We start from the raw sequence: 65,259 nt of genomic DNA, 5'->3' as shown, positions 1-65,259 counted from the left end.
CGCCTGTGTGGAGGCCCCTCCGGCCACCTGGAGAGGTGACAGGCCTGGCCCAGGGCAGGGGTGTTGGAGAGGGGCCAGGTGGGAGCAACGGTGGGTCCCCTTGGAGGAGCATTTCCTGAGCCCCACGGAGATGGGGCTCAGGGCACTTCCCCTGGGGGCATCTCCAGCCACGGGCCTCCCCCGAGTCCTTCCTCTCGGGTGGGTGGGATGGTGGTGGGAAAAGGAGGAAAGGAGCCCTGGTGTGTGCCCCTGCCCCTGCCCCTGCCCCCTGGCCACTACTGCCGACCAACCCAACCAAACGAACGAGACACGCAGAGGTGGTTTCTCCTCGCCCAGCAACAGCCCAGCCAATGAGAAGCCATACTTCTCAGCCAATGAGAGGCCGCCATTCCGCTCTCCTCCAATTGGCTCCTGTCCCGAACAGCCTCCCCCCACAACGCGCACGGTCCCCCCTTCCCTCTATATAAGCCAGCGACGCAGCTTGTTCTCAGCCGGGTCTGTGGTTCAGGTGTGTGGTGTTGAGCTTGGTTCCTCCGCCTCCCAAACAAGCTCGTTTTGCTGGGAAGAGGACTGGCTGCTTTGTGTTTAAAGTTACCATCATTCTTGTTCTCGGCTGAGAAATGGACACTGGAAGGTGCCACATAATCCGGCAGGGAACGTGGGAGGGCTGCTGGTGAGCTCACTTTCCTCCCCTAAAGGTAATACCACCCACCTCACAGGGGGCCTCAGTGTCCCGTGGAACTGGGGGACGCACCTTTTGGCCAGGAAAGCATGTCTCCCATGCTTGGGGCACAGGTGGGCGAGGGACCTGCAAAGGCCCAGTGGAACACACCAGGCTCTCCTGGCATTGCTGGGAGCTCCTGGGGGGCGGGGCTGGTCCAGCAGCCTCCAATTTGACTGGCTCCTAGGGAAGGGCACCCAGAACTGGTCAGCTCTGAAGAGGGGACGCAGAGCACCCAGGGCAGTGGAGGAGACAGCTGAGGCCTCCAGGGTGCCGTGTGGTAAGGAGGGAGAACTGGGGACGTGGGGGCAAGGAACCCAAAAGGCAAGAGAGTCCCATGAGGGAAAGCGTCCAGGCACTTCCTGCCCTACTTGGACCTCACTTTCCCTGTCTGCATGTCAGGGAGGGCACAGTGGTAGCCTAGTTCTAGAAGCGGCCACCTTCCTTGGGTCATGGCCCCTCCATCTTCAAAGCCAGCAGTGTAGGATGCTTCCGATCCCGGTCTGACCCTGACCCTCCTTGCCTCCCTCTTAAAAAGAAGGACCTGTGGGCACCTGGGTGGCTCGGTCAGTTGAGCGTCTGACTTCAGCCAGGTCACGATCTCGCGGTCCATGAGTTCGAGCCCTGCGTCAGGCTCTGGGCTGATGGCTCGGAGCCTGGAGCCTGCTTCCGATTCTGTGTCTCCCTCTCTCTCTGACCCTCCCCCATTCATGCTCTGTCTCTCTCTGTCTCAAAAATAAATAAACGTTAAAAAAAATTAAAAAAAAAAAAAAAAAGGACCTGTGATTGCACTGGAGCCACCTGGATAATCCAGGATATCGAGGTTCTTAATTTACTCACATCTACGAAGTCCCCTTTGCCGTGAAGGTAGCATATTCATAGGTTACGGAGATTGAGATGTGACATCTGTGGGGTCTACCATTCCGCCGACCAGGGGAAGCTAGTGTTGAGGATATCTGGGGAAAGAGGGCTCTGGGCGGGTGAATAGCCAGTGCAAAGGTCCTGAGGCAGATACATGCCTGGCGTGTTCACGCAAGGAGGTGAGGGTGACTGCAGTGGAGCGGCAAAGAAGAGTGGTCTGATACGAAGCAAAGCTGGGAAGATGGCAGAGGGCCTGTGGGTCTCATAAGGACTTGGAGGTGGACTCTGAGGGAGGGGGAAGCCACGGAGAACCTGAGCAGACTGACGCCACGGAACATTTGTCTTAACAGGATGGCCCTGGCTGCTGAGTCAGGATGGGGGCTAGGGCAGAAGCAGGAGAGCAGCTAGGAGGCTGTGGCAACATTGCAGGCCAGAGCCGAGGGCAGGCCGGGGCGGGGGGGGTGGGGGGGGAGCTGGTGAGGATGTCCAACTGAGGAGGGGTGAGACAGGACTCAGTTCTGGAAGGAGCACAAGCAGCACTTCCTGGCACCCTGTGTGTGGGTGTGGGGCTTGGGTTGAGCTGCGGTGGGTCCCCGGGGATGTGTTATCATACACTGAGGTGGGGGGGCCGGGGAGGGAGCAGGCACCTGGGGAGGTGGGGGGAGGTGGTGGAACGGTGAGTCTGGGAATCGGGAGAGAGCACTGGGCGGCGTTGACCAGTTGGAGTCTTTGGCTTGGATACTGTGTTTAAAGCCAGGAGTCTGGATGACATCCCCCAGGGAGTGGGTGCGGAAGAGGAGACAGCAGGACCCCTGTTTGGGGTCTGGGACTGGGGAGGAACAACCAGCCGGGCAGGAGGAGCCCGGGACAGAGAGTGTCGTGGGAGCCACACGAAGACAGTGTCAAGGAGAGATGAGGGACCACGTCACACGCTGCCGATGACGCGGTCCGTGGGCACTGGAAGGTGACTGAGTCCGGTGGACTCAGGAAGCTGGACACCACTGGAGTCTTGGACAAGAACCAGTGCGATGAAGCCTGACAGCTGGCTCAGGAGAGCATGGGAGAGGACTCGGGACAGCAAGAAGCGACTCCTGGAGTTGAGCTGCAAAGCAGGAAACGGTGCCCCGGCTGGAGGGGGCGTGGCCCAGAGGCGCACGCGTGGGGGGCGTGGCCCGGAGGAGTGTGCGTGTTTGAAGATTAGGATGTTCTAAGGTGAGAGCGCGTTGGAAGCCTGGCACGGGGCTCGGTTGCAGTGGGGGAAGAGGGGCCGGTGTGCATCGGTGGAGTGGTGTTCCTGAGTCCCCAAGAAGGGTGGGGCCTAGGTCACAGTGGAGCCCCCTGCTGGCCCCGAGGTCAGAGTGATGGTGTGGGCAGTATGAAGGAGGGAGGCTGAAGGAAGTGGTTGGGGGCCGGGGAGGGGGAAAAGTAGGAGAGCCGGAGAGCAGGCAGGGGCGAAGTCGGGGCAGGGGGCTTCCCAGGGAGCCGAGGCTCCATCTGGAACTCGGGGTGAGACTCCCCAGAGTTCGGGGAGCTGCCCAGGTGCGGGGGGACAGGCTGCAGGACGGTGGCCGCTGGAGGCCTGGCTGGGAGAGGGTGTGAAAACAAGAAGCCAAGGGAGGTGAAGGGGAGTTCAAAGGTGTGCCTGGACCTGGGCCTCCGGCCAGGAGAGGACAAGCCTGAGAGGTGTGAGGGGGCTGGGGGTTCAGGAGGGCCGGAGGGACTGAGCAGAGGGACGGGCAGCAGGTGGAGGCAGAGTGCGGTCGCGGGGCAGGCACGGTCTGGGGAGTGAGTGACCATGCAGTGGGGACGCAGGGGCAGGGGAGGGGAGGGGAGGCCAAGGGCGTGGGAAGGATCGCGGACACGGAAGTAACCAGGAGTGGACGCAGGAGCCAGGACAGGAGAGCCAGCCTGTGAGCCAGGAGCCCACATTTCCAGGAACGAGGGGACACCCACAGAGGGTGGGGACACCCACAGAGGGCGGGGACAGCAGGAGTCCTGATCCCGTGAGGGAGAAGGGTCTAAGTGGGGAGAGCATCTCCAGGAGTGAGGCAGACGCCCAGCAGGGGGCGCCGGGCCCTCGGGGGACCCGAGCCCGTAGGGCGGGAGCCCGGGACATTCTGCGTTCCCAGCAATTTCCCCTCACGGCCCGCTGCTTGTCTGGGGCTCCCTGGGGCTCTGCTGAGTGGAGGGCCCACAGGTCCCACCGGGACGAGCCACGAGGACATGCGGTGGCCAGCCCCGTGTCGGACCCAGGGGACAGGACGGCAGCAGGAGTGACCTGCAGCAGCTGCTTAAGCTTGCTTCTTGACCTTACACAATTACGTGAACCAGATATCAGTAACAACGGTCAGGTTCGTGCTGTGAGCCTCTAAGGGCCAGAACGGGGCTGTGCACCGGGATGCTGGTGGGTCCTGGGAAAGGTCAATTTGGGCAGGGAGAGAAACCCCCAGCGCTCACCACCAGCTGGCACCCAGGGACTGAGGTGGGTTGCACACAGATTGGCCGGGGGGGGGGGGGGGTCCCAGAAGCCTGGGCAGGGCTGCTAAGGGGCATGTGCCCGGGGGTGGGGGGCAGCCACAGCTCTGCACTCCCCACTCAGTACCCTCACGTAAACTGGACCACCTCCAGGGGTGAGACAGGAGCTGCCCCAGGGCCCTGGGTCCCTCCTAGTGACGTACCAAGTGTCTGTGTCCTGCCCTGGGCTCAGAAAGGGCTTGGCAAGGCCGGGGCTGGGGATGGGCGGATGGGCCTGAGGCAGCGGCAAGACTGGCAGGTCTGACAAAGAACGGGGCTGGCTCTGGTCATCCCCCTCTGCCCCCCACCTGCCCCCCACCCACCCCAAGCCCAGAGAGGGCGGTACTGGCCGAAGCTGCCAGCAAGGAAGGGAGCCTCAGGGCGAGCCCCGGTGGCCTGCAGGGGCGTGGGGAAGGGCCGTGGAGACCCAGCCCCCTGCCATCCTCCCTCCCAGATTCCAGGCATCCTGATCAGTCCTGCCTCCGCACCTCTGCCCAGGCCGTGCGAGACCCAGACCGCCTGCCTGCCTGCTCTCCCCACCGCACCTCTGCAAGGCCTTCCATCTCCAGCACCTGACCACAGCACTCACGCCTCTCTTTGGGAAGTTGGCCGTGATGGCCCCAGGTGAAGGGAAGTTTGTTTAAACTGAGCAGGGAGGGGCCCCACCCGCACCCCTCTCGGCTCCTCCCAGACCCGGCTCAGGGGCTCAGGGCTTGCCGCCTGGCAGCGCGGAAGCGCGGAAGCCGGAGGGGGTGGGGGTGGGGAGCACGGGGGTGGCAGTTTTACTTCGGATTCTGAAAGCCCACAAATGACGGGCACTTCGGGAGGTGCGGGGGAGGGGGGGGTAACTAGCCCGGCCAGGCAGGCCACCCTGCTCAGGTTATCCTCCGCTCCCTGACTCCTTCCCTGGGGGAAGACCCCTTCCCCACACCCAGGAGGGGAGCACGTGGAAGAAATCAGGCTGCCGGTTCCTGTAAGGCCCCCTCCCAGACCCGCTTCCCCTTCTGGGGAGCAAGAACTTCCTCCTCCCTCAGCTTCTCCCCGAGAAGAGGGAAGGCCCGGGCCGTGCCCTCTGCGCCACCTCCCAGACCCAGAGCACGGGGGCTCCCCGGTCTCAGATGAAGGCCAAGGCTCAGGGAGGGCCTGGACCAGCTCTGTGGCAGGCTCCGCCTGCCCCCGCAGCGGCTGCACAGACACACCCATGCCCTAGGGCCCCACCCGCTCAGGGGAGGCTGATCCCCAATGCCAGGGCAAGGTGGGGTCAGGCCCCGGCCAGTCGCCTCCAGGCCAGAGTAGCCACCAGCAAGGGGGTTGTGAGAAACGGGGACATCCCTGACCACCCCCTCCATTTGGGGGTGCTGTGTATGTGGGCATGTGTCCAGTGGGGACAGGACTGGCATCCGCCCCCGGGAGGTCAGGGATGGGGAAAGGAAGCACTTTGCAAACGCTTTTTATTCTGATATGTTGAGAAGGCGAAGCTTGGAGCAGAGTGGGGAGCGTGGAAGTCTGGGAACCTGGAGTCGAGGGGCGGAGGCAGCTGGGGCTCAGCAAGAGGAAGAGGGCGCAAGGGCGTCCCCAGGCTGCTGGGGACTGGGGAGGGAAGCTGCAGCTGAGGCTGGACCAGCCCCTGCCCACTCCTGCCACCCTCCACTGGATTTGAGGAAGAAAGGGCAGTGGTCATCGGGGAGCTGGTTGTTGTAGGAAACAAGGCCCGGGGACATCCTGGCCCAGCCTCCTGCGGCCTGTCCGGGTGGCATGGGGGCCCAGCTCCCAGATTATCGAGTGTGGGGTGCCCGGCACAAGGGGAGGCCGGGATCCAAGGCCCACCGGGCCTCTGAGTTCGAGGTCTCTACCACCCTGCCGGCCCAGTTCAGTTACCTAACCTTGGCTGTCACTGGCTCTGAGCCTTAGTTCGCCCATCTGCAAAATGGGACAAGGATGTGGTCTCGGGGTTTGTGATGGGGATGAAGCCAGATAAGGAGGTCCGAGCTGGGCCACAACAAGCCCCCAGCCCTCGTGCAGGGAGGGCTGGGCTCCCTGCAGCCCCTAGAGCCAGGCCAACACAGGCTGCAGCTGCAAAGCCTTAGGGCTGCTCCTCTGGATGAGACCTGTGGATCCAGCCACCACCCCCCCACCGCCCCCACCACCACATCCACGGGGGCCCAGGGCTGGCCACGCCTCTCAGGCACCTGCAAGGAGCTATTCAGATTCCCTTCTTTCCACCTCCCCCACATGAGTACCTGAGCCCCCAGTCCCCTGGAACCACCTCAGACAGACCTGCACCTCAGGCCCAACTTCCAGGAAAACCAGGAGCCCCTGGGGTTGCCCCAAAGAGCACTTTTATTCACAGCAAAGGACGTCACCATAGCAACCACCCTTCAATTCCCTGAGAACTTTCCCATTATCTGTCGCTTTCCTACCTATGTCTTTGCAGAAGGAAAAACAGAAGACAAAACCCATCCCACGGGCCAGGTGCACCAAGCTGGGCCTGCGGGAGACAGGTACTATGCACGAGGTGGGGGAGGAGAGTCCAGAGCCCGGGACATATAAATACGTGCAGTGTTAGACATGTCCATCAGCTTTAACGACAAAGATATCTCACGTTTGGCTTCTGGTTTTTCTGATCCACAGAAAAGATAAAATAACACCTGCCCCCCCCAAAAAAAAACGACAAAACACCCTACTTTTTACCCACCCCCTTATGAGGAACAAGCACAGTAAAAAAATACTGTCACAATATTTACAGACACACCCACTATGGGCGACTTTCTCTCTGCTTCAAAGAGGAGATAAAATGCTCAGCTCTGTCTCCCCATCGTGGGAAGAGACAAAGAGAAGACACCAGAGAGGGCTGGAGAGACTCCCCACCCAGGACGGCCGGGAGGGGAGCCACTGTTCCCCTAGCCACACGGCCACTAGGGGCTTAATGGGAGTGGCTGGACCCAGGTGCTGTTTCTCTGCTTCCCAGTGCCTGGGCCAGAGCTCAGTGGGAGAAGGGGGCTCGGGACGCCCGCTACAGAACCCAGCTTCCCTGCACTGAGCAACACTCAGTTGTCCCGGGGGCTCCGAGGAGGGGCCAGGATCTCAGGGCGCAGGTGCCCCAGCACCGAGCCTGCACGTCCACGCAGAGCAGCCCCCAATCCCCATGTTGCCCTAAGACTCCGAGATGGTAAGAAAACTGCCCTCAGAGCCACCTCCGATGCAGGCACATGCTTCCGGGATGGGGCTCTGGAGCCCGCTGACCCGAGGCGCGTGGGAACGCAGACAAGTGGCCCTTTTGCCCGCTCCCTGGCAGAACAGGACCGCCCAGCAGTCTGCTCCACGGACCGGCGCACGGCACACACACAGACGTAGGCACAGCCCCGGGGAGCCTCGAACGCCAAGGCCAGGGCGGCACAACACGGGTCCCCGGGCCCTTTGGATACCAGGGGCGCCCGAGGACGGGGTCTCAGCCGTGGTGGCTAGAAGATGCTGGTGTGAGGACACCAGGGCGTGTCTGGGTACAGGTGGCAGTGGATGGAGCGGAACCTGTGGGGACAGAGCAGGGGGCCGGTCCGTGCGGGGAGGGCGCGCCGAGCACCCATCTTCCGACCCGCAGCACCAGGAGGGGCCCCGCGGCATGAGCAGGGCGGCGGGGCGCCCTCTTGGTAGTCAAGCCGCTCAACCACACCCGCTCTGGCAGACCCCCTAGGGGACCCTACGTCGGTCACAAGCTCTCTCTCTGGGCCTCAGTTTCCTCACCTGGACGGGTCGGCCTCCACGGAGAAGGGCCCCTTCACGTGGATGGCGTTCCGCTTATTTTCAAACATGCCGTAGCTGAGGGTCACCTGTGGGGGGGAGGGGCAGAGTGAAGCCGGGAGCGGCCCCCGCGCCCCCGGCTTTGTCCACAGCCGGCCGTTTCGGTTCGGAGCGCCAGGACAGCCTCGCCTTCCGGCCTCCCCCGGACCCAGAAGGAAGGTCTATGAGTCAAGCTGCACCCGCCCCACCTGCTCTGCACAAGCTGGGAGTGAGGTCCAGGGCGGGGGCTTCGGCGAGAGCCAGCAGAGTCGTCTGCTGGTGCAGGAAAAGCCCCAGACGGCACAGAGCGGGGGTGTCGCACGGGATGTGAGCAGGGTCCCGCCGGTGGGGGGTCTGGGTATCCCGGCGGCGGCCCTTCCCGGCTTCCCTATGTACCATGGCTCCTCCACCGGGCGCTCCCCCCCCCCCCCCCCCCGCTTCCTTCCCCCGCGTGCTTGCCCCTCCGCTCGCGGCCGGGCGGCGGGCAGCGCACCTGCTCGTGGAGCTCCGAGGCCGGCACCTGCTGCAGGTTCTCCAGGTGGGAGTGGAAGAGCCCGCTGCGGATGAGGGGCACCCCCAGGAGGGCCTCCACGATGTAGCCGATGGTGCAGTCGTCCGGCAAGCGGATGCGCTCGGCCGTGTTCATGAAGTGGCCCCTGCTGCGGAAAGGGAGGAGAGGACGAGAGGGGACGAGCTGAGGCGAGGCGGGAGCCAGCCGCCCACCGGGAGCCCGGCAGGATCCTGCCGGGCAGCACCCAGCACAGAAGGAAGAAGCCAGCTCCAAGGGGAGGGGCACACGCCCCTGGGGAGCAGGGTACAGACCCCGTCTGCGTTGCTCACAGGCTCGCGTGCCAGCCCGGCACCCTCCTCTGCACCAGCCTGACAATTCTGAGTCCGGGGGCGACTGGGTGCAGAAAGGAGTCCCGCCCGACGGTGCCTGGGGCCGGTGCTCACACCGGCCCTCGTGCCTGGCAGGCGGGAGGGGACCGGTGGTGGGGCACGTGACGCGGCCCGCCTGCGCCCGTGAGGTTGGGGCACCCGCAGCTGGGAAGGTGAACCAAACCAAGCCAGGGGGGTCTTGGGAACGAGGGCGGCCTCACCTGCGTCCCAGGGCACCCACCTGGCCCACGGGCTCATCTTCAGGGCCAGCCCCCGGCTGATGCAGAAGCCGGCCCCACCGGTGGCAAACCAGAAGTGGACGGGACGCTGCAGGACGGAACGCAGGGGACCGTGAGACCCTCACCCCAGGCCACAGGGACACCTCTGGCCTCCTCCCCACTCCGCTCAGGCGTGCGTGGGGGGCAGGGGGGGTGGGGAACGCTCACCATCGTGTTCTCGCTGACCCTCTCGGTGGCCTGGATGGGCCTGTCCAGACTGGGCTTGCCAATGTAAACGTCCTGGGTGTGCGGGTAGCTGGCGAGCAGCCGCAGCAAAGCCCTGACGTTGACGTAGTTGTCATCATCCACGTGACAAAACCACCTGGAGAGAAGCAGGGCCGGTAGAGAGAGGAAGAGAAGAGAGGCAGAGAGAGCATCGCTGGGGGGAGGACCTCCGGAGCAGGCACCTGAGGGACCGGGGCCAACACTCACTTCCTCCCGGATTCCATGAAGTGGTCAAACTCCACGGCCATCTTGCAGGACAGAGCCTGGCGGCTGTGGGCAGCCGAGCAGTTGGTGTTCACCACGTTGCCTGTGAACAAGGCAGGGGGCTGTAAGCGGGTCCGAGCTGGCTCGGGGATGATGGTGGCCACAGCAGAGCGGGACAGAGTGGGTGACTGTCCCAGGGCGCCCCGGGTTCAAGCTGTACCTTGCAGCGGCCCCCTCCCTTCGCCCCGCACGAGGCTCAAGGCCTGGAGATCACGCCCGCCCCCCCAGCCCCACCCCCTCCGGGACAACCCGATCCCGCCCCTGCCCATTCAGGCGGCTTTTTCCCAGCACCGGCCACCTGTTGCCGCCACATCAGCTCAAAGGGCCCCGGGAGCTGAAAGGGCCTCATTTGCATGAGAATTGCCCCCCCCCCCCCCCCCCCCCGAGTGGCAGGGCGGAGCCTTGAGCAAACCAGTTGAGTAAACTGCCCTCCCTGGCCCGTGGCCTCGGTGACCTCTCCGGAGGGGAGGGAAGCGTTCCTCCCAGGCGTGGAGCCCCCCACGCCTCCCCCCCAAGCCCGGGGCTCACCGGTGCGCCTGGCCAGGGCTTCATCCTCCCCGTCGGTGAAAATGAACGTCTGGAAGGAGAAACGTGGTCTTGAATAGGCAGCTCTGTGTCTCCTCCGCCCCCGGGGCCACTGTGGGGGGCGTCCAGGGCTGGGCACCGTGGGGCTTCAGCAGCTAGAGCTCAGCCACACCCACTCTCCGCCATTCTGTGGGCCTCAGTTTCCCCAGGTGCACGGAGTGGGTCTCAAGTGCCCATCCTAAGTAGAAGGAGGGCTGGGACTCGTGCAGACACCCCCCCCACCCCCGTCGACAGCTGGGCCCAAGGTCACCCAGCGGCTGTGCCGGCACGAGCCAGGTGGGGCGCCCCACCCACCCACCAGGTAACCGGCTCCCCGCCCACCCCACACACCTGGCGGGGCACACACCCTTATTGACACAGTGCCTAGCCTGTGGGAGGGGGTAGAGGGCCGTGGTGGGGGGACAGGCGGAGGAGGTCGGCTTCGGGAAGCCAAGTCTCAATCAGTCAGGGACAAAGGCCTCTGCTGGACGGCCGCCAAGCCCTGGCGGACAAAGGGCCCGGAGGGAGGATGAATCACCAGGCATTGTCCGCCAGCTTTGTCCTGGGCCGCGCGGCGAGGGGCGCCGGGCTGGCCTTAACTCGGCCGCGTTAAGCGGGAGTGGCCGTGCTGCCCATTACCATACAGCTGGCCTGTTTAACTGGGCCGGGCTGGGCGAGAGGTCCGACGGGCAGGGGTGCGGCCACAGCACTGCGGTCCTCTGGGCCGGGCCTTGAAGCCTGGCCCCTCTCGCCCCGAGCGGTGTGACTGGCCGGGCAGGTCACCTTCTCTGAGCCAAAGAAGCCACCGCTGTTCTCTGGAGACTCCGACGGTCAGCAGGGTTGAGGCAGGAAACCGCCTGTGCCCCAGCCCACAGAGCAGTACCCCCAGCAGCTCCCCTCCAACTCCCTATGTGCCCCGCCGCCCCCCCCCCCCCCCCCCGCAGCTCCGGCAAGGAAATCCAGGCTGGCAGACGGGCCTTGCCCAAGGCCACATCAAGGCTCCACCTGTGCCAGCACTGGGCCACCCCTGCCAGGAGCGCTCCGAGGAAGGGGGCGGGCAGCGGGGCGGGGCCAGGAGCTGCCGGCACCCGCCTGGGCCCGTCAGCACACGGGTAGGAATGTTCCTTCCTCTGCCTGGCCCGCCCAGCGCGTGCCGCCCAGCGCACCCGGGCATGGCTGAGTGCAAAGCCTGGGGCCCGTGGCCGAAGTGGGGGGGTGGGCTCTGAGCACAGGCGGCGGGAGACCCCCCACCTCCGTGCCCACCAGACCTCAGTTTCCTTTTATGGGTCCTAGGGAGGCTCTGGCATGCGGAGGCTCGGAGCACAGCAGACACCCAGGAACCGGGGGACCCACCTGGGGTCCCCACCCTCTTTTGGATGGCTCCAGCCCCTTGCCCAGTCTGACCCCAGACCCGGGCACACACTCAGGTGAGGCCATGAGCTGCTGAGCACCGGCTTAGAGCTGGAGAAGGGGCAGGCCCCAGGTATGTCCTCTCCATGCACGCACCCCCTCCTTCCAGGGCCCTGCAGGCACCCCAAGGCGGCCCGCACGCACAGACTCGCACCCAGCCCCCCACCCACTCCCCAGCATCTCAGCCCAGGAATGCTGTGGGAGGCCCAGGCCGGCCAGTGCAGACGCGCACTGCCGTCGCTGGATTAAAAGGAAAATGCTTTCTTAATGAGATCAAGCGAGGCCTGTTCTCCCGCGCTTTGGTGGTGCCCTAAAAACCCAGCCCAAGGCTACGGAGATTAAAGTCACCTTTGTTCAGCTTTGGGGAGAGCAAGGCGGGCGGCCTGAAGAGGAGTTCGGGGAAGGGTGGGGCTGTGGGGGGTGTGAGGGTGCCAGGCCTCCGGTCTCCCAGCATCAGAGCAACCAGCAGAGAAAGCCACGGACAGGCTGCCTGGTGGCTCAGAGCCTCAGTTTCCCCCTCTGTCAAATGGGCATAACGAGAGCTCACACGTATGTACCCAGAGCAAAGCACGGAGACTGACTCCTTTCTTTGGTCTCCATAACGGCCCTGAGAGGTAGACACTGTACTACCTGGGTGGACAGTGGGGAAACTGAGGACCAGAGAGGGGCAGCCTCCAGCCTGTGGTCACACCCAGGGGGCAGAGGTGGTGCTAATCTAGCCCAAAGTGCCTCCCAGGGACTGAGACCACCCCCCTCCGGGCCACCTCCCCACTTCCCCACGATGGGGCTGAAGGAGGAAGAGGGGGGCAGCAGGGGCGGCAGGGCTGGCCCAGCGCGGGCGGGGGGGGACACCCACAGGAAGCGGCATTGTTCCTGGAGCTGCGATTCAAAGAAACACAGGATGCCAAGCTCTCCCCCAGCAATTGTGGCCGCTGTGGTGGCAGCCGCGGCAGCCTGGCCCACTCCTCGGAGGGGTGGGGGAGGAACGTGGGGGCCAAAGGTCCAGCCCCTCGTCCTGGACTTCAGGGACTGTCGTAGTGTGGTCCCTGCTGACCGCCATCCCCCCAACCCCCCACTATCACTCCAATTGCGGGAAGTGTTTTACACATACCCCATGCTTGTGCTCTCAGTCTAGCTCAAATGGCACCTCCTCCAGGAAGTCTCCCAACCCTCCATGTGAGTCAGATGCCCACTCTCAGCTTGCACAGCCTTTCGGGGTTTCCGCCACCAAAGCCCTGACTTCTTCGGGTGTTCCACATCAAAGTGGGTCTGAATCACCATGAACAGGACTGGGAGAGGAGGACCCTCAGCTGTGACGGTTTCGAGGACCCCCCTCCCCCACAGGGGGAGGTGAGGAACTCTCGCTCGCTGTGCCACAAGAACTGATGCCGGGGCAGGGGTGGGGGGGCAGATTCAGCCTCTCCTGGTTGGGGTCAGCCGTCAAAGAGGAAACCGAGCGGCCCTTAAACAGGGACGTCAGGGCCCAGGGCAGTGACGCCGCCCCCCCGCCCCGATTCCTGAGGACCTTCAGGGCTCATTCCCTCCGCCTCCAGGTTTGGCCGCCCTCTTTCACAACACCATACTGGAAGGACGATGGTTGCCCCATTTCAGAGATGAGGAGACTGAGGGTCACAAAGGCCCTGGGCCTTGCCCAAGATCACCCCCGCTGGGACTGGTACCTGAGACCCCCCTGACCACATCCCCTCTGCTGGAGAAAGCCCCCAAAGTCCAAGACGAGCAGAGCTCAGAACCCGGGGGCGGGCCAGAGGGGGCCGAATGCTGCCAAAGGTCACACGGCAGGAAGGCCGAGTCCTGGGGGTAGGGTGCCTGGCTCAGGGATGGTGCCCCACAAGGGCTGTCAGTCAGGGATGGGGGGGCCCGCAGGCCCCCTCATCGCCAGGCAACCTGAGTGGCCAGCGCGCCAGTGGCGGTTCCCATGGAGCGCATAGCTGCACACAAGAGGCCGGGTGCCTTTCTCCGCTGGAGAAAGGGGCTTTGTTACCTTGCCCAAGCGGCCGGCGTGAGAGCCGCCGGGCGCTGGGAATCCTAACGGCCCGGCGGCCAAACAAAACCCGCGGCCCCCGCCGCCCCCTCCCGCCGGCCCGCTGAGCCCCTGGGAAAGGGGATGCTGCTTTCCCAGGAGGCTGCCACGGGACTCCCAGGGCCCCCCTCGCCACGCTGGGACCAGAGAGGACCCTTCCCCCCACCCCGGCCCCCATCACGACCTCACCAGAACCCTGTCCCCGAACAGGGCTCAGCCACCCCAGAAGATCCCAGGCCTTGAGGTTCCAACAGGGAGGAACAGGTGTGGGGTCTTCTCTGAGCCCTCGTCCCAGGCAAGGGTCCCTCAACTTTACCCCAAATGCCCACTTAGTCCCTTGAATCTCCCAGCCCAGGGGCGTTCCCCCGCTGCCCCTCGCGCCCTCCGGCAGGGCCCGCACTGCCCCGTCCCGCCCCAACCCAACCGTCCTGCTGCAGCCCCGAGGGAGATTTTCAAAGTGGGGTGTGTCTTTATTACGTGTGGAGGAAGCTGGTGCTCAACTAGGGTGCAGTAAAGCACAAGGTTCCAGGCTCCAAAGATTCCTACGCTGTGGGGAGAGGGTCTCCGCACAGGCCCCCAAAACCCGGTGCTCTCTTTCCAGATACATTCTCCAGGACTCACTCACCCCCACCCCAAACGCAGATCATCTTTAGCAAAGACTTGTCTTCATTCCACAGCAAAGACTCTCCCAGCCCTATGCGGGGCGGCGGGGGTGGTTCTAACCCTGACCCCATCACGAACGAAAGCGTCGTCCTCTCCAGGGAAGGGTCTGAGCCCAGGGCGGATGCCCCACTCAGAATCTGCCTTGGGGTGGTGTGGAGACAACAGCACCTTACTAATGCGCTCCAAAGTTTGGGGAGGAGAAGGGCGTAAGAAGCATCGCAGGGCACCAAACCCCAAGCACTGGCAGCTGGTGTAGGGTCAACGCATACCATCCAAGACTCTGGAAGTCGGACGGAGTAGGGTCCCCATCTGACGCTTCCACAACTCTATGGGGAGAGTGACCCCATCAAGGAGACTGGTCTGGAAAGGGACGGGTTGGTGTCACCACCCCAGATACTCCAGGTGGCTGGACAGAGTGCAGCCTGGCGCCCTTCGGATACTGCCACCAGCTGCGCAAGACGGCACCCCTAACCCTCCCAGGCGTGGGGGGCTCACCATCTGCTTGTGGCGCGAGATCCAGGTCTCCAGCAGCAGGTCGAGGCGCGCGCGGTGAAACTTTCTGGTGGTCTTGACCGCGATGAAGACGTCGTGGGGCGCCAGCGGCTCCGCTGGGGGCGGCGGGTGGCCGTCGGCGGGGCGGGGGGCGCCCCCGGGCGGCGGGCCCGCGTCTCTGCGCGCGCGGGTCAGCAGGCTGAAGTACTCGGACAGACTGTGCACCTCGCGGGCGAGCGCAGCGGGAGCCGCCGCCGCCGCCGCCGCCGCCTCCAGCCCGGGAGCCGGGGCCGCCCCCGCGGGGCCCGCCAGGCTGCGCAGCGCTCGCCGGCCGCGCTCGGCGGGCACCGGGGGCGGGGGCGGGTCCGCCGTGAGCACCAGCAGGCAGGCGAGCAGCGCGCCCGCCAGCGCCAGCAGCAGGCGTCGGCCGCAGCGCTTGAGCATGGTGGGGTGGCGGCCCCCGGCGCGCCCTGCCCGGTGCGCCCTGCCCTGCCCTGCCCCGCCCCGCGGACCGACGCGCAGGATCCCGGGTCCCGCGGCGCGTTGGGCTGGCTGTCCACTGCCCGCGCCCCACGCTCTTAAACCTCCCCGCCGGACTCCGCCCTCTGGGGGCGTGGCCCCTCGAGGCCCCGCCCCCGCCGCGCGCTCACTGGCTCCCGGGCCCTGGGGCGGGACCTCGCGCCGGTCGCCCCCCGAGACGCTCAGCGCCCACGTGGGGCCGCGGCGGGGGTCTGGGAAAGGCCCGCCGGGCGCCGCCGCCCCCGCCCCTTGTGAGCACGTGCACGCCCCGCCCCGCCCGGGTCGTCCCCCGCGGGCAGCCGAGGGGCGTGGGGCTTGGGGCCGGGCCCGCCCCGGTGGCCCCGAAGGGGAAAGCAGGCTGGCCAGCGCCGGCGGGGGCTGCACGGGGCGTCTGGCACGCGGAAGGGCGCGCCCTCAGCGCGGTGACCGGGGTTCTGGCACGGGGGCTTCGGGCTCGGTAGTCCCGCCGGAGCCGTCCGGACTTCCTCGCTGGGCGCTGCCCCTCCCCGAGCCCGGCGTCCTGCGCTTGGGGTGCTGCGTGCCGAGAACGTGGGGCGGCGTGTAGGCGGACTAAGGTCTAAGTCCCCTCTGCCCCGGGCAGCGGTTATTAGTACCGAGGAGGGGCTTAGCCGCCCGAGCCGCAGGTAGGGCCACGAGGTTGCAGCGAGAAAGCACCTGTATCAAATTCCACCTTCAGCTCCACCGCGCCCCCCCCCCCCCAACCCGAGGTAATTTCCTCAAGTCCCAGCCCGACGGCGGGGGTGGTGGGGTTGTTCCCCAAATCCTCCAGGCGCCCTGTGGCGAGAAGGAACTGAGGTCGCCCCTCCCCTCGCGGGATGAAAGGCTGCTTTTTGTCCCATTTGGTCCCTCTCCGATCCGGCCAGATGTGGCCCAGCTGTGCCCCCCCGCCCCGCCTCCCCCGGCACACGGCGGCCCCCGCCCCCAGGCCTTCCCACGGGTCGGGCCGGCCCACCGCACGAGCAGGGGCGACAGGAATGCGCGCCAGCAGCCCGGGCTGACGGCGAGGGGCGAGGGGCCCGGAAGTGGCCGAGGGGCCCCCTGGCGCGGGAGCTGGGTCCGAGTTCTCCGCCCTCAGCATCTTCCGGAAGCTCAGCTGCGGGCGGCTCTCCGCTTGGCTGCGCCTCCTTCCCGTCCCGTCCCTCCTCGGCTCCGGCACCCCCTCCTCAGGAGGCCCTCTGCGACCACCGGGGCCACAGCCCCTGCCCGCTCGGGTCACAGCTCACTCTGCCCGCTGGCCAGTTACTTCCGCAGAGCTTAGCCCCCTGCCTGCGGTGGCGCTGTGGGTGCCCGTGCCTCTTCCTCCGCCTGAGTGTCGCCAACAGGCCTGGAGCGCAGTGGGTGCTCGCTAAGGATTTGCTGGGTAAATGCCCCCGGGGGGCTGTGGCCCATTTGCTCCCAGAGCTCTGGGGCCCTAGCCCTAGCCCCCGTGTCATGGCGTGTGATGGGAGATAGTGAGATAGTGGTTCCCAGGCCTCTTCCTGCCCCCGCCCCCCCAGGTAATTAGCAGGCGCCACCTCAGGCAGACAGTTGCCTGAGCAGATGGTGCTGGCTGTGCCCAAGTGACAAGTCTCCCGTGGTGTCACCTCCTGCCATAAACCCCGCCCCCATCAGCCGGAGCCCAGCCCTGGAGCCTCTAGGCAGCCGAGAGGCCCGGTGGGCACTATGGCTGCATGGGCTGCCCCCAAACAGTCAGCTGAGCCGCAGCCCAGCCCAGCCTCAGGTCTGAAGTGCCTGTGCCCTTGCCTCACCACCAACTCCCACGGACCCCATATCTGGGCTATTTTGAGAAGGAGCCCCCTCCACTCCCCTCATCTCTCCTCAGGAAGTCTTGGGCAGTCTCCACCCTGGTCTCCCTTCCATACCTGCTCTATGTATTCTCTACTCAGTGACCAGACAGATCTAGCCCTCCCCCCCCCCCCCCGAAATGGATCAGAATCTTCCACGGCTTAGAAACCATGCCTTAGAAACATTGCCTCTGAGTTCAAATCCTGGTCTGCTGTCTACTCCCCTGGGAACTCATTCCCAGCCCCGTTTCTTGCCGCACCCTGCAATCCTCCCCATTCCCCAACAGCCCAAGCACCACTGAGCCCTCATATCTTTGCGTGAGCCGTGCCCGGGATTCAGGTCAGTGGCTTCTATACTTAGCGATACCCACTAGATGCTGAGTGTTCTGCAAGAGAAGAGAGAGAACAGCACACGGCCACGTCAGCCCATACTCCCACCAGACAAGGTCCTGTGGCCCCCCGCCGAGGAGATAGCACTGCCTGCCCGCACCCCAGAGCACCCCTGCTTTCTCCGACTGGTGCCCTGGGACACACCAGACAGCAGGAGCAGTGTACCCATTGTACAGAAGGCAAGGACGCGGGGGCAGGAGACGCGATTACTGAGAGGAGCTGGTCCAGCCTGGCAGGGGCTAGAGGGAGTTTCCTGCGCCTCTCCGCAGCCAGGCTGGGGCGTGGGGGGCCCCCGGGTGCGGCTGCCGTCTGGGAACAGCAGGACAAAGCCTTATATCATTCTTGTGGGGGCCGTGGGCTTTGGCAAGAGTGATTCAGTTTCTTTGCTGTCAGGAGAATGGAATTTCGTGGTGACTCCTTGAGGTCTAAAAACTGTAGGGGGGTGGCCTGCTCAGCTGCCCCCGCCCCTTCCCCAGCCTGAGGTGCGCCCCTCCCTGCCCCTGACCTAGGCCCATGGGCTCCTACCAGGGACCCACTGAGCCAAACAGCCGCAGGGGAAGTGGGGGTGCTGGGCTGAGGACAGGAAATGGGGAGCTCGAGAAGGGATGGGGGGTGCTGACCAGGTTGCCGGGAAGCCCCTTGGGGCGTTAAGGTCCCGGGGGGAGGGGGCTGGGAGTGGAGGCTGGACCAGGGCTCTGCTCTGGGCACAGGCACAAACTCACCCCCGGGGTGGGGGTTGCCCTCTGGAGCCAGACTGCTGGCCTTGCAAATCCACAGGGGCCCCTTCTCAGCTTTAGACCTGGACCCGGGATGTTCCTTCTCTGAACCTCAGTTTCCCCACCCATAACATGAGGATAACACTACCCTCCATTTTATAAGGTGCTTCCGGGCGGAAGGTCAGACAAGCAAGCAGCCTGGCTCTCTTGCCTGGGGACGTTGGGTCTGTGTGCCTCCTGGGCAGCAGACCTCCACTCAGCGTGGTGTCTCCGCCAGCCTGGGGCCCCGGGCAGCCACGTGGCTGAATGACCTCAGAGCCGCCCCTGAAATTTAGAGCGGTGGCCTCGGAAAGCGGGCCCACCTGACCACAGAGCCCCGCGGGGCTCTACTCTGCCCCCACATCAGGCTCAGAGGCAGTATTGTGTCCCCACCTGAACTCAGCCTCCTTTCCTCTGCTGGGCCTCAGCCCGGGGCCTCCCGTGGATGGGGGTCTGTCCCACCAGCTACTGGAAACCCCTTCTCCACAGGCTCCCGGGGTCCTTGGGGCCGGCTTCCCCTGGATTGTTTCTTTCCTGGGAAGATCCAGGAGACATAGCGGGTGGCCCCATTAGCTCGCAGGAAGTCATCCGAGGCAGGCAGGCTGCGTGTCACTGCAACAGGGAAGGCCCTGTCCCAACCCCACCGTGAGCTGGTGGCAGGAAGATGGAGTTGGGGCTCCTGGACGGGCAGACGTGAGGACGCTGCCCCCGCGCTGCCGTGAGGGCATCAGAGGATAACTGGCAAGAAGGGAACCTTCTGGATGCCAAGGTGCCCCTAGCAGGCAATGAGTGGCACGGTCACAGAAGCCCCAGCCCAGAAGCTTCTGGACAGGGAGTCCCGCTGGCAGGAGGGGAGGGTTGGCTCCGGAGCCCGGTGCAGCCGGCTCCACGGCAGGAGGGAGGGGGCACAGCGGGCAGCAGCAGCTGATTCCCATTACTGCAGCTGGGGTGGGCGCTGCCCCCACGGGAAGAATGAACAGTCTATAGCTGTGAATAGAGCCCCCAGACCAGCCTGGCCCGGCCCGCCCGCACGCCCGCCCTGCCCGGAACCCCTCACCCCCAGGCCTCGCTTTGTGTGGTCTTGGGCCAGTTCCCTCCCTCTGCAGATCTCGGGATTTCACTTGACTTTGTAATAGGGATATGGCCGGTGCCTTCCCTTCCCCGCCCACCCTTGGCTGGTACTCTGCAGGCGTAGAGAAACAATGAGCCCTGGCGACATGGCCCATGGGCCCGAACTCTGGGGCCTGGAGTGGTCACAGTGGCCCGGTGGCTTGGCCTAGGGGGCTGAGTAAGGCTTCAGGGGACACCCTTCAAGGCCAGCCGGGTGCCACCTCTTCCAGGTAGTCCTCCCCCGGCCCCTGTGGCACCTGGCCCCGTCCTGATCCTGCCCACGAGATAATAACTGCCCGTGTCCCTGCCTGCCTCCCCAGCTAGCCTGGGAGGTCAGGGGCCATGCTGAGTTCCTTAGCAGTGCCTTCCACAAAGCAGGTGCTCAGTAAACAAACACTGGCTGGACAGATGAGGAAGGGAAAGGAGAGACAGATGGACGGAAAGGCAAAAAGGCAGAGAGAGGTCGTGGGGATGACTGGGAAGGTGCCGGATGTGGGCTACCAGAGGGCAGAAACACTGTGTCATTCGTAGCTGTCGTCCTCAGCGCTTAGAAAGGTATGTGGTGCGTCTTAGGTACCTTAGAAACATCCGTTGGATGATACATGGATGGATGGGCAGACGGACAGACGGACGCATGCATGGGTGGACTGACTGGGTGGATGGATGGATACATGTAGATATACGGACATGCAGAGGCTCAAGGGAGGGCCCCTGCTTCTGTCCCCCAAGCACCCAGCCCCGGGGAATGTGGGTTTCAGGGGAAGGAGGGAGGCCCGGCGTGGCTGCCCACTGAACTGTGAGGTGGCACCGGGGCCTGAGGGCAGAGCTGTGGAGGGTGGCAGGGGGCTGGCAGGGGCTGATGCCCGTAGTTCTCGGTGACCATACACCGTGTGCCCACCTACGCCGGGAGGGTCTCACTCAAGCGGTTGGTCTTGCAGATTGGACATGGGCGGTGCAGAGAGGAGAAGAGGCACGCCTCCGACCCCACAGCCAGTCGGGGACGAGTCTCTCCGCCGTGGGGCAGGGCTTCGAACACCAGAAGGGAGACGGGCCCAGGCCTGGCAGCTGCACCTCTCCCTGGTGGCTCTGCGCTGGGGCCAGACTGGGCTAATCTGATTTGCAGCCCCCAGGAGCAGAGCCCCGGCCGTGAGGACACATTACTGACGTCCTACAGCGGCCAGACACCCACCAGGGAGACACCAGAACCACTTTGCCCCAGCCAGCCTTTGTCTTGCCAAGAATGGCTAGCTTGTGCTGTGGCCACGGGGTGGGGAGTGGTTGTCCCCGTGCCTGCCAGGCCCCAGGCATGACCCCTCGCCCCAGTCATGACCTGGTGCCCACGTCAATGGGACCAGACCCTGGGGGCAGTGGAAGGAGGGGCTCCTGGCTGGATGAGGCGGTAGGGATCGGAGTCTTGCCTCAAAGGGCGCCCCCGCCCCCACTTCATGACCCCGACCTTATCTCTGTAACTCCCTGACCTCAGGTTCCTCCTCTGCGACAGCAGTCGAGTTGAGTGAGCCCCTCACTCCCAGGGGTGGAGAAGGATATGGCATTGATCTCTATTTTAGGCGGCCCTGGAAGTGACGGGAGGGGGAGGTTATGTGCCCAGGAGTGGCAACCACACCCACAAAAAGATAAGCCTCCACCACGGCACCCATTCGTCCACCCATCTGACCGTCCATCTGTCCACTCACCCAACCATTCGACGGGATCCCCGGCACTTTCTCCACCCCTGGCTCTGCGTGGCTCCGGGTGGTTTAGGAGGTGAGTCAGACGCAGCTCCTGGCCTCGGGGAGCTCACACTCTCGTGGGAGGATCTGCCAGGCTCTCAGACGTCCTCCCAGCAGAGAGATGGCGGTCAGGGCCGGGAGACGGGTCAAGCCCAAGTGTGCCCGGAGCCCAGGCGAGGGATAATCCACTGTGTGCCAGAGCCGGGGGTAGTGAGCATCAGGCAAGGCTTCTAGGAGAAGGTGGTGACTGGCGAAGGTTTGGGTGGGGGGGAGGGTGGGAAGGCAGGAAGGGGTGCTGCCCAGAGGTGGGGGGGAGGCGGGAAGGGGTGCTGCCCAGAGGTGGGGGGGGGGGTCACGCAGCTCGGCGGGGGTCTGAGTCGATGAGCAGAGGGACATGAAGCTGGAGAGCTGAGCAGGAGCCGGCCGGTCCTGGGTCAGGGGTCAGGGTCAGGGTCAGGCCTGGGAGGCAATGGGGAACCACAGAAGGTCTGCCAGCAAAAGGGATGTGGTTCGAGTTGCATTGAAGGAGGAGGGGGGGCCCGGGCAAGAGGAGTCAGCCCCAGGCCGTCTGTCCCTCCAGGCCTCATGCCCTTGCGGCCAGGCCTTTGCCCTCCCTGCTCCTGTCCTGAGAGGCTCTGGCAACAGGAGGATTTTTTCAGGAGAGCAGGGCCAGCTCCTCAGAGGTAGGTGGGCCCTGGTGGAAGGGGGTGGGAGAGGCAAGGAGGATGGGACAGGGCTGAGGCCCGCATCAGAGGGAAGGCCAGGCCTCTCTCTGCAGCCCTGGCTGCTTTGTATACACACGGTCCACAGGGACCAGCCCAGGGGACATTTGGGGCGTTTGGCAATGCCTGGAGACATTTTTGGATGCCACGCCCGGGGGTAATGCACAGCCAGTGCATCCAGTCAGTAAAAGCCGGAGGTGCTGCTGAATGCCCTACGATGTGCAAGCCGGGCCCCCGGCAAAGAATGGTCCAACTGGAGGAATCGCCATCCGCGTGACCGGCCTCTCCCAAGGCAGGAGCCTCCGTGGGGCACTCAGGGTGGCTCCCGGCCACGCCTGGGGTCCCTGACAGGTATGCGTGAGCCTGGCGGGGAGGCCCCGGCAAGCAGTTTGCTCCCCACTTCCTGCCGAGGTCACATGAGGGCAGAGGATGCGGCGGGCAGGGCTGCCGGGACAGTGCGCCAGCCCGGCAGCGGAAGGATGACACAGGGGGCTCCTGCGGGTGGCCTCCACGGAGGTCAGTGGGGGGGCCGGGGCCGGGGCCGGGGCCGGGCCGCCTGGGCCGCGGGCCAAGGCTCGGTGAGGGCAGGGGCGGCAGAGCGGGGCCCCGGGCCCCGTGGCCCCCAACGGCCTCCAGGTGCTTGCAGCCTTCGGCCGGGCTGGGTTTGGGAAGGTGGCGGGGAGGGGCCCCCCTGAAGGCTGTTTGCTCAGCCGAGGTTTAATCTCCAAAACAGGAAGGCTCGTATTGACAGAAGCAGCAGTCAGAATTGCCGGAGCGCCTGCCAGGTTAGGCTCCCCGGCCCCCCTCCTCCCGGCCCCGGGCTGGCCCCCCCACCCCTCCACAGATCCTGCCAGCCCCCTCCCACAGCCCCGAAGCTGTGCCCCTCGGTGCCAACCGGGCCCCGGCGAGAGGGTACCTCGGCCTGCTCTGCCCGCTGCGGGGAGGGCTGGGGGGGGGGGGCAGGAAAGTGTGGAGGGAAGGGGGGCCCCGGGGCGACAGGCTTAGCAGGGCGTGTCTCAGCTCTCATTTTGCAATTGAGGAAGCCGAGGCTCAGGGAGGGAAGTGAGCTGGCCTGGGTCACACAGGGGTGGGGTGGCGGTTGTCTGCCCCGGTGCCCGCACCCCGGTTCTGAAACACGCGCGGGCGGGTGCTGATGAGCCAAGAGGCGGGGCCCCGCGGACCCCCAAGTGCCCTTCCAGGAAGACCTGGCTCCGGGCTCGCCACGGCGGCGAATGCGGCCGAGGCCACAGATGCCCCCACTGCCAGCGGAAGCCGCGGGAGCGGGCAGGGCAGGTGTACCCCGGGCAAGCCGGGTCCTTCGGGACGGCCGCTTCCTGACGGCAGGCCTGGTCCGGGCCCGGCGGCCCCTTTCTCTTTCCAGGCAGCTGACTCTGCGTGGGACCAAGGTTCACAGGCTGACGCCAGCCTGCCCTCTGGACCCTCTTGAAGCCCACGCCCCTCTCCTGGCCACAGACTCCCTGGCCGCCTGAGGTGGGAGGTGGACATTATTCCCGGGCAGTTCCTTGCCCAGAGCTGCCGGCTCCGAGTGAGAAGCAGGCACTGTGGTCTTGTGTCGACCTGAGGGCTGGCCCCCAAATCCTAGAAACGGGATCCCTATCTCCCTGCTCCCCACTCTGGAGGGCCGGCCCTGCCCCTGCAGGCCTCCAACTTCCTCTGCTGCTCCCGGCTTACCCGCTGGGCTCAGTCCCTCCCTGCCCGCCTCCCCAGTCAGCGGCCACCTCCTTGGAGAAGTTTTCCTGGGTCCCTCCCCTCTTTTCCATTCCTGGGTCCCTTCCAGCCCCCGGCACACATTCTGGCACCCAGAGAGTGCTCTGGGACGGTGGCAACCACAAAGAGCTAAGAATTTGCTAGACGTACAAAGGGGCAAGAAGGAGCTAGGGCCATTGGACAGATGGGAGACAGGGTCCTGCCCAAGGCCACGCAGCAGTGAGCCCGTGTCTCCAGCTTCCCCTGAGAGCAAGAATCTGTGGGCTCCAGCCTCCTGTGGGGCTCCCGCAGTCCTGCGGGGCTGAGCTCACGGTCCCCATGGCCCCCACTCGGAGTCTAGGGCGGGTGCGGTGCTCCGCTCAGAGGCCGGCTGCAGACGGTGAGCGCACCTCACACACAGAAGACCTGGGTCTCTGCTCCCAGAAGTAGCTCCTGGCCAGGCCTGACTCTTCCTGGCTGCTCCAGAAAGCTCTTCGAGGGCCAGGAAACCAAGCGGCAGCCGGGCGTTCTCGGGTGGAGGAGCGGGTGGCCGGCTGGCCTGCTCCGGGGGTGGAGGGGGGTGCAGGGTGGCCTATGGGCCCCTCTCTGGGTGGGGGAAGGGAGGGTCCCCAGTCTCAGCTCCGTCCCTACACAACGAGCAGGTCTTAGGCAGGCAGTTTGTCGCCTCAGCTCTCGGCCCAAACTCCAGGCCCTCGCGGGTGCGGCTCTCAGGCCGGTCCCATCCCCCCCCACCCCCCCCCAGGGCTGGGTGCCCTGGGGCAGGTCTGCGGGCCAGGAGCATCCTCCAGTGCCATCCCGGCCGGCCACTGCTGTCACTCTATCCCGGTGACCCAGTTTCCCTCCTGTCCATGCTGGGGGGGGGGGGGGGGGGCGGCGGGGGGCCCTGGGGAGACAGTGTCCCCCTTTGAAGAGAGGGTGGCGGTGGATCAGATGTCCTGGGCGCGGCGTCTGCGGGCTGGGGACAGGGGCCATGGCTTGCAGGTCTTCAATAGCCCGAGATTAAGTTCCGTCCCTGGGGGCCCCCGTTGTGTGGCCATTGTGATGGCGTGGGAACCGAGGCGTTCTGGGCCAGACAGGGACGCACCTCGGGCCTGGGGGCCGACCGGGCATCCCGCGGGAAGGAGCACGCGCAGCTAGCTGTCCACCTGGGGTCTCGGGGAAGCCTGGACTCCGGCCGGGCAGCCTGTGAAGTGTCCACGCTGGGTCCTCTGAACCCTGTCGGGCCCCCGTGCGCCGCCTGAGGGAAGGTGCCCCTTTTTCGGAGTCCGGTCGAATTTCAGGCATCTGTCCTTGGTCAGTGCACCATCAGCACACGTGCACCTGCCCCGGGCCCCTCCCCACTCTGCCCCGGGCCCCTCCCCACCCCTCTTGAGGCTCTCTTCAGCCTCTTCTGCTCCCTTCGGCAAAGTCCTCCCCCGGCGCCCCCCCGGCTGGGATTGCAAGGCTGTCCTCCGCTGACAAAGCCACAGGCCGGTCCCTGCTGATGCGATCGGAAGTGGGGGGCCACCAAGTCCAGGTGCTGGCTGTAAGCTCTCGCGTTCCCCCCCTGGAGACGCCAGTGCGGGAGTGAGGAGGACTGGGGGAGGCTGGGAGGCCCGCACCCCGGGGCCTGAGCGCGCCCCTTCTCCGTCACCCTCACCTTCCCCGGCTGCGGCCCCGAGCACCTGCTTGGCGGGGCCGTCGTGCCCGGCTCTGCGCTCTCTCTCGGTGCCCCAGACACAAGTCCTTGCGCGTGCGGACGTGTGCACATCTACACACGTGCAGGTGAGCCCGCGTGTGGGGGTGAGGTGCTGCACGTGCGAGCAGAGGACGCGTGTGACCGCATGCGCACATGCCCAGAGCAGGCGCCCGCGGCCCGAGCAGGCTCCTTCCGTCCGGCACAGCTGCAGACTCGGGGGGGGGGGGGGGCAGCGGGGCTGGCCTCAGCCTCGTTCCCCAGGGAGGCAGCCGGGCCAAGGTGGGAGGCCGAGGCCAGGCCGGAGCGCCGGGCGGGGGCCAGGGGGCCAGGGTGCGGCCCCGCCACGAGCTTCCTGTCCGGCTGGCCGGCGGCGGCAACTTTGGACGGAAGGTTGGCCCCACCAGGAAGGCGCTGCTGGAGAAGCGGGGTCTGTGGAGGCTGAGTCAGCTTCCCCCAGCGTCCCTCCCGACCCTCCCCCGGCCGTTCCCCCAGGGCCTTCCCTGACCTCTGCCGCTGCCCTAGCTGGGCCTGAGCGAGGCACCCAGGGGCGCTGAGACGAGGCTCCCTTGGTGGTGTGATCCAACACCCCCGGGCTGACCCGCCGATTCCCCGGGAGACGTACTCCCCGCGTTCTCCCCACTGCCCTACGGAGTGGCCGGGGCCCCCGAGAGGGCCGGGTGTGCTTCGGGGCCCACAGCTGGCCCTGGAGACGTGTGGCGGGACGCTGGGGAAGCCCCCTCCTCATTCAGGGCCCTTGTGACCACGGCAGCCACAAACCCTTCCTGGACCACTGACTCCGGAACATCCTTCTGTCTGGGCAGCGACTCTGGGCGTGGAGGGGAATTGAGGCCGGTACATCCTCCAGGTTGGGCCAGGCCTGGCGACCCCTTCAGATACAAAGAGAAAGGTTAGCGGCCCGGGAGCAGCCCACACTGAGGTTGTAAGGGGCGGGTATTGGGTAGACAGCTGGAGGGCTCACGCTGGGGAGTCCCCAGGTCACCCTGGCTTCAGAGTCGCTCTGGGCGGCCACCAAACCCTCCCGTTCATGTAGTTGGCAGCGTTATGGACACTCCCGGCCCTACGTTAGAGACAGAACGGGAGCAAGACAGGCCCAGGCTTACCCTCTGAGCTCCTGGTATTCTGGGGACCAGCAGAGAGGGAAAGCAAACACACGTAGCTCCCATCAGGATCAGCACGGCAAAATAAAGGAAGGGGGTGGAAATTGAGCTGACAACAGAACATGCCTGGGCCCGACAGTCAAGGAGGGGATGGAGGAGGCAACATGTGGGCTGACAGCCAAAGGAAACAGCAGGTGCAAAGGCACTGGGGTCGACGGAGGCTCCCTGCCCTCTAGCTCGTCCCTCGTGGGACATTCGTCTGCAGCTCGTCCCATGGGCCAGAGCTGCATGGGGTTGGATCAGATCTCAGAGGGAAGTCACATTAGGCAGGGCCTGCCTGGGGTGGATGGCTGAGGGCTGGGCCGGCCACTGTGGGCTATCCTTCCTGGAGGAGCTGAAACTTGCAGAGAGAGGAGAAGGAAGAAGTTTCCCTATCAAGGGGACCGGTCTGCAGGAAAGTGGCGTGGGAGGGATCGGGGGCTGGGAAGGTGGCCACGGGAGGCGTCTGTGACTGGGCTGCAGGAGGTGCTCCCGGCCAGTCCTGTGGGGCCAGGAAGCTGGTCTCCGCCTGGACCAATGGGCTGTGGACCCGAGTCCGGCAGGGGTCTGTGGGACTCACATCTGTGCAGGTTGCTGGGGGCGGGGGGGGGACTTGCACACGCGGTCCCCCGACTGGGCCCCTGTCCCAGGCCCCCTGCTCCTCTCCCACCCACCCAGGTTTGGGAGACGAGCCTTTTCAGACCCCCCTCCCCGCGCTCACATTGGTGTCCTGGGGTGCTGTCACAAATTACCGCACACTTGCCTGAAAACAGACGCTTACCGTCTTCCACTTCTGGGGGCCCGAAGTCCGAATGCAGGTGTGGGCAGGGTGTCCCCGCCAGAGCCCCCGAGCCTGCCCCAGGCCCCTCTCCCAGCTTCTGGCGGTTGCCGGCTGCCACAGGCCGTCCCCGGCTCGGGGCTGCACCGCGCTGACCTCCACCTTCACCTTCCAGAGGCTGCCTTCCCTCGGTGCCTCTGTGTCCTCCTCTCTCCTTAGAAGGGCACCCGCCATTGGATTTAGGGCCCACCCTAAACCCAGGATGACCCACGTCAGGATCCTTCACTTAATTACACCTGCAAAGACCCTTTCTCCAAATAAGGCCCCTTAGCACCTTCTGGGGGGTAGGACTTGAACCTTTTTGGGGGGGCACCATTCACCCCAGTGATGCCAGGCGTCCGGGAGGCTGCACCTTCCCTCACTGCCAGGCCGGCACCTCTGCCTCGATGGGAGCAGCCTCAGGCCGTGGGGGGCACGCCTGACACGTGTGAGTGAGCAGGGGCAGAGAGCCTGTTGATGGTGGGGGCGGGGGGGCCGCTTTGAGAGTGGGCGCCACGGGGCCTGCCCACCAGAGTGCAGCCTGCGGTCCCCACCTCCACACGGGACGCACAGACAGCCAGGCGGCCTGTCTCCGTGCCCCTGGCCACGTGCCCGGCACAAGGATGGGGGTCGAGGAACCCCTCAACACCCAGGGCTCTGCTGGGCCTTCTCACGAGTAGCGCATTTCTGTCTCAGCCCTCAGGTCTGGGCATGAGCATCGGGCAGGTGGCCACCAGGCCCTGGGCCAGCAAGGCCCAGTACTTGCCCCCCTGCGATTGCCCCAAGGACCGGAAGGCGCTTTCCACCTGGCAATCACCTGTGCCAAGACACAGGCTCAACTCACCTTCCAACGCATCTTTTTTTTTTTAAACGTTCATTTATTATTAAGAGACAGACACAGAGTGTGAGCAGGGAAGGGGCAGATAGAGGGGGAGACACAGAATCCCAAGCGGGCTCCAGGCTGCGAGCTGTCAGCACAGAGCCCGACGTGGGGCTCGAACCCACGAACCGCGAGATCATGACCTGAGCCGAAGTCGGACGCTCGATCGACTGAGCCGCCCAGGTGCCCCCAACGCATCTTTTATGCTATATGGAAGCCTGGCTGTGATGTCAGCCAGCTGGGGGCTGGCAGACCCAGAGCACCGGCCCCACAGCAGCGGAGCTGGGAGCACGGCTGCCTCCGGTGAGCCCTGCCCCGGGTCTCGGCTGCCTGTGTGTGAAGTGGAGTGACGGTCCCGCACATCCGCCCTACTCCCAGGGGCCCCCGGGGGGAGGGGCAGCATCCCTGGTCACAGATTCAGAAACTGAGGCCAGAAGGCGCCTGGCCTGGTCTCCCCTGCCCAGCAAAAGCGGGCTGGGGCAGACCCAGGCCCCAGCTGGCCAACCACCTGCTGACCTGCTTCCTCCCGGGCCCTCGGGGGGTGGGGGGGTAGGCGGTGGGAACGGGCCACGTCTCTGCCTCCCAGCCCCCCGGTGGCCGCCCCCTGGGAGGCCTGGTCATCGGGCTCAGGTGTCCCGCACAGCCGGTTCCTCTGCCTCCTCCCGTCCTCGTCCTCGCCGCCGTGGAGCCAGAGGGAGGGTCACTCCCCAGGGGCCACCGGCGAGGACGGTGGGCAGGTGGGGTTGGCTGTCTGTCTGTGGCCGGGCCCGGCCGCCTCTGACGCCATCGCGTGCATCGCTCAGGGGGCTGGGCCGCCTGGGTGTGTCCACGGTGACCTCCCCTCAGCCCCTTCCCAGGACCCCCGGGCCCGCCCCCCAGGCCAGCTCCGCAGCTCCCATCCTGCTCTGGTCAAGGGGTGCGGGGCCCGCCTGGAGTCCGCTGGCTCAGGCGAGCGGGTAGACTGCAGCTGACCAGATGAGTGCTGGAAACACTCCCCCAGTGAAGGGCCTGCCCCCCTCAGCTGCCGGGTTTTTCGCGGGGGGTCGGGATCGAGACCCCGCTTTGCGGGAACGAAAAGCGAGGCTGGACGCAGTGGCGGCCCCACAGCGCACGCTCGGATGCTCTGCCCGCCGCATCCCACTGCCAGCTGTGTCAGACCTGCCCTCGGTTTGCCTCAGGCCAGGTAGTTGGGGAAACTGAGGCTGGGAGGGGCTACGTGCTCTGCTCAAGGTGACTTAGCTTCTTTATCTGTCTATTGGAGCCAGCCACAAGGGGTTTAACGCTCGGCTCTGCTGATTATTAGCTGGCTGACCTCACGTGAGTCACATGACCTGTCTGTGCCTCAGTTTGTTCAACTGTGAAACGGAATAATTAGAAGGCCCGCTCTGGGGTTCCCGGGTGGCTCAGTCGGTTCAGCAGCCGATTCTCGATGTCGGCTCGGGTCACGATCTCACGGCGTGTGGGTTTCAGTCCACAGCGGACTCCCTCCATGACAGCGCGGCACCTGCTTGGGATCCTCTGTCTCCCTCTCCCGCTCGTGGCCATGCTGTCTCTCAAAAATAAATACACTTCAAAAAAGAAGAAGAAGAAGAAGGGCCGCTCAGCAGGTGTCGTGAGCACCACAGGAGCTGCTGCACACGGCCTGGAGCAGAGCGGGACTGCGGGAACAGGTGGCTGCTGTTGCCACGGTCACCGTCACCGCCGCCCCTTCCTGCTGCACCGTGCACCTCGGCGCCCCAACCTTGTCTGGTTCAGCACCGGACCGCTGGGCCCAGGCAGGGACTTACGTTCAGGAAATGTTTTCAGACCATGAGCCGAAGCTTGAGCCCAGATCTGCCTCATTCCGGAGACGTGGCTCCCCGACCCTGATTCTCTCGCGAGACCACCACGCCCGCACTCCTGATGGGGTGTCTCTCCGGGCCCGCGAGCCACGCCCTGAGGGGGTTGCCCGGACCTGCAGGATGCCGCTTGGGAAACTGAGGCCAGAGAGGGCAAGACCTCAGAACGAAGGCTCCCCAGATCCATTGGGTGCCAAGGAGCTGCCGGGGTGGGGGCCGAGGCTGGGGGTCAGGAGACACAGGAAGGCAGGGTGGCGGGCGGGGGGCCTCCGGCTCCTGCAGGCGCGGAGCTGAGCCTGCTCCCGGGTGGGCAGGCCTGCCCTGACTCGCGCCGACCGGCACCGCTCGGGGCCTGGGCGCCCACACAGCTGCAGACCCGCGTGCCCCCCGAGGGGCCCGTGCCAGCCTCCACCGAGCCCGGACTTGAGCGTGGGGGGCGCTGCAGCCGGCCTCTGTCCCCCAGCGCAGCGGCCGGGTCAGCGGCAAGGCCTGCCCCCGCCCGGGCCTTGCCCTCCGTCGGTGCCGTCCTGCTCAGAGGAGGCGGCCCAAGCCACAGGCCGCTCACACGGCGCCCCCCCGCCCCCCCCCCCCGGGCCCTCATTCATTCCCGCGGTCGCGGGTTCTCGCCACATGGCGGTGAGCAAGTCTCTTGTCCCCTCTGGGCCGTGATGCCTCCCGTATGGCAAGAGGTGCCCGACCCTCACGACGTGTCCTCGGAGGGCCCCTGGGAGGAGTGGGGGCAGGATGCGCAGGGTGGGGGCGGCCACGGTCCCTGACCAATGGCAGCTGCAAGGTTGGAGCTTCCCGGGCCTCCCCAGGGAGCTCTGGAATCCTGCTCTCGCCCACGTGCATGGCGGAGAGGTCCTCCCCCCACCCCCCGCCTCTTCCCCTCCTTGTCCAGGGCCCCCAACATCCCTCCCTGCGCTGTGGGACCCCCGCAGCCCTGTGAGGCAGGGCTCCCCTCCTCAGTCCCTGTGACAGATGAGGACACCGAGGCTGGCGGGTTCTCCTGCCCCCCCCCACTCCTCCCCGCCTGGAGGCTGTCAGCACCCCCTTCCCCGGCTGGCCTCTCCCCCTGCAGCCCTCGTGATCTGCATAGCCTCGGAACTTTGGCCTGCCTTTACGGGGGCCTTGCCCGGCCGGCACCCTCACCTCCGGCATGGCTCAGGCCTGCTGGGGGCGGCTCCCACCTTCGGGGCTGCCGGGGGCCCGCATGGGGCGGGAAGCTGGGTGGCCAGCCCCCAGGCAGCCCCCACGGCCCTCGGGGGCCGAGAGCCCGGTGGTGGGAGCAGGCAGGCCAGGGCTGGGTCACCGGCCCACAGACACCCTCCGTGTCCACCCCAGTGGGTGCACTGAAGCTCAGGAAGCTGTCGGTCCCTCGGTGAGAGGCCGCTTTGCCGGACGACCTGGGGGAGGTCTCAGGGTCAGAAGTGAGGCCCTGCCTCCCCCTAGGGGGTTCCAGCCCGTGCTCCTAAGAGTTTTCTCAGCTGTAAAATGGAGCCGGTGCCCGGCCTTCCTGCCTCATGGGATTGCTACACGACCCCAAAGAGCAAGGAAACACCAGCATCTCTGCACGAACAGGGAGGAGAGACAGGCCAGGCCCCCCCATGTGCCCGTTTCAAGGCATGCTCACCCCAAGGCCAGGAGCCCCATACAAGGTCCGTTCGAGCCAAGCTTCCCTGCCGTCTGAGCCGGAGCCCAGGACTGGGCTCTTCTTCCCACTTGGCACCCCCCAGGTGGTGAGCTCCCCGTAGCTGGATGTATGCAAGTGGGCAGGAGCCACACCTGGGACTGGAGGCCAGGCTAACTGAATCCTGGGATTCCTGAACACTGACATCCTGGCTTCCGAGGACAGAGGAAAGGCGGTCTCTGTGGTGGGATTCCGGGCTCCGTGAAAACCTCGAGCGTGAAGTCAGACCAGCCCAGACTTGGGGCCTCCTCCACCTCTCGATGCCGTGTGTCCTTGGGGCTCAGCTGCCCTTGCTCTGAGCTGAGAGCTGCCCTCCTCTCAAGCAGAGTGCCCACTGCCTGCCCCAGGCCGGAGGCACCCCCGGAAGAGCCGGCCGCCTGCACGGAAGGAGGGCCGCACACGGGGTCCTCGAGGTGGGCTAGAAGGCACTAGGCTACGGGGAAAACAGAGCCGGGACAGGAGTGGGACATGTGGGGCCTGTGGCCTCATGGGGAAGGTGACGTTCTAGTGGAGATTTGAAGGGGGTCAGCTGGGGTGATGTCTGGGGAAGAACGTTCCAGACAAGAGCGCAAACAGCTAGAGCAAAGGCACTGAGGCAGGAACAGGCACATCCCTGGAATGGCTCAGAGGCCAAGGCCGGAGGTCAAGGAGCAGGGAAAGAAGGGGGCCGAGGACCTCGGGTTTGAGGGTGGAGAGACAAGCCGAGGACAGGACCCCCTCCTCCAGAGGACAGGAGCTGACCACTTGGCAGAGGCTCCCTTCCCGCCACCGGAGTCCCCGGGGGGGGGGGGGGGGCTGGGGACTTGGGGACAATGCCAGGGATAAAGGGCCGGGGCAGGGGGCTGGATTTACGGCCTCCCCTGACCCCGGTGGAGAAACCAGCCTTGTTGGGCAAGGCTGAGTACCGGCGACCAGCCTGGGGGTGGGACAGCCAGGATGACAGCGCCAGAGAAAGGATTAGCCGTGGCCCGAAAGGCCACGCAGGGCGCCATGGCAACCGCGAGGCCGCGGAGCCTTGGGAGAAAGGGGCCTGTGTTAACACCGGCACAGCCTCCCCAGTGGGGCTGGGGGCTTGTTAACCAGCTTACCAGGCAGCGCCCGGCCCATTGACATGGAAATCCAGACCTGCCATCCGTCAGCCCTGAAAAGGCCTGTCGGACCCTGAAAAGACGCAGCGGAGGAGGAGGGGCCCAATGGGCGGGTGGGACCGGCGGGCAGGCGGGCGGGCAGGTGCCACCGGGACAGGAATGAGCCCCCACCTTCCTCCCTGCATTCCCCCACTGCCTGAGAGGGGCTGAGAGTTGCCCAGCCAGACACCCACTGAACGGGGAGATATTGGGGCCCCGGGGTCGAGGGGAGAGCTGTAGGCGCTCGAGGCCACAGGGTCCACGTGGCCGTGCTGATCCAAGCCAGGCCCGAGGGCCACAGCGTGGGGCAGTGGGCCAGAGTGGCCGCCTCTGTCCTGCATGGTGGGGGACGGGAGCCTGGGCCTAGCGCCAGGGGCCACCCCCACTGCCGTGCTGACCCCTCCTGCCGGCTCTGCCTGGGCCTTCCACTCCGAGCCCCAGAAGTGACCTGTCCCCTGGCTGCGTGACCACCTGAGGCGGGGCCCGGGGCCACGCCGAGGCCTCGCCTCTGATCTCCCTGGCCCTCCCCCTGGGGTGCCGTGCCTGCCCGGCTCCTTCCACAGTGCTCCGGCCTCACACACGCCCAGAAGTTATGCCACGGTCATCTGTCAGGTTAGCCCTCAGCTGGACGCAGGGCCAGCAAGGGGCCTGGCCTTTGGGGCCTGTGTGTGCTTGGGGGTGGGGAACGCCTGCCAGGGACGGGGTGAGGACACGGCACCCCTCCCCACCCCAGAGCAGGAGGCTCAGACTCTGGCCAGGGAAGCAAAGCCCCTGGAAAGCTGAGATGTGCAGAAGCGCCTGGGCAGGCAGAGGGGAGGGCGGGAAGAGGCTGGGCAGGTGTCTAAGCCCTGTTGACGCGGGATTCCAGCCATCTGGAAGCCCCCTCCCCGCATGGCTCTACCCTCTGGGCTCCGGGCAGAACCCAGGGGGTGGAGGCAGCCGGCGGCCTGGGCACTGGAGGGCGTGGAGGGCCTCGGGTGGGGGGGGGGACGCTGGGGGGAAGACAGGCCCCCAGGTGGGCATCCGGCCTGCTCCGCAAGGCATCGGCCACGTGGCTGCATCTCCAAAGCTCAGTCCCTCGTCCTGAGCACAGGTCCCTGGGCTCAGCCCTGTCCCTTCTGGGAGGAGCGGGAGGCTCCCACGGGAGAAGGGAGCTGCCAGAGCCTGGCCAGTGGAGGGTGACCCAGGGAAAACCGGCCCCTCACGGGCACCCACCCCTTGACAGCGCGTCCTCCAGCCTTCTCCGGGATGATGTCGCCCGCCAGGCCCCAGGCGCGGCGCTCACACTCCAGCCTCCTTACTGATGAGCCGCCCGGCAGGCCACAAGTGGCGGTGGGGGGAGCCCACGCACAGTGGTCGGGGAGCAGACTGGCGCCCTGGCCCCCACCCCCACCCCCTCTGCCAGTGTTGGGTTTCCTCAGGGTGAGGCCCCAGCTGCACACAGCTGGTGCGGGCTGGGGGGCCAGGAACTTGAGAAGGATGTGCCCCCACGGCTACCGAGGAGGGGCCACAGGCGCCCTTCGGAGCCTCAGGCCGGGCCGGCTGGGCCTCCCCCTTGTCCTCAACCCCCCAGCTGCCATCTGCCTCTGTCCCTCCTGGGGAAGGAGGAGGGGCTGGCCCGCATTCCTCTGCACAGGGGCCCCTCCCCGCATCTGGCCTTCTCAAACCTCCTTCCTTCCCTAGCGGGCCCTGGGAGCCCCCTCCCCACCCTCTACCTGCTGGGAGGGGCCCCTCAGGAGAGCAGGGGCCGTCCCTGCTGGTGTCTGGGGACTTGGATAAAGAAACACACTCAGGCAGCGGCCTCCTTTCCCCCCAACCCGGCCGCCCTGTGGGTCTGTGTCCTGGGTGCCCACTGTGTGTGGGCTCAGGGGGGTGCCCCTCAACTCCTCATGACCTCAGAGAGCCCCTGGAATTGGGGAGTGAAGTGAGAGGGAGACCCCGGGGAGGTGGGGGAAGGCCAGCTGGGCAGTGTGGAGCCGGGGTGCCGGGACAAAGGACTGGGTCAGATGGGCACCCCTGCCCCCAGCCTGCACCCTGGGTGGCATGGGCCATGGGAGCCCTCCACGAAGAGGCAGATGATCGGATCTTCTCCCACGGGCCCTGAGCAGGTCCTGAGTGATGACAGCAGGAAGGAGGGGTCTTGCACTCACCGGGTCAGGCTAACTGGGGGGGGATGATGGCAGACCACGGGCCGGAGACAGGGCACATTGGTTCCCAGAAGAAAGCACAGATACCCCAGGCTCAGGGCCTTTGTTCCCAATGATCCTCAGAGCACTCTGGACGTCCTGGTGGAGGGGGTGCCGGAAGCCGGGCCACGGCAGGGTGCACAGGAGTCTGCTAGGAAAAGAAGTGTGTGTCTACCGCAGGACCCGTTTTCTAAACTTCTGTGTGGGCCTGACACTTCATTCACTCGACCAATATCTACTTATTGAGCACCACTCCGGGCACAGGGACAGAGACTGGTCCAGACAGGGCTACCCCATTTCCTCACAGCGGGAAACTTTTGGCTGCATGCCTCGAAGCCCAGGGATGAAAGGAGAATGAAAAACAAGGGCAGACGCACGCTGGGATGAGGTTCTTTGAGGGGAAGCTTGCAGGCCTGGGGGGATGGTATGGGCAAAGGCCCTGTGGCCAGAAGGCTAGAGTGTATGGGGACCAGACAAGGAGCCAGTGTGGAACCAAGGGGGTGGCACCCAGTCCGGGAAGCTAAGCGCCACAGCACACCCTGTGTGTGCAATTTGCAAGGAGGTTGCCACCCACCCCCCCGCCCCGCCCCATGTGCACCCCCGTCCCACAACCGGGCATCCACTCGCCAGAGCCCAGGGCCTGGCTGGCAGTTACGGCGAATGCCAGTGCGCACGTGGGGGTGCTGAGGGCTATGGGGGCCGTCTGTGTGCAGGGGGCAGACGTGGGCACGCAAGGACGCTGGGACCCAAAATCACACACTAAGTCACACAGGCACAGGGACTCGGCAGAAACCCGCAGAGACAAGCGGGCTGTTGGCCTCCCCTCCCCCCAGCGCGCACCCCAGCCGCCAGGCGGACCCCCGTCCCGTCCCCTCATCACCCCTCTCTCTGGCTCTTCAGCAAAGCAGTTGCTCGAAACTAATTGAATTTTCCGCCTGGGAAGGGCCTGGGGAGGTAAGGAGGGGTGGAGGCTGGGAAGACGCTTGTGAACAGGTCCGGCGCTCCCCTCCCCACCCCTGCTCCTCCCTCCCCGCTCCCTCAGCCCCTCCCCTCCGCTGTGGCTAGGAACAATGGACAGAAGGACGGATGGATGGGACGCAGCCCCACCCTGGACAGAGCCTGAGTGGACGGGAGGGAAGCTTGGCCTGTGCCCTGGTCCTGCCTGCCAGCCACAACCCCCCCACCCCCTCCCCCCGGAGCTAGCGTGGCTCTTTGGGCCTTGGCGCCCCCTACCACAAAACAGAATTGGGACTGGGGTGGGTCTATCTGAGCATAAACCAGACAGCGGAAGTGGGGGCGGCCTTGGAAATCCAGGATCCAACCCACCGCCTGGACTGAAAGGCCCAGGTCCCGGTGGGCCCACGCTGCAGGCCACCCTCAGGGCAACCGGGTGCTGGTGGCTGAGCGGGCGGGTGTTGGGGGGGAAGAAGCCGGTGAGGGCCCGTCACTGCCCCGGGGTGGCTTACTCCCAGCCCAGCCCCACTATTTACAGTGGGAGGTGTGTGCCCGGCGTGTGCACATGTGTACGTGTGTGTGTATGGTGGGCAGGGGCTGAGAGGGAACGGCTTGGGGACAGAGCGGGCCTGCCACGCTCCCTACCCCCACCCATCAGCCTCCCTGCTTTTCTGGACCCCAACCCCCGTCCACAGCCCCCACCTGGAAAGCGCCCCAAATGGGCAGAGGAGACCCGCCGCCACCCTGTCCACTAGCCCCGGGGCCCCACCGGCCTCACGGGTGCGGGGGCGAGTGGGGAGGGGCCACGCTGCTCTCCTGGGAGCCCCAGGGGGCCAGCCTGGACACGGGGCTGTGTGCCACTCCCCTTCCTCACCAAACAACTGCTCCCGGGGCCCCTGCTGACTGCACGGTGCGTGCGTCCCACGGGTGAGCAGCAGCCAGCAAGTGAGGGACCCCGGGCCCTGCACCAGGGGCGGGCAGGGGGGTCTAGGCACACGCTGCGACTCTCTGGCTCGTCAGCACGTGGAAGGAAGCCCGGCATCTGGGCCCAAGGCTGCGGGAGGCCCGGCAGGGGAAGAAATGGGAGAGCCCGTCCCTGGCGAAGGGCTTCGGGCTGAGGCCCAGGCTCGCGCACACAGGGCCCCGGAGTCGGGGGTCCGATCATGCCAGCGGGGGTTCTGCTGGAGCAGGGGAGCAGGACACCTCAGCAACGTGACTAGCGTAGGCCCGGCGGGGTCTCAGACGCAGGGGCGGACGGGTCTGGAGGAGGCCACAGGGAAGGCCGGGGGAGCAGGCGTCACCTCGGCCCCGAGAGTCGCCAGAGGCGGGTCGGGGGCGGGTGGCAGGGGGCAGGGCTCTCGAGCGGCCGTCCACCCTGCCCGCCCGGCTCCCGGTGACCTCCGGGACGCCCGCGGCACAGCCCGCCTCCCTTCCTGCCCCCCCAGCAGCCCTGGCCCACGAGGCAGCCGCGCCCCTTCCTGCCCACCTCCCAGAGGCCACGCGCCAGGGGCCCGCGGCGGCCTCTCTGGCCTGTGCCGCGGGAGGCCACGTGGGGAGCCTGTGGGGCACTGGGCCCGCCGGTGGGTGGGGGCGGGTTTTGGGCACAGGTGACCGCCACTGCTCTGCTGGGGCCAGGGGACACGAAGCATCTGTCTCAGCCCAGCCAAGCGTACACCCATCCCCCCGTGCACATGTCCACACACCCGCTCACCCACACCCGCCCCCATCCACGCACACCCGGCCTGTCCACAGACACACACACCCCCACCTGTCCACATGCACACACACACACACACACACACACACACACACACACACTGAGTGCTGGCCGTGAACTCTGAGCAATGCTGAGTCACAGGCCCTGACCACATGGCATCCTGTTCTAGGACCCCAGGCTGGCCACACCTCAACACCCAGGCAGGCGGAGGGGGAAATGCAGGTCCTGGGGGGCACCCGCAGGGGTCACTGCCTGCACTGAGGTCACTCCCAGCGGCCACTAGGATGCCATCCTGGAGAAGAGGTCCCTGAGGACAGGCGGTGGGGTGGGGGGGCACGAGGGTAGAATCCTGGGTTGTTGGACTACGGGGCGGGGCCTCTGTGCCCGTGAGGCCCCGAGAGGTGAGATGTGGTCAGAGAGTGAGTGTAGGGAGCAGAGATAAAGATACAGACATAGAGACAGTGAGTGATGAAGACAGTGAGGGACAGACAGTGAGACACAGAGAGGGACAGAGACAGTGAGGGACAGAGACAGTGAGGGATGGAGATAATGAGGGACAGAGAGGAACAGAGACATAGACAGTGAGGGACAGAGACAGCGAGGGACAGAGACAGTGAGAGACAGAGACAGTGAGGGATGGAGATAATGAGGGACAGAGAGGGACAGAGACATAGACAGTGAGGGACAGAGATAGTGAGGGACAGAGATAGTGAGGGACAGAGACAGTGAGAGACAGAGACAGTGAGGGACAGAGATAGTGAGGGACAGAGACAGTGAGAGACAGAGACAGTGAGGGACAGAGATAGTGAGGGACAGAGATAGTGAGGGACAGAGAGAGTGAGAGACAGAGACAGTGAGGGACAGAGATAGTGAGAGACAGAGAAAGAGAAGGACAGAGACAGTGAGAGACAGAGACAGTGAGGGATGGAGATAATGAGGGACAGAGAGGGTCAGAGACAGAGACAGAGACAGTGAGGGACAGAGATAGTGAGGGACAGAGATAGTGAGGGACAGAGACAGTGAGGGACAGAGACAGAGAGGCACAGAGACAGTGAGACACAGAGACAGACAGAGACAGAGAGGGACAGAGACAGTGAGGGAAGGAGACAGTGAGGGATGGAGATAATGAGGGACAGAGAGGGACAGAGACATAGACAGTGAGGGACAGAGACAGTGAGGGACAGAGACAGAGAGGGACAGAGACAGTGAGGGACAGAGACAGTGAGGGACAGAGAAAGAGAGGGACAGAGGCAGTGAGACACAGAGACAGTGAGACACAGTGAGACACAGAGATAGGGAGACACAGAGACAGAGAGGGACAGAGACAGTGAGGGAAGGAGACAGTGAGAGACAGTGAGACTCACAGAGAGGGGGTGTGAGTGCCCCAAGGGTCCCGGCCTCTAGTCTGGGGCCCCCGCGAGGGCGGGGGAGCCTGGAGTCCCCGTGCTCACCCCGCTGGGGGGGCACGGGGGGTGAGGCTAGGATAAGCAGGATTGTCTCAGCAGCTGCGGCGAGATAGTCCTCGTGGGGGCATTTTTTCCTCATTGAATCATCCTGGGCTCGGTCCAGGGCCCTCTCCCCAAGCTCTGAGCGACCAACGCTCCCCCACAAGATGCCCTGAAGCCGGCGAGGGGTCCGCGAGGGGCCTTTCCCACAGCCTCTCCTGGAATCCAGGGCTCGCCCCGGGCGCTGAGCTCAGGAGGGGCAAGGAGGGAACGCGGGTGGGGGTGGCCCACCCGGGGGGGGGCACCCACCCCCCACCCCCCACCCCCCACCCCTGCATCCCTGCATCCGTCTGTCCGTTGGGCAGTGTGGCTCCGTCCGCGGCCCCAGGGGCCGACGCCGGGTCTGATCCCACTGAACAAACACCTCCAGGCTCCACGGGGTCAGGGCCAGAGACCCGGAGGGTGGGCTGCGCCCCCCTGAACTCGGAGAGCCCCGCTCGGGACCCGGGAAGCCACCGGTCTCGGGGGCGGGGACAGCTAGAGGTCTCAGGAAGGAGTCGTGAGGGAGACGAAGACCGAGCCGGGCCCCGGCCTGTACCCCCCACACCTGCCACGACTCTCCGATCTTCCCCACATAGCGTCCTGCCCCTTACGGACAGACAGACGGAAGATGGGCGTGTGAGTGGACGGACGGACGACTTGGAAGGATGGCTGCGGATGGAAAGGAAAGAGGGAAGCCAAGCCGGCGGATGGGAAGATGGACAGAGAGAGGGCTGCTCCCTGGCCGGCCGCTGACCGGACAGATGGCGAAATAACGCGCAGGTGCGCCGACGGCCAGAGAAATGCACGAGCACACGGACAGACGCACGGAAGGGGGATGCGGCAGGCAGGACGGAGCCCCCCAGAGATGTCCAGGGGGCTCATCCCTGGAACCTGTGACTGCCACCTTCCGTGGTCAAAGGGACACTGAAGAAGTGGATAAGTGAAGCCAGAGAGGGAGAGATTACCGGGGTCCTGTGGCTGCCCCCCCTGCGCCCCCCCCCCCGCGATGCCGTCACAGGCGTGAGGGGGGAAGTGAAGCCGGCAGGCCACCAGATCGGGGGAGCGCTCTTGCGACCCTGCGCCGGGCAGCTGACCTCCAGCTGAGGATGCCGGAGGCTTCTAGAAGCTGGAAAAAGCGAGGAAACCGTTTCTCCCCCAGAACCTCCACGAAGGAACCCCGGTCACGCCTTGAGTTTAGCCCGTGAGACCCATCTCTGACCCACAGGGCCGTAAGACGGTACGTTGTGCTGTTTGAAGCCACTAAGTCCAAGGTGATTTAGTACGACGGCGATAGGACACAGCACAGATGGACGGAGGGACGTGGGACGGACAGACGGTGAGGAGGGGCCTAGGGCGCGTTCCGCAGATGTACACTCGGACGAACCCTGGGGCTGTAGGCTGGGCGGGAAGACCAGACGCCCCAGGCTGGACGGGAGTTTAGACACCCCAGCTTCCAAGATAACCACTTAGTACCCGTAAGACGCACAGCCCAGAACCCGAGCGTCACAACTAACTGGGAGGGACAGAGACATCCAGAGACACCCAGAGACAGTCTAGGCCCACGGGGACCCAGGTGACCCTTGTTTGGAGGGTGCCCTGGGGGCGGGGTTCAGGGCAGGTGCGCCGAAGGGAACCCCATCTTCTGCCTCCCGTGGTCCTAGTCCAACCAGGGCCTCTGCACCTGGGAAGGCATCCTGGCAGGTGGGGAAGTCAGAGACCCCCGGCAGCCGAGCCAACACCACAGGCCCTGCGAGCCTCCTTCCGCCCACCTCGACGCAGCACACGGCTCACGCACGCCTGCATGCACGCGCTTACCCACACCACGCGGACGAGGGGCTCCACCCGGCTTGGCCGGCCTCGAACTGCCGACCTCAGCCAGGTCCCTACCCACCCCCCCCCACCCCCCACCCCCCACCCCCGGTGCTTTGTTTCCCCCTCTGTGGGCTGAGGAGCTCGGGCCTTTGGAGGTGGGGTGGGGGCGGGGACAACGGGTCATCGCGGGGAAGGGGAGCCTGGCCGGGTGTGAGGGGGCGTCCGCCCTGGCCCTCACTCATGTTTCTGACCACGAGGCTTCCTCCCCCGCGCCCCTCTGGGGAGGGACTGTAATTAACTTCTTCCTGTTCAGATCAGGAGTCTGTTTCCAAAAACATATTTCGAAGGATTATTTTGCAAAGGAAATGTTTTTGAAAGAATCTCGTGTCCGTCCCAGCCCCGGGGAAGTGGCCGCAGCAGTGAGGGCTCAGGGGTGAGAGTGGCCACGGTGGCCCTGGTGGCCCTGGTGGCTGCAGTGAGCTGGTGAGCTGGCCCTAGCCCGTCCGGGATGGGGAGGGGGCGGGGATGGGGGGGTCTAGGGCTTGGTGGGAAGAGGGTCTCTACTTCCTCCCGCCCACTCTTTGCCCCCTGCTTGCCCTGGGGCCCCCCAAGGCTGAGCCTGGGCCTTCTCGGGGGTCTCCTGCAGCCTTTCACCGGGGAGACCAGTTCCCCTGAAAGCTCCTGCCCGCTCCTGCCGGCACCCCCACCTTCCGCTCCACTGGGCCACCTCCTGCCCCCCCGAGGTCCCGCGGGCTCTCTTCTGCCACCCAGCCTCTGCCGGGACAGCTCCCCCATCCCCCCGGGGCACAGCGGGGTGCCTGATGTGAGCCCAGCCTGCCCTCCCATGTGCCACTGCTGCCTTGGGCACCTTGGGCCGCCCCCTTCTTGACCTTGACCCTCACTTCCTTGAGGAAGGCCCTTTTTTTCTTTGCTTTTATTTTCTATCCTGAGAAACATGATAGAAAATTTCCACCATCACAAGACAAACAGCCCTCGTGGGGGGGTGGGGTGGGGGACAGCTGCCGTGGGTCACTGAACGCCCACCGAGGTTCCCAGTAGGGGGGACCTCTCTTCTCTGGGAAGGGGTCGTGGGCTGGCGGCTCCCCAGCCCCCGTGGGGACAGTCCTGGCCCTGACCACGCCGACTCTGGCCAGTCCGTGGCTGCCCACCTCCCCTCTGCTCAGATGGCCTTGGTCTTCCCTCTAGATTGTTCCCTTGCCCACTGTGGCCGCCTGGCCACCAGCACACAGCCAGCGTCCAGATGTGTGTTGGATGGAAGGGTGGATCACGTGGACCCGGGGCGGGGGGTCTTGTAGGAGAGACCGTTTAATCTCCAAGGACCACCCCTCAGTGCCTCTTCCCAGAATCCCAGGCTGGGCCCCGGGTCGGGGAGGGACGGGCTCCCCAGGCAGCCCCTCTCTGCCTCAGTCTCCCCACCCCACCCCCGCATGGCTCTCCCCGGCCCCCACCGCTCCTCAGGCTGGGGAAATTCCACAGCCTCGGCCACCGCTAGCCACATGGATCAGAGGACAGTCCCGGCCCTCTGGGGACCCAGGGCAGGGGGAGAACATTCTGTCAGCCTGCTGGCCAGCTGGGAGGGAGGTGACCGAGTGTACGAAGAACACAGAGGGAAAGGCGCCTGGCCTGCCACTCGTGTGCCGGGGCCCTCAGACAAATGCTCGGCCTCTGTGCACCCGTTTCCCGTCTGGGAAGGTGGGGGGCGAGGAGACAGGCCATGCAGACCTCGGAGGGCCCCACAGGGGGCCCGTGTTGGCCCCGATCCTCCACCCGGGCCCCACCTTCCAGACCTCCACTCAGGGGTGCATCCCCCCCGGAGACCCGCCTGGCCTGGGGGTGTCCCTGGGCATCGCTGTCCCCCTCTCCCTGTCCCCGCTCCCAGCCCTCACCCCGCGAGGGCTCTCCCAGCCCTGGGTTCCAGCACTCCGCCCCTCTGCAGATGTCCTGGAACTGGTGTGAGGTTATTTCGGGAGCTGGCGGCTCCCCTGGGCCTTTCCCGAGTCTTGGCGGGAGCGCTGGAAGCCAGCAGGGGTCAGCCTGAGCGGGAGGGGGCGTGTAGCGGTTGTGGGGACACAGCCTGGTGTCTGGGGGAGAGGGTGGCAGGGGCCCACCTGAGAGGGTCCCAGGGTGGGGGCAGACCGGAGCAACTCATTCCCTACCAGCTGGTCCTGCCCTGGGGGGACACTGAAGGATCTTCACACGTCTGTCCCTCCCACAGATGTGGCCTCAGTCACCTCCACAATCTCGCCTCACAACGCCCCTGCCCTGCCCTCCCATGCTCAGGCCCCGCCGGCCTCCTAGCTGCTTGCTACCTCAGGACATTTGCACAGACACTTCCTTCTGCCTGGCTCATTCCTCCTCAGTCTCCTGGGCCAGGTCTTTTTCAACATGAGGTCTCAGGGCAGTGGTCACCTCCTCTGAGAGCTCCCTCCCAGCCATGGCCCCAGTGTCCCCACGACTCCCCTCCTACCACCTCCGTTCTTTACTGTTCTGTAGAAACAGAACGCCAGCCACAAATGTAACTTGATGTTTTCTAGCGGCCAGTTGAAAACACAGTTTTTTTTTTTTTTTTTTTTAACATTTTTTATTTATTTTTGGGACAGAGAGAGACAGAGCATGAACGGGGGAGGGGCAGAGAGAGAGGGAGACACAGAATCGGAAACAGGCTCCAGGCTCCGAGCCATCAGCCCAGAGCCTGACGCGGGGCTCGAACTCACGGACCGCGAGATCGTGACCTGGCTGAAGTCGGACGCTTAACCGACTGCGCCACCCAGGCGCCCCGAAAACACAGTTTTTAAGACAGGTGGAAATTTAATATTTTTTAAAAGTTTATTTATTTATTTTGAGAGAGACAGCACAAGCAGGGGAGGGGCAGGGAGAGAGGGAGAGAGAGACTCCCAAGCAGGCTCCGCACTGTCAGCGCAGAGCCCAAGGTGGGGCTCGAACCCACGAACCGTGAGATCATGACCTGAGCCGGAGTCGGATGCTCAACTGACTGAGCCAGCCAGAAACCTCTAATTTTAATATATTTTATTTAACCCACTGTATCCAAAAATATTTTCCTTTAACAAGTGATCAGCACCTGGGGGGCTCAGTTGGTTGAGCGTCCGACTTCGGCTCAGGTCATGATCCCGTGGTCCGTGAGTTCGAGCCCCGCGTCGGGCTCTATGCCGACAGCTCGGGGCCTGGAGCTGCTTCGGATTCTGTCTCCCTCTCTCTCTGCCCCTCCCCCGCTCGCACTGTCTCTCAAAAATAAATAAACATTAAAAAAAAAAAAAAAAAGCGACCGGTATAAAAATTATTGAGATTTTCTTTTATGCCCTGAATCTTGCAAACCCGTTTCAGCTGGTGGTCAGTGCTACCAAACAGGCCGGCCAGCTCTGTGCCACTGTCCTATTCTGTTTGCGTCCTAGCACACACCATCACCTAGAAGGTTCCATGTACTTGCTGAGCTATTTATTACCCGTCTCTCCCGCTGCAATACGTGACTGTCTTGCCCCCCACAAGGCCACGAAGCAGATGCTCTGTCAACGTCTGGGGATGAGGAAAGGGGAGCTGTGGGGTCTGGGCCCCTCCCCCAGCATCATCCCCACCCACGGGGGACCACGACTCCAGGCCACACGGCAGCATGACGAGGCCCCCTCTGTGCAAAGCGGGGGCTTGAACCCACACCCGGTGTCCCGTGCTCCCCTGGTTGTCCCCGACTCTGCCCCCTGGCGGCTCCTGCACCCCCCACCTTGAGGCTACCTGTGGCCCAGCCCCGTCACCCCACAGGGCCGCTTTCTCATCTAATCGGATTCCTGGCTCTCCCTCCCTCGATTCCGGGCTGCGGGGCGGCGGGGCCCAGCGCCCATCTGGAGAAATCATCACAGCACCCCCTCCGTGCCAGATGCCCCCCCCGCCCCCCGCGCCGCCCCGCACGGCCGGCCCCCAGCCGCTGCCCGGCACAGGGCCTCCTACGCCTGGCCGAGGGCCCCCGGCACCCGGACAGGCTTTCTGGCGGCCCGTCCAGGCCAGCTGAGCTCCCTCTAGAGGGCTGCCAGCGGGCACACTGCTGGTCGAGGCCCAAGAGTCTCCCGCAGCGCCAGCGAGGCCCCCACCCGCCCGGGCCGGGGCCACGGGGAAGCCTCTGCCTGAGCCCCCCGCTCCCCAGCGGCCCACCGAGGGCTTTCACGGTCCCTGCGGCACATCCTTTTGACGGGGCTCCCACGTGACCCCTTGAGGGTTTTTGGCAACAGTGACCCACCAGGGACACGGGCACGGTGGCCTCAGTCTCCCCGTCAGTAAAACGGAGACCCTGTTCCAGCAGAGCTGTGAACAGATGTGAACGCACTTGGAGGAATGGGTACTGAGCCAAGGAGCCTCACTGTGGGAGCTGGAAAATGAGTGGGGGACGCAGGGGGAGGCTCTGTCCTCCCCCCAAATCCTGGCCCCCCCCTCTGCAGCGGCACCTGGCTGCGAGGACCTGGGTGGTCACACCTCCCCTTTGAGCCTCAGCTGTCACATCTGTGAAATGGGAAGTGAGAGAGGAAGGGGTGCTCCCCTCGCAGGGGGTGGTGAGAACGCGGGGGCTAAGGCCTGGCCGGGGCTGGGTTCCCGGTAGACGGGGGTCCTGCCCTCCCCGCGGGGCGCCTCCACTCGCCGCCCGAGGCTCAGGCCCGCTGGGGAGAGGGCGACACCAGCCTCACCTGCAGAGCTGGTATCTCAGCGGCCCGGACTGCCCACAGAGCCATCCTCTCCCCCCTCCCCACCGGGCCAAAGGGAGCCTCGCTTCTGTCCCCTGGCCGAGCAAACGGGCCAAGCACACGACCCACTTGGCAACCTCGGAGGAACTGAGGCCCAGAAAGGGGTCTGTCACAAGCAGGTGGGTCTGCCCTGACTTGGAGACTGTGGAGGGAAAGGTGTGGAACAGGAGGGGCAGCCCCCCGGGCCCCTGCAGGAGGGAGGCCACGTTTGCTGAGTGCCCTTCAGACACCACCGGCCAGGAGGGGTGGCGTCAGAAAGGACAGCCCGAGCGGCACTGGCTCCAGTAAAACATTATCGGCCCCCAAATGCCCCCAAACGAGCAGATTCTCTGGGTGATAAGAGACTCAAGGGCGGGAAGCAGGAGACAGGGACAATGGCCAGGCACCGGGTGGGCGGCTTGGCCAGAAACAGTGCCCCGCCAAGTTAGGGGAAGGGAAAGTGGTGCCCAGCAGGGGAGGCTGGGAAGGGCTGGGCCCCAGCCAGGCAGCAAAGGTGGGGCCGGGAGGGACATGCCTCCCCAGCCCCATCCTGGCCCTTCCGCACTCCCACAGCTCTGTCCTCCCCAGGGCCTTTGCACATGCTGTTTCCTTTGTTGGCCACGCTCTCCCCCCACCCCCCATCCCTTCTTCTGGTGAGCCCTTCCTCTTCTGGGCTCAGCTCAGATATCAGCTCCTGCGGGAAGTCTCTCCAGTCCTTCCGTATCAGGCCAACCCCTGCTCCCCGTACACAACTGTCACTCCTCAGAACTTCCCTTAGGATCCTGTATGAAGACAATTCGATAAAGAGACGGGGGGTGTGTCATTTGCTGCCTGACCACCTCCCACAGACACCAGGAGCCCTGTGAGGGCACGGACTGTGTCTGCCTGTCTGTGTCGTGAACCTGCCGCAAGTAAGTGTCGCGAGCAAGTAAATGAGCAGCTAGTTGCCTCCCTCCATCAGCGGCGAGGGGGTGGCAAGGCAGCAAGGCAGAGTGGCCGGCGCCTAGCACAGCACTGAGCGCACAGAAGTGACAGCCACCGCGACCATGACGGTCGGGCTAAGTTCCCTGGGCCCAGAGCCTCCGTCCCCGGGGTCATTGCATTTCCGGAGAATCTCGTGTGTGCCCGGGGGCAGTGGGAGGACCTGCCTCCTCCCTCCTGGCATTCAGCGGGGCCTCCCTGAGTGCCCCGGGGAGAAAATGACCACCGTCCTGAGTGAGAGTGATTTCAGAGGAGGGAGAGCGCCAGGAGGGTTTAGGGGGGACGCAGCTAAGCCATGAGAGTGTGGAACTCGGGGCTGGTAGTGGTTGGCGTGGCTGGTAGGGGACTCCAGAGGGCCAGGCAAGGGAGCCCCAGGGAGTGGGCACCCTGCCGTCCCCTCCCGAGAGCCCTGGGGTCCTTGTCAGCCCCGGGTCAGCCCTTCCCAGCCTCCAGCAGGGCCTACGAGCGGTCTCTACGGGGCAGTGGAGGCCGGCGCTCGGTGCCCCAGGCTGCTGCCTGCGCAGGTTCCTGGGCCTTGGTTTCCCCACCTGTGCAACGGTGGCACGGTGCCTCCTGACTGCCCTCACTCTCCGTGCTGGGCTCGGTCTCCCTGCTGACCCAGAGGTGCTGACCCAGAGGGAAAGAGCCAGCCGCTATGTGCTAAAGGCCAGCAAGCACCCAACCAGGGGGAGGGCAGCCCAAAGCCCAGTGGCCCGGTTCCAGTGCCGTCCCTGCGCCCTTGCCAGGCGGGGGCTGAGAATTTCCGTGCTGACCTCACCACCAGCGAGCGGTTCCAGATGCGGGCTGGGGATGGGGTGGGGGTCATGGGAGGGCGGCCTGGCCTGGTTGGTTGGAGACCCCCCATGCCTGGAATCACCCACCGGTGGGCTCGGCCGGGTGCTGGCGCTGGGGTGGGGGCGGGGACACAAGCGGATGGGGCTCTGGAAGGAGCACTGGACTGGTAAGTCCGGAGGCTGCACCCACATTCTGGCGTCACCACCCCTCTCCGTGGGCTCTGGGAGCCTCCTTCAGTGGTCTGTCCACTGCGCCAGTGGACGCAATGATGCCCGGCTCCAGGAGGCCCAAGGAGGGTGTGCTGCCCTCTCAAATTGTCCCGTGGAACCTGTGCCGATGGCCCTGGGACCACCGAGGTGGGTCAGATCCTTCCTGAGTCGATGTCCCTGTGCTGCCTTCTCGGTGCTACTCATTCCTCAAGACCAGCTCGAGGTGCCCCCTCCTCCAGGAAGCCAACCCTGACATTCCCCATCCCCCTGGATGAGGGGCTGTGAGTCCTGGTGAAATTCCTAACTGGCTGGAGATCCTGCCGCCTCCTGAAGCCCGAGGAAAGTCAACAACACCCTGGGGCAAAACCGCGCATCCGGGAAAGGGAGGGGTGGCGCCTGGCGGAGCAGGTCTGTTTGCTCCCAGGGCCCAGGCTACAGCACCCAGGCCCGCTAGCCAGCAAGTCAGGGCGGGGGCACTTCCCACGGCTGCCCCTGAGCCCCGAAGCCTGGCTGTCGTCTGACCGGGACTCCACAACATTGGGGTGTCCCTGCAGGGCTGGGCCAGCCACACCAGAGCTCGCGACTGTCTCTTTCCGTCCCCTGCCCCGGCGAGGCCCTCTCCCCCGCCCACTACCTGCAAAGCCCCACTGCCCAAATGGGGAGGCCGAGACTCAGGGAGGGACGGGGCTGCAGGGACCCCTGGGGCGGGGGGTCCCTCCCCAGGCCTCTGTGCAGGGATTCTGGGGGACGAGCCCTGCTCACAGGCCCCCTGATGCCTGGCAAGGGCTCCAGGCAGCTGACGCCCAAGGTCCCGCCATCAGTGCCCCTGCTGACCCCAAAGTAAGGCGACAATGGCCCAGGTTCCTGTGTCCGGCCAGAGCTGCTCTGGACCCCCTGCCCCCACCAGGGCACAGGTGCAGAGAGCTGAGGTCGGCAGGCGGAGCAGGACTGCTGAGACCAGTGCACAGCTGGGGAGACTGAGGCCCAGGGGCTACTAGCTCAAGCGTCCTGGACCCCTGAGCGCCCAGTCCCAGCATCCCATGGACAGGGGACAGGACATGGAGGAGGGGAGGCGGGACTGGGCTTCACCCTCCGGCCGGGCCACTGTGGAGGGGTCTCCCTTCTCTGTGGTCCTTGTGTGGAGGCAGGTGCGCGGGGTCTGCGGCAGCAGGCAGGGTGTCAGAGCCAGGACACCAAGGCAGGAAAGCTCTCTGGCAGAATCTTCCCTGCTCAGGACTGCCCCCTGCAGGCCCCGTGCCCCACGCCGCCTCCGGGTCCCTTCCCTGCCTTAGCATCGCCTCGCTCACCAGGCCTGGCCAGCTCCCGGGGAGGCCAGGCGGGGCCCCCAGGGGTCAGGGGGAGGGTGGGAACCGGGGGGTTACAGGCGCTGGGTCACCCCGGGGGACTGGGCGTCCAGGTGAGGGCCTGGCCCCCCGAGACGCGCTGGGCAGGGAAACGGCAGAGCCACACACGTGTGCCCTCGCACACAACACCTCGCACACGCATGGGCACACACATCCCCGGACACTTGTTTGCGCAGCCACAGGATCCCACGCTCACCTGCATGCTCACCTGTACCACACTCGCACGCTCACCTGCACACCTACCCACGCCACATGCTTGCACACTCACAGCACGCTCACCCGCAACCACACACTTGCACACCCACCTGCACGCGCACCATACGCGGAGCCCCGTGCTCCATGGACCCAGCCTGCTCCCTCTTTGGGCCAGCTCCCTGGACAGTCCAGCCGGGCAGCCGCACGGGGGCCCGGAAAGCCTGGGGAGACCCCGCCCGTCTCCCCCGACATGCTCGGTGGGGATCCCAGTCCGGCCCCCTCCCCAGCTCGGCTGATAGGGGCTGGGGCACCAGGCCAGGAGGGGCGCCGGGGTGTGGGAAAGGCCCTCTCCCCACGCCATCGGCCAGAGCCCTGGAATGCGCTGACCACAGCCCCAGCCTAATCCCAGCACAGGGCCCCATGGGGCCAGCTGGAGGCCGCAGCGGGCAGCCAGGGGAGGCTGGGCCGGGCTGGGGGGCACAGGCTCAGCCCCCAGAAGACCCAGGCAGGCTTGGCAGGCTGCCTCCCCTCCCCCCACCTCACTTGAGCAGAGATGAGAGTCTGGGTCCCTGGGAGCCCGGAGGAAGAGGCTGGGGGTGGGGGCAGAAGCCGCTTTCCTGGGACCCCTCCGAAGGACCCTAAAAAGGGAAGTGGGGTGGGGAGGGGGCCAGGGCCAGCTACCCTGTCTCTCTTACTGGAAAGACGGACCTGCTGATAATGGGGACCGAAGCAGGGGGTGGGACGGCGGGGCGGAGCCTCCTGTCGCCCGTCCCAGGGGTGGGGCTCCTACACCTCGCACAGCCCGCCCGCCCCCCTGCCTATATGCCCTCGCTCATGCTCCCCACGCGCAGAAGGCGGTGAGATGGCATTGCAGGTGGGTGAGAAGGGAGCGGGCCCAGGCGGGGGTGGGGGAGACTCCCCGAGTCCCCGGCGTCCTTCCCCAGGCCTGCAGGCTGGGAGGGCCCCCACCCTCCCGCCGGGAAGGAACGTTGCTCAGAGAGCCAGGGTCCTGGGGAACAGCACATGCTGGGGCCCCCTGGACAAGTGGGGTACACCCTGCCCCCCCTTTTGCACGCAGTTTGAAGCCTTCTGTGCAGGGGGCCTGGCCCCGGGCTGGAGCCTGCTGGTCCAGGGACACTCTGACTCTGGAGAGGACAAGTAAGGTGCCCCGCCCTCCCCGGGGGCCCCCCCTTGGCCTTGGGTGGGTGACCTCCCAGCCGTCTGCTGTCTCACAACCCCCATGACACCCCCATAGGTTTGAGATCAACTTCCTGTCTGAGGCGGGGGACATTGCCTTCCACGTCAAACCCCGCTTCTCCAGCGCCACCATGGTGGGCAACACCTTCCAGGGTGGCCGCTGGGGCCAGGAGGAGGTGTCTGGCGTCTTCCCGCTGGTGCTGGGGGAGCCCTTTGAGGTGCCGGGGGCAGGGGAGGGGAGGCCCGTGGGTTTAAGGGAGCCCTGGGGGGGGGGCCGGGCTCAGGGGTACCTGTGGAGGCATCTGGGCTGTCCGGCTGCTTTGCGCCAGATGTCCTGTGCCCCTGGCTCATCATGGATGTTGACGGGGAGACGGCCAGCTGGAAGTCTCACTGCTGGGTGTGGGTGGGAGCACTTCTCAGAGAGAGGAGGGGGCCCAGAGCTCCCATCCGGGGCCGGCCTGCGTGATGGGGCTGGTGAGGGGACCCGTGGGTCACCGGCCTCCCGTCCCCAGATGGAGGTGAGCTCAGATGCGGAGCACTTCCACGTCCACGCCCAGGACCACAAGGTGCTACAGTTCGCACACCGCCACCGGCCGCTGGCGGGCATCACCCGGGTACAGGTGCTGAGTGACCACCGCCTGGCCCAGGTGGAGCTGGCCAGGAGGGACCTGAGTTGGTGGTAATGCACCCGCACGCCCCAGCCACCCAGCTCCGCCCCCTGCCCAGCTCAGCAGGGACTGTGCTGGGCATCCTTGTCCCCAGGACCCATCAGGCCCCATCAGCCTGGGAGGGAGGCTGTGGGCTTAGTCCCCCGGGCCCTGGTGCCCCTCGCCTCTGCAAGCCCGAGGGGGCAGGGCCCCCTGTCCACATCCCACCCCCGAGGCCGCGCTGGGGTCTGAGGCGGGTGTCTTGGATATTTGCAGGGATGGGGGCCACTGAGCTGCGCCTGAAGTCCCCGGAAGGAGCCTAAGCCATCAGCTGTCTCCTGTCCCTGGAGCCCACCCTGGGGGAGGAGGGGGGGCTGGTGGTCTGTGCTTCTGGGCCCCTCCCCACTCCACCTCCACCTTCAATAAAGTTTGAGCAGGCTGCAGGGGCTTGGCTGCTATAAGGGGGATGGGACGGGGTGAGGTGGGTGATGGGTGCAGCTCTAGACACCCCCCGAGATGGGGGCAGGGGTGTTCCCCGAGACCTCCGCCCTGGGGATGGTCTGACCCCTCGCCTCTTCCCCTCTTCCTTTGGGAGTGGTGTCAGATGACATCAGAGGACAGGGGGCTCCTGGCCAGCTGCCCTTGCAAGGCCACTGGGCACGCAGCCCTGTGGCTCAGCCTGGGGGCGCATCCTGCCCAGCGAGGACAGTCTGCTGGGAGGTCTGTAGCCTCCTCGCCCTGCTTCCTGTTGTGGGGAAGGAAGGAGTCTTTCCTGTTTCTCCTCGTCCCACCTGGAAATGAGACGTGCTCCCAGCCCTGCTGTGTGTGTGTGTGTGTGTGTGTGTGTGTGTGTGTGTGTGTGTGTGAAAACGGGGGGGGGGGCAGAGGGGGAGAGGAAGGGAGGGAGCCCTGGAGGGCCGCGTCTGGGGACACTGAGTGCAGCTGGCCGTCCTCCAGGGCTGGCTTCAGACCCAGCTCCTCTATCTACCATTTACGTATCTATGCATATATGCGTCTCCTTATCTATCCATTTATCATCTATCTACTGTCTGTTTACCCATCTCTCTGAATTAAATAGGTGATGTCACAGCCCAGGATGAGGCTTAACAAGTAATTAGCCTGTACCAGCGAGTTATTTAAAGAAAAGCAGGTCAGGGTAGCAGACAGGAAGGCTGAGCAGTTCAGGCCCTGGACTTCGGAACCTGCTGCCTGGATCTGAGTTCCAGCCCCGCTGCCCTGATGTGTGACCTTGGGCAAGTTCCTGAACTTCGGGGGACAACAGGGGCCCTCCGCTCATAGGGAATCGTCAGGGAGGCTCAGATGAGCTGTTTCAGGAGAAGCACTGGCTGGCTGGCCGGCACCTGTCAGACTGTCACCTGCTGCAGAATTCCAGACACCACGTGCATCTGGCCTTCTGAGGTTTTCTAGACAGGGACACTGAGACTAGTGTGGAGAAGTTGGCAGCGGGGTGGGGCCCAGAGAGGGGACAGCCCAGCGGCCTGACTCGCTGCCGTCCTGAGCTGAGGGGCCGTCTCGGCCCCCCCACCCCCAGGTGAGACAATGGTGGCCCCAGACTCCAGGGGCGCTGCTTCCTTCCTGTCTCCGTGCACTTCCCTGCCTGTGGCCACAGCCCAGCTGGCCCAGGAGCCCCTTCCCGCCCCGCCCCCCGCCTGGGGGAGGCCTGGTGTTTTGTGTCAACTGGGAAGCTAGGGGCCGGCAGGCCAACATGCACCCTGGGGAGGACTGGGGTGGCGGGAAGGGGGTCACCCACGTGTCTGCATCTGTGATCGGGCCAGGCCGCTTCTGCTCCTGGGGACTCTGTGCCCAGCGACGGCGGCTTCCCTGCTCAAGGTGCCAGGCCCCTGCTTTGACACCTGAGCTGGCTGCACACCCTCTCTGGGCCTCAGTTTCCCTGCAGACAAAAGGCGCCCCTCATGGGGAAGAGTTGTCTCCCCAGTAGCAATGCACGGTGGGAGGGGGAAAAAGTAAAAGACGATGCCAGGCTGTCTTTTCCTGGGGGTGGGGGGGGGGAAGCACTGGGCCCGGGGATGGCCTGAGGCTCAGAGTCAGATGCCGCGTGCGAGTTTTGCTGGGCTCTACCAAGGGCCAGGCCCACGCTGTCTCTCAAGATCTGGGCCAAACGGGCTCAGAGAGGTCCAGTTACTTGACGAAGCTTGCTCAGCAAATGAGGGGTGAAGCCAAAAAATCCAGGTCTGACAGATCTCACGCACGCACACGCACACACACACTCTGCCCCTCAACCGCTGGTCTGAGCTGAGTCAGCTTTGAATCAGCCCTTCGTCCACTCCAGGCTACAAGCTGCCAGGGGGCAATTCGGACCACAGGGCGCCAGACCCACTGCGTTCCTGAGCCTCAGTCTCCCCTCTGGGAAAGGGGGTGCGGGGAGCTGTGATCTCAGAGGGTCCTGCTGTAGGGGTGGCACGCCCTCCTCTGTCCTGACTCCCCCCTGCCCTCTGCACACCGTGTGTGGGTGCCTGTCTGGCCTGTCTGTAACTGTGTCCCATTGTAGCGGGGCAGTCCCGTGGCCGGTCCCTCAGCTCAGATGGTAACTCCTCTGGGAAGGCCTCCCTGATCTCCACTTGCCTCTACTCCCCAACCCCGTCACACTGCCTCTTCTCGGGGTTGGGGACCAGGTCTCAGCCCAGCACCCAGCCCTGGCCGCCCCAGAGCACAGCGAGCTCTGGGCATATTTGCTGAATGAATGAATAAGTGGAGAATTGAACAATGGACTTGAGGAACATCACTCAGAGACTTGGACAAGCGAGAGACATCACCCCCCAGCAGGGGCCACAGAGTCATACGGGTTTCCACCGTAGCCGGTCCCTGAACTCAAGAGCTGAGAACAAACGCGATCCCCTCCCCCACCTTTGGCTTCATCTGTCCCCTTGCTGATCTGTCTCTTCCAATCCTGGGACTCACGGTGCTGTCTCTGCCTCAGGGCCTTTGCACCAGCTCCTCCCTGTCGCTCTGCCCCAGGACTCAGCCTGGCTTGCTCCTTTTCACTCTCCAGGCCTCCATCCCAAGTGGCACGTTGTGGTCCCGGGATTTCCCACGTCACAGGGCCCCCAGCAACCTCCCCCCGCCGACATTCAGTGCCAGGACACAGCCAGCTGGGCGGGATGCTCACCACGGGATTCCTCGCACCTGAAGCAATGCGTGGCACATCGCACACACCAATAAGTATCTGCTAAGTTAGTGAATACATGGGACCAGGCCCCGCCTAAACCTTTCCAGGGACAGGCAGGTCATGGCCCACCATGTCAGCCCGTTTCCCTGGTGACTGGAAGCGAATTCTAGAGTCGACTTAAACCTGCTCTTCTCTCCCCCCCGCATCTCTGTCCCTCCTCTGTGCCACAACAGAGGCTCCTTGGAAGGAGGACACACATTCCTTGATGCCTTTCAGAGACCCTAAGACAGCAGGGTGGTGCACTCAAGCCAAAGGAGTTGAAAGAGGTCAATCGGAGCAGCCCCCTGCTCTGGGAAAACAGAGCCTAATCTCTCAGAGGACCCGTTTCCTTCTCCATTGTGTGTGTGTGTGTGTGTGTGTGTGTGTGTGTGTGTGTGTGTGTAGGGGGACTCACTGGGCCTGGCCTGTCTAGGGAAGCACAGAAGCCTTGGCGAGGAGGAAGTGGCCCCTGGAGGTTTGGGTCTATGGGTCCACAGGCTTCGGATGCCACTGGATGGCCTAAGGTACCAGCCCTCTGGATGGTGGAGGAGAGAGTGCAAATGGCCACGGGCCCACGTGACTACGTGCAGGCAATAGGGGCTGGTGAGGTCTGTGGCTACCAGGAAGGTGCAGACTCCACCACACCCAGCCCCTTCCACCCGTGCGCAGGGAAGTGTGCAAGTGAGCAGATCTTCTGGGTTTAAAAGATCTGAAGTTAACTTATCTGAAATCTGTTTTTAAATACTGGCCTCTATGGTGAGGCCTACACCGAGCATTGGCTTCTAAGCAAGGTCCCAGGGGCAGTCAGTTCCAGCCTTTGGTCTAAAGCCAACGTTTGTCCTGCTTTGCCTCACCTGGACACCCCAGGGTGGGGAGTGCCTTCCAGCCCGCCCCCCCCCCCAGTCCAGCCCCTTCCTTGAACCTCTTGGGCCCCATGAGAAACAGACCACCCAGCAGAGGGCGCTCCAGACACGGGTCTTCCCCATCCCCAAATCCAAGCGGCAAAGACCCACTCTTAGTTTCCCCAGAATAAGAGCCTGGGCCTCGAGGGCATTGAGAACGGCGAGGCCCCACCTGCGTAATTCACTGTGGAACCCGGGACCTGGCACGGGCTGGAGGATGGAATGCATAGATGGGGCGGCTGTGAGCACAGGAGATGTGGTCTGCCTGAGCCCCTCCACTACCTGCGTGCTGAGCTGCTCCCTGCCAGGCCGTGGATGTCTCCTCTTCTTTCAAGTTCAGTTACAACCACTCTGGCCCCGTATGGCTCCCATGATGCTGAGCTCTGACCATGTGTCATTACGACCCAGGAGGGCTGGGGCTACCAGGGCAATGTGCTTAGGGCAGAGGTGGCCTCGAGTGGCAAACCCATCACTACCTCTGGCCCCAGGGCAGTCCCTGTGAGAGGGAAGGGCTCTTAGGCTCCAGGACCCCCATCACTGGGGCCCTGCAGGTGTCCACGCCAGAAGTCCCATGTCGTCGGAGACTTGAGTCTCCCTCGAGCATCTCGGGGGCGGGGTGGGTGGGTGCGGAAACCGGGCTGTGGAGCTGGCTCCAGGGACCTGGGGAGGGGAGGGCAGGCTGAAGTGCCCGTCTGCATCAATGTGCATTTTCAATCCCGCCCTGACATTTTGTCATGAAAAATTTCAAACACGTGGAAGCTGGAAGTGGCTTTCAGCAAACACCCGTAAACACGCTGTCTGGATACAGAAATAACGCCGTCTCCACTGCCTCCCCCCGGCCAGCAGTCCTGGGTGTCCGCGCACTTCAACTCTGCCCTGCACCCGGACCTCCCAGCACACACATCCTTAACTAGCATCCAGTATTCTTTCACGCCTCTTTTTTGAAAACTGGTTTCTTCTTCTGCAAAATGGGGTAACGGCTGCCTCCATAAGCCTGGGGGCTGTGGGGCCCTGGGGCGGCCGGGCGGGGGACACTTGGTGCACTGAGAGGGGCAAGCGGGGCAAGGTGTGAACAACAGCAGGGGGCGGCGGTAGGACCTGGACGCGGGTCTCAGCTCCCTCCCCACCTGGCCTGGGCACCCAGCCCTCGGCCACTGGTCATCAGGCAGCACAGGCACAGGCCACGTGTGGGGCAGGCGGGCCTCCCAAGCTCTCTCCTTCCGGACTCCAGACTCCACAGGCCCGGCCGCTGGAGCTGTCTTTTCAGCACCAAGCAGCCCTTTGCTCCGCAGGCACAGTACGACCCCGAGGTACCCTCCCATTCTCCCCCCTGCCCCCAAGGTGGCCGCAGAGACTCCCGGGCAGGAGGACGTGAGCTGCAGGACCCAGGGGGAGGGGACGCTGGGGCACTTTGGGCACATGTGCGGGTGGGGCTGGGGGAGGGACCCTGGGCAGGAGGGAACCCCCGGAAGGAGGGGTTGGGGCAGGGGTTATGGCTTCTACCCAGTGCCTGAGGCAGGCGATGCCTGGGGCAGAGGTGAAAGTGGGCCAAGCAGGGTGGCCGAGATGGGGGAGGGCACATGGGGGGGATTCTCATCTTGGGGATACTTGCCAGAGGATCGTGTCCTCTCTGCACCTGGGCACTGAGGTCCTTTTCCCTTGGGAGCACTCCTCCTGGATGAGACCCAAAGGCTTCCCCCCTCTGCCCTGTCCCCAGGACTGCCGGGCAGGTGGGGGTGGGTAGACAAAAAGGGAGCACAGCACCCCCTGTTCACACCCCTTCTCTTCAGGGCACCCCAGGTGCAGTGCCAGTGCACCATGGATGTCACCGAGGGAGCCCGGTGCGCTGACCCCCAGCTGACTGGGTGGAGCCCACAGCCCTGGCTCTTGGGGGCTCGACGGTTCTCCTCCAGGAGGTGGTGCTGGTATGGATGCCTGACCCTAGGGTCATCCCCTCCGGCCGGTGGCCTGGTGGGACCCGGGGACAAGGCTTGTCAGGCCAGGGAGGTCCGTGGAGGGTGGGGTCCTACAGACAGCGGGGCCAGGCCCCCAGGGCTCAGAAGAGCAAGCGTCCTTTGGAAACACTCAGCGATGACCTCACTTATCCTCACAAGAGCCCTATGTAGTGGTCTTCGTAGATAAGGGGTTTCACACACAGAGAGGGGAGGCATCTGCCCAAGGTCACACAGCATGTCTGTGGCAAAGCTGGGATTTGAACCCAGGCAATTTCACGCCAGAGTCTTCTAGATATTAGGGTGGTTGTAGTTGGAGATATTCAGTGCTGATTTCATTGTTTTCCTTCTTACTTAAAAAAAAAAAATAAGGTCTTAAGTTTGCAACCATGGCTTTGTAAACAGTTTTTGGGGAGACTCTGACCCCCATGGCTGAAGAGGAGTTGGTTACTCTGCACCCTGGCAGAGGCCCCACACTTGGTGGGAAGGGGGCAGAGCCAGTGGCCAAGGCGCATCCAGGCTGTGAGAGAGCCCGGGGAAGCCCAGAGGGGACCCTGCGTTCTCTGGCCAGCTGCCTGGAACATCCTGGAACTTGGAGAGGCAGCCTCCTTCCGGGGGCACCAAGGCCCTGCACCTTGTGGGGCTCCGCACAGAGGGAGAGGGCGTGGGGGGGTGTGGAGAGGCTCCTCGCGCGGGGAAGGCACCGCCAGCAGGCACAGTGACCCAGGCCGTGCTCCCACCCGAACCTGAAACCAGGTGTCAGGACCCTGGAGACAGCGCCCCTACCCTCGCGTCAACCTCAACCCCCTCTCCAGCCAAGAGTCTGCTTCTTTTCAGTATGCGCCGCCCTCCCTGACAGCCAGCCATTCTGAGCCCGCACGGGACCAGTTCCAGCCCGAGGGACAAAGCCGTAACCGGGGCCGCAGGCCGGGCTGGCCCTGGACAGGCAGTCGGTGCTGCTGCCTCGCAGGGCCCTTCACCATGGTTACGGCCCACCCGCAGCTCCACTCAGAGGCGGGCATTGTTTGGGCGCCAGAGTGTGGCAAGTGCCCAGGAGACCAGGCTGGCACAATGGCCTTGGCGTGTCTTCGGCCGTGGACGTGTAGCTGAGCACTTTCCCACGCTCCAGCGTCTCGGCAGCTCTGGGAAGGTGAGTGCACCCTGGCTTCGTGGATGGGGAAACGGAGGCCTGGAGAAGTGCATCTGAGAGTCTGGGGCAGCCTTGGGACAAGGCTCCAAGTCAGGGCTTGCAGCAACCAGGCACTGGGGCGGGCGGGGGGCACGCCCACCCTCTGCCGGGCAGCATTGGCGCAATGTCAGGGTTACTCTGACCTGGATCACGAGCACGTGTGAGCCAACACCAGGGGCTTCAGCAGTCCCTCCCGCACTCTGTGCTCCTGTCCCCAGGCAGGGAGAGCACCTGGTGTTTGCACAGTGTTGCCTCCAAACCTTTGCCCCACTGACCACTCTGCCCATACGCCCTTCTCTCTGCTGTCTCCCTGAAAACTGTCACCTTCCTCAATTCCTCCCCATCCAGAGGGAGGGGACATGGTTTCATCTGCCCCTTTCGCAGCACACGCCAGCTTTCCTTTGGAGCCCTGCCCTGCCCTGCGCGGTGTGGTGCTGGAGTGTGGATGATCCCGGGTCTGCCCTCCCCTCTCAGAGACTGAAGGCACCTGCAGGGTCTTCTGGCTGCACCCTTCTTCTCACCACCCAGATCAGCAAGGGCAGGCTGCTTGATGCCTCTGTTTCCCAGACTCGGGTCTTGAACAAAGTTTGCAAGGACGGGGCTACTGCATGCACGTGCTGGCCTGTGGCCGCCACCAGTTCACGAGCAAACCGGGGAGAAAAGTACGTGACAGCAAGAGGAAAAGAATCCTCACGTGTTCAGGAGCGAAAGGATCAGCGGCTCACTTCTCATCAGAAACGAGAGAAGCCAGTGAAGACAGTGAGAATGAGTTGGTCAAAGTGCTCAAGGGGAAAAAAAAAAAAAAAAAAAAAAAAAGCCAACCCAGAATCTCATATCCAGCAAAACTATCGTTCAAAAATGATGATGCAGTAAAACCATTCCCAGGTATGAAAAGTCTAAGGGAATTCGTTGCTAGCAGACCTTCTCACAATAAATGCTAGAAGTCCTCCAGGCTGCACAGAAGTGACACAAGGTGGTAGCCCGAATGCACAGACAGAATGAAAAGTGCTGGGGGTCAACATACGAGACCACGTGCATACATCTCCCTGATGTAGTGTATCGCCAACAGCATGGGGCAGTGGGGAGAGACGGAGTTACAAGCAGCAAGGTTTCTAGGTTTTACTGGAAAGAAGTCAGTATTTTTAAAAAAATTTTAAATATGTTTTTACTTATTTTTGAGAGAGAGAGAAAGAGCATGAGCGGGGGAGGGGCAGAGAGAGAGGGAGACAGAGAATCCGAAGCAGGCTCCAGGCTCCGAGCTGTCAGCACAGAGCCCGACGTGGGGCTCAAACTTACAGGCTGTGAGATCATGACCTGAGCCGAAGTTGGACGCTTAACCGACTGAGCCACCCAGGCACCCCTGGAATGAAGTCAGTGTTAATCAGAAAGAGACGGTGATAGGAGGCATGTGCAATCCCCAGGGCGATCACTATGAGAAAAAAACTGAAAAATACAGTTACAAAAATCAGCAGAGAAATTTAAATGGCACACTAAAAAATATTTATAAGACACGAAAGAAAGTAACGAAGGAGGGACAGAGGAAGAAAATATAGAGAAGAGACATATAGAAAGTAAACAGCAAAATGAAAGATGTGAGCCTAAGTGTGGAATAATCAAGTGTGTGTCTTTGGTCTTTGTTCCTGGCGCGGAGCTCCTAAAACCTGTAGGATTTCCTGAGTGTTACCTTCTGTTACTCCTCATAAGCCCCTGCAGCCCACACCTGGGTTTATGCTGATGGGGTGGGGAGAAGGGCTCTGGATGGCGGGGTGGCACCAACCTCGGGGCAGAGGGTTGGAACTTTCACTCCCCCCTTCCCCCAGGAAAGGGAGAGGGGCTCAAGACCGAGTCCAGTCATTAATGGCCAATGATCTAATCAGCCATGCCTCAGTAGTGAGACCCCATCTAGACTCCCTAAACAGAGGGGGTCTGGGGAGATTCCAGGTGGAAACGCGTATGTTGGGAGGGTGGTGCGTCCAGAGAGCGTGTGGAACCTTGACGCCCCACATCCCGCACCTTGGCCCATGCTGTCTCCTCCACTTGGCTGTTCTGGAGTTGCATTTCTCGTCATGTGACTGCAGTCCTGAGTGCGGTGCTTTCTGGTGTTCTGTGGGTCATTCTAGTGAATTACTGACCTGAGGGAGGTTGTGGGAAAAACGAACGTGCAGCCAAGTCAGACCCGTGTGTGAGCGCAGCCTGGGGACCCCAGGCCCACAGCTGATGTCAGCTTACGGGACCCAGCTCCCCACCTGTGGGGTCTGCGATGACCCCACAGGGTCAGAACCGAAATGAACTGTAGGACCCTCGGTCAGTACTGGAGGGCCACAGAATTAGGTTGACAGATGCTGATTATGTCAATAATTACGCGACGTGTAAACTGGGGCCTATACATCCCAATCAAAAGGCAGAGGTTTTCCGACTCTATTGTTTAATGCTTTAAAAAGTTAAGATCCAGTTGTATGCTATCTAAGTCTTGGATTCAAAGACACAAACGGATGAAGGTACACAGATATGCAAACAGCAGCCATAAGAGAGCTGGGGTGGCTTTGCCCATACCTTCCCGCTAGTGCCAGTCCAGCCCCGACGGCATTACTGGTAAATTGTAGCAAATGCTTCAAGAAGAAATAATGTCCAATTCACCACAAGATAAAGGACAAGGGCAACATTGTAAAGCCAGCCGAAGAAAACTGCGGACGTCTTCAGGAACGAACACAGATGTAAGAATCCTCAACAAAATGTTCAAACCGAATGCAGCAACATGTAAAAAGGACCCTACAGCATGACCAAGCAGGACTTATTCCGGGAATGCAAAGTTGGCTTAACGTTGAAAACCCAATTAACCTGCATTAACAGAATAAAGGACAAAACCCACATGATCGTGTCAACAAATGCAGGAAAAGCATCTGACAAACACTGACACTCAGCCGTAACAAAAACTCGTGACAGACCAGAGATAGACAGGAATTTCCTCAAACAGATACAGGCATCGATGAAAAGTTACAGCTAATAACTGTACTTAAGGATGACAGGCTGAATTCCTCCCCCTCTAACAAACCAAGGATATCTGTTATCCTTGTTATTCAACATTATGCTGAAGACTCTGGCCAGTGGAATAAGGAAAAAATAAAACGAACTAAAATGAAAGAAACTAAAGAAATCCAGATTGCAAAGGAAGAAGAAAAACTACCTTCATTCACAGCTGACATGGTCCTTTGTGTAGAAAATCCTCAGGAATCTCCCAAAGAGCTACCAGAACTGACAAACCAGGTTAGCAAGGTGGCAGGGTATGAGATCAAAAACAAAAGAAATCAATTATAGTTCTATCTCTCTTTAATGTTTACTTGTTTATCTTAGAGAGAGAGAGAGAGAGAGAGAGAGAGAGTGCACGCACGAGAGCACGTGTGTGCATGCCAGGGAGGGGCAGAGAGAGAAGGAGAGAGAGGATCCCCAGTAGGCTCCACAGAGCTCAATGCGGGGCTCGATCCCACGAACTGTGAGATCATGACTTGAGCTAAAATCAAGAGTCAGGCGCTTAACCAACTGAGTCACCCAGGCATCTCAATTATAGTTCTATGTACAAGCAATGATCATTGTGAAAATGTAATTAATAATTCCATCCACAATAGCACAAGAATAACACAATGCTTAAGAATAAATGTGACAGGTAGCAAGCCTTGCCTGCGAGGTGAAGCCTTCATAAAAATCCAAAGGATGGTGTTCAGAGAGCTTCTAGGGGTGGTGAACACCCGGGGATTTGGGGAGAGTGGTGCACTCCAGGACGGCTCTGCACCTGTTCCCCATAGCCTGCCCGGCACATCTCTTCCCTCTGGCCATTTTTGAGGTACATCTTTTATATTAATAATTTTTAAAAAAAGAATAAATGTGACAAAAGAAGGGCAAGTCTTGTATCCTGAAAAGAATAAACATCACTAACGTGAATTTAAAAATAGTATTTAAGTAGATGGAGAGACATTCCATGTTCGAGTCTCCCCGAAAGTCATCTATAGATCCAACGCAATCTTTCTCAAAGAGATTTGTTTTTTGGGTGGGGAGGTGGTAGGAATTGACAAGCTGGTCCCAAAATTTATATGGAAATTCAAAGGACCTAGAACAGTCAAAACAACTTTGAAAGAGAGGAGCAAAGCTGGAGGATCAACACTACCCAACCTCCAAACTTACGATAAAACCACAGGAATCAAGACAGGACAGGCGTATAGATTCGGGGAGCAGATCTGAGAATCCAGAAATTAGCCCTTGTATTTACGGTCAGTTGATTTTCTATTACTTATTTATTTTTAATTTTTTAAAATTTATTAAAAAAATGTTTTTTCACATTCATTTTTTGAGAGACAGAGCAAGGCAGAGAGTGAGCAGGGGAGGGGCAGGTGGCAGGTGGTGGTGGTGGGGGACACAGAATCTGAAGCAGGATCCAGGCTCTTGAGCTGTCAGCACGGAGCCCAGTGTGGGGCTCGAACCCACAGACTGTGAGGTCATGACCTGAGCCGAGGTTGGATGCTCAACCAACTGAGCCACCCAGGCGCCCTTATGGTCAGTTGATTTTCAACAAAAGTACCAAGACAATTCAACGGAGGAAGGACAGTCTTTTTAACAAATGGCGCTAGAGCAAACAGGTACTGAAAAAAAACAAATGATAAACTTTATACCGCACATAACCAATCAATCAAAATGCTGCCCGTAACAGCTAAAACTTCTGTAAGAAAACAGAAGAAACCTCCATGATCTTGGGTTAGACATTACACCAAGAAAGCACAATCCATAAAAGAAAAATCGATAAGCTGCACTTCGCCACAAATAAAAAATTTCTCTTTGGAGCACCCGGGTGCCCCAACTGGTTAAGCGTCTGACTTCGGCTCAGGTCATGATCTTGCGGTTGGTGGGTTCGAGCCCCACGTCGGGCACTCTGCTGTCAGTGCGGAGCCTGCCTCGGATCCTCTGTCCCCTCTCCGCCCCTCCCCTGCTTGCCCTATCTCTCTCTCAAAAATAAATATTAAATTTTGTTTTAATTTCTCTTGTGACACCATTAAGAAAATGAAAAGATAAGTATAAACTGAGGAACAATACGTTCAGAGTGCATATCTGATAAAAGACTCGAATCCATATACACATATGGATAAAACAAACGGGAGTCAGTAAGAAGATAACCCGATGTAAAAATGGGCAGAAGACCTGAACAGACAGGTCATCAGAGAAGACATATGAACTGATAAGCCTACTTATCGGCATCATCATGATGCTCAGCATCATCAGTCATTAGGGAAATGCAAATGAGAACCTTGATGAGCTGCCAGGACACACCTACTGGAAGGGTTAATCGAGAAAGACAGTAATGAGGTGCAGGTACGGATGTGGGGCGGTTGGAAGCCTCCCGCGTTGTACACTCGCTCTGTGAAAGCAGCCCGGCGGCGGCTGCTTTAGAAAGTTAAACGTGAACTTACCATACGACCCAGCATTTCCACCCTCAGGAATCTGCCCGAGGGAAATGAAAACATAGGTCCACACACCGAGTATATGAATGTTCATTGCAGTATCTACATAAGAGCCCCCAAATGGAAACAATCCAGGTGCCGGTCACCTGGGGAATGGAATCGCCAGATGTGGTCCATCCACACCATGGAATACTATTCTACAAGAAAAGAATGAGGTCCTGACACCTGCAACCAGGATGAGCCCCAAGGACATGATGCTAGGCGAAGCCGGACACGGAGGACTGAGTACTGTGGGATTCCATGTACGTGAGTGTTCAGAAAAGGCAGACTTATGGACACGGACACCAGGGACTCAGGTGGAAGCAGGGGCTGCCTGTCGAAGGCTGGGGCAAGCTTTTGGTGTGATAGAAATGTTCTGAAACCCGATCGTGGTAGTGGTTGCACAATCCTGTAAATTCACTAGAAATCACGCACGACAGATTTTATGTTGTGCTGACTGCATCTCAACAAAGTCATTTTTTTTTATTTAAAAAAATTTTTTTTTAACATTTATTTATTTTTGAGACAGAGAGAGACAGAGCATGAACGGGGGAGGGGCAGAGAGAGAGGGAGACACAGAATCGGAAGCAGGCTCCAGGCTCTGAGCCATTAGCCCAGAGCCCGATTCGGGGCTCGAACTCATGGACCACGAGATCGTGACCTGAGCTGAAGTCGGACGCTTAACTGACTGAGCCACCCAGGCGCCCCTCAACAAAGTCACTTTTAAAGAAGTAAACGTTGATTATTTTTGCGGTACTACTGTATCTGTGCTTGTTGTAGCATTTTGTTGTGTTAAAAACACAATACCATGTACAATCACTTAAAAAAAAAAAACCTGAAATGCAGAGATGTGAATCTAACAAAATGTGTACAGACTTCTATGCTGAAAACCACAAACTCTGACGAAAGAAGTCAAATAAATGGAAAGACATACCATGCTCATGGATTAGAAGGCTCAACACAGGGAAGGTATCACTCCTCTCCAATCTGATATACAGACTTAATGCAATGCCTATAAAAATCCCAGTACCAGAGGGTATTGGGAGGAGGCACATGCAGAGACTGATGGGTCGGGACAGAGAACCCATGACAAGCCCCACGTAGGTACGGCCAGCTGACTTTTGACAAAAGTGCAGGAACAGTTCAATGGAGGACAGATTGCCTTTTCAATAAACAATCCCGGAGCCAATGAATATCCACAGGCAAAAAAGTAACTTCCACCTACACACCACCCCTGGTTTAGAAAACCAACTCAAAATGGGTCATACATTAAATATAAAATATACGACGTTTAGAAGATAATAGTGGAGAAAATCTTCGAAATCTAGGGCTTAGAACTGACACCCAAATGACCATCTATACAAGAAAAAAAAAAATCAAGGCACTGAACCTCATCAAAATCAAATACTGCTGCCATGCACAGGACCCTCCTGAAGGATGGAAACACAAGCTAAGACTGGAAGCAAACATTTGCAACCCATATATCTGATGAAGGGCTATCTAGAACATGTAAGAACTCACAAAACTCCCCAAAATGAATAAAAATCCAATTCGAAAATGGACAAAACCTATGCAAAGGTGTTTCACTGAAGAGGACGTGTGGACAGCAAGCAAACAGCACTGGC

The 65,259-nt window shown here is 63.0% G+C and overlaps 2 protein-coding genes and 1 long non-coding RNA gene across 4 annotated transcripts; 2 read left to right on the top strand and 1 right to left on the bottom strand.

Moving 5' to 3' along the window:
• Positions 1-6,418: 6,418 nt before the first annotated feature.
• On the bottom strand, positions 6,419-15,242 carry LFNG (LFNG O-fucosylpeptide 3-beta-N-acetylglucosaminyltransferase). 2 transcript variants are annotated; one of them, XM_058710209.1, is made up of 8 exons: positions 14,693-15,242; positions 10,048-10,096; positions 9,463-9,562; positions 9,199-9,352; positions 8,994-9,079; positions 8,367-8,529; positions 7,838-7,923; positions 6,419-7,624 (listed from the first exon to the last, which is right to left on the bottom strand). In XM_058710209.1, the coding sequence occupies exons 1-8, from the start codon at positions 15,131-15,133 to the stop codon at positions 7,558-7,560; spliced, it is 1,146 nt and encodes a 381-aa protein (XP_058566192.1). In that variant the 5' UTR covers positions 15,134-15,242; the 3' UTR covers positions 6,419-7,557. The 2 variants fall into 2 exon arrangements, with proteins under 2 accessions (XP_058566192.1, XP_058566191.1); XM_058710208.1 differs by having other exon boundaries at positions 8,367-8,532; positions 14,693-15,241.
• Positions 15,243-21,512: 6,270 nt separating this feature from the next.
• LOC131500850 (uncharacterized) lies at positions 21,513-24,311 on the top strand. The gene is made up of 3 exons (XR_009256498.1): positions 21,513-22,071; positions 22,454-22,505; positions 23,102-24,311. It is a non-coding gene; the product is annotated as an uncharacterized LOC131500850 (long non-coding RNA).
• A 25,628-nt stretch (positions 24,312-49,939) lies between these two features.
• On the top strand, positions 49,940-51,364 carry GRIFIN (galectin-related inter-fiber protein). Its single transcript, XM_058711885.1, has 4 exons — positions 49,940-50,235; positions 50,333-50,492; positions 50,787-50,953; positions 51,198-51,364. Exons 1-4 carry the CDS (start codon positions 49,940-49,942, stop codon positions 51,211-51,213), a joined length of 639 nt encoding a protein of 212 aa, XP_058567868.1. The 3' UTR covers positions 51,214-51,364.
• Positions 51,365-65,259: the final 13,895 nt, after the last annotated feature.

The sequence above is a fragment of the Neofelis nebulosa genome, chromosome 18, assembly GCF_028018385.1.
Source record: "Neofelis nebulosa isolate mNeoNeb1 chromosome 18, mNeoNeb1.pri, whole genome shotgun sequence".
Taxonomy (NCBI): Eukaryota; Metazoa; Chordata; class Mammalia; order Carnivora; family Felidae; genus Neofelis; species Neofelis nebulosa.
Note: the sequence above shows the minus strand (reverse complement) of the source record. Positions and strands in the feature narration are given on the sequence as shown.

Bases quoted from the DNA above. Each gene is read 5' to 3' on its own strand.
- LFNG (XM_058710208.1), bottom strand. From the start codon at position 15,133: ATGCTCAAGCGCTGCGGCCGACGCCTGCTGCTGGCGCTGGCGGGCGCG. The intron at 9,563-10,047 runs GTGAGCCCCGGG...CCTTGTTCACAG, and splicing joins AGCCCTGGCCAGGCGCACCG to GCAACGTGGTGAACACCAAC. The intron at 7,924-8,366 runs GTGCGCTGCCCG...TCCCCCCCACAG, and splicing joins CCTCGGAGCTCCACGAGCAG to GTGACCCTCAGCTACGGCAT.
- GRIFIN (XM_058711885.1), top strand. From the start codon at position 49,940: ATGGCATTGCAGGTGGGTGAGAAGGGAGCGGGCCCAGGCGGGGGTGGG. The intron at 50,236-50,332 runs GTAAGGTGCCCC...ACACCCCCATAG, and splicing joins TCTGACTCTGGAGAGGACAA to GTTTGAGATCAACTTCCTGT. The intron at 50,493-50,786 runs GTGCCGGGGGCA...TCCCGTCCCCAG, and splicing joins TGCTGGGGGAGCCCTTTGAG to ATGGAGGTGAGCTCAGATGC.